This window comes from Eptesicus fuscus, chromosome 12 (assembly GCF_027574615.1).
Source record: "Eptesicus fuscus isolate TK198812 chromosome 12, DD_ASM_mEF_20220401, whole genome shotgun sequence".
In the NCBI taxonomy this organism is placed as follows: domain Eukaryota; kingdom Metazoa; phylum Chordata; class Mammalia; order Chiroptera; family Vespertilionidae; genus Eptesicus; species Eptesicus fuscus.
Genome location: NC_072484.1, coordinates 50,432,283 through 50,493,230, shown reverse-complemented (window position 1 = coordinate 50,493,230; position 60,948 = coordinate 50,432,283). Strand labels below are relative to the sequence as shown.

General features: G+C 44.0%; 2 protein-coding genes across 2 annotated transcripts; one reads left to right on the top strand and one right to left on the bottom strand.

Annotated features, from left to right (window-relative positions):
* Window positions 1-6,162: 6,162 nt before the first annotated feature.
* Window positions 6,163-10,486, bottom strand: TIMM21 (translocase of inner mitochondrial membrane 21). Its single transcript, XM_008160486.3, has 6 exons — window positions 9,895-10,486; window positions 8,648-8,710; window positions 8,453-8,550; window positions 6,865-6,938; window positions 6,672-6,777; window positions 6,163-6,575 (listed from the first exon to the last, which is right to left on the bottom strand). Exons 1-6 carry the CDS (start codon window positions 10,187-10,189, stop codon window positions 6,480-6,482), a joined length of 732 nt encoding a protein of 243 aa, XP_008158708.2. The 5' UTR covers window positions 10,190-10,486; the 3' UTR covers window positions 6,163-6,479.
* A 648-nt stretch (window positions 10,487-11,134) lies between these two features.
* On the top strand, window positions 11,135-54,501 carry FBXO15 (F-box protein 15). The gene is made up of 10 exons (XM_008160496.3): window positions 11,135-11,241; window positions 18,529-18,639; window positions 21,185-21,289; window positions 23,329-23,571; window positions 24,092-24,301; window positions 25,626-25,752; window positions 27,103-27,185; window positions 27,942-28,084; window positions 50,092-50,216; window positions 54,136-54,501. The coding sequence occupies exons 1-10, from the start codon at window positions 11,135-11,137 to the stop codon at window positions 54,403-54,405; spliced, it is 1,524 nt and encodes a 507-aa protein (XP_008158718.1). The 3' UTR covers window positions 54,406-54,501.
* Window positions 54,502-60,948: the final 6,447 nt, after the last annotated feature.

Below are 60,948 nucleotides of genomic sequence, written 5' to 3'. Positions count from 1 at the left end.
TTGTCTCTTGTCCTTCAAGTTCAAAACCTCGCCCACATTTTCAAATCGACTTTTACCTCCAGCATCCAGGTCATTCAGAAACCAAGTCCTATTGATTTTACTTTCCAGCATGTCTAGTCTTGGTGGCAGATCTCTGCTCTGTGGCTCTAGCTCAGCCCCTGCTGACCCAGCGTCTCACCTGGACCTTTGCCACTGTGTCCTACCCAGTCTCCTGCCCGACCTCATCTGAAGGACAGCACCCTTCCTCCCCTTTGCACAGCCCAGTGCCAACTACAGGAAGTGTCAAAGGGGACCAAAATGAAAATATGTGTATCTCCCCTTTGAGGAGCTCATAGTTTCAGTTCATCCATTACAGTGTGGCCAGAGAAACCTCCCTACAGCATCTTCCTGTCCTCATACCCCTCTAATATAGGCCCTCCAGCTCCCATCACAGCACCTGTAATTGTATCTGCAGGCCCTGGTGGGAACCTGTGGTCTCAGAAAGTCTGGGATATGTCATGGGAGCCCACTGTTGACTTCCTTTCTGGCTCTTTCCCTCCTGGCAGGGTCTGTTGGCCAAATGTCACCTGTGTCTCCAGCACAGAAGCCACTTCCTGCCAGGCAGTCACTCCGCTGTGGCTGGGTCAGCTTTCCCAGATGAGCCACCTGGGCCATCTGGGCCACCTCCTGTTCTCTGTGGTCTCCGTGCACCACAGCTGTATTGGTTCAATTGTGTTCAATGGGGGTGGAAGGTGTCCCTGTGTCTGTGCCAACTTCTGTTATCTGAGCACTAAAGCTGCTCTGCTCAAATGTCTGGGGGACCCAGGACCCCAGGACCCCAGGGTTTAGGCGTCAGCACTTAGTGCCCTAAGATCACCCTGGCTGTCATCCAGGCAGCCTCCCTTCTGGGGTGCCCACATTCACTGTTTCTTCTCTCTATCTGGTCATCCTCTTTGGCTCTGAGTTCCATCAACAGCCCTATTCTGACCAGGGGCCCTTCCTGCCTGGAAGCTTAGCAGCTTCCACCCTTCAAGAGTCTGAACACTCTGGATGGATGTATCTGCCCTATTCCCCAGCATTCCTGAGCATGCTGCCTGCTGTCACCCTCCTGGGCCTGGCTGGCCCTTCTCTCCCTCGGCCAGTGATTCCCCGATGGCCCGGGTCAGGAGTTGGAGTGGTGGGGTAGCCCCATTGAGCCTGATGCCTCAGCCTGTGGCTGCTGAGAACAAGAAGTAGATGGCTGTCCAGCACCTGTTTTCCAAGTTGGACTCTATATCCAGTTGACTTGTACCCCCAGTTTACAGCCCTGGGAGCTAGTAGGGAGGGGCTGAACCAAGGCCTCCAGGAGTCCCTCGACTGCTCTCTGATATGAGCTGCCCGAGCCTGAGCCAGAGGGAAGTGGGACAAAGGGTGGTGTTCAGACCTTTGCACTGGCAGGAATTTCAGGGCTCACACTCTGCCCTTGTTGGTTGGAGGACTGACACCTTCAGCTCCTGTGTGTAAAATAGGAGAGGACATATCCCACTTCACCCAGTGGGACAATAGCAGCCATGCCTGCTCACACTGCACTGGCTGCTCATCGTGAGGGGAGGGCAGGGATAGTCCCCGACCAGGTTTCTAGAGAAAATAGCTTTTGTTTTTACCTTTTCTAAAATTGAAAATACCTTTTAAAAGCTTATAAAAAGTTGTTTCTTATTTAAAACATCATGATGGTGCTTAGTAAGTCACTTTAGGTTTACTAATGACATCTCACCAGCCCTACCTTTTCCTGTGCAGAGGTCTACTCTGACCCTCACCCTCCAATCCTATATAATAAAAAGGCAATATGCAAATAGACTGAATGGCAGAACAACTGAACAACCAATCGAAGGGTAATATGCTAATGACATGCTAAGGCTGCTCAACCGCTTGCTATGATGTGCAGAACATGGCAGGCCTCAGCAGCAGGCAGCAGAGTGCAGAACATGGTGGGCGTGGGCTGGTGGAGCAGGTGGGGGGGGGGGGCGCAGACCAAGGCGGGGTGCTGGTGGCTGTCATCAGGGCGAGCTTCTGGTGGTTACTGAAAATTCTTTGCTCCCGTGTGCCACGGTCCCGCCTGGTGCTCACACCTGCTGCTGGCACCAGCCCTGATTGCCCCTCAGGGCTTCTCCACCTCCCCCTGCTCCTGAGGGGCGATCGGGGAAGTAGCCCCCACTTGTACCCGCTGCTGGCACCAGCCCCAATTGCTCCATGCTGTCAGCGGGTGCAAGCAGGTCCGGTGCCATCAGCACGAGGGAGGGAATGGTGGCGGCAGGAGCAGGGCTGCTGGCAGACAGAGGAGGCAGACAACCAGGGGCCAGTGGGAGGGGCTGGGCAGGGGCGTGGAGGATGGGCCGGGCGGCTAGGGACCCTACTCATGCACAAATTTTGTGCACTGGGCCTCTAGTATTGTATAATTATTTATCTCACTAATTAGTCTATATTTGAGGATAAGGATGGAGTCTTTCTCCAGTCTGTGACTAGCACAGACTGTTACAGAAGTCTAGGCTGCAATATATAAATATTTGTTGAACACAGGGAAGCTATGTAAATAACTTAGTTTTAATTTCACTTACCAGGGATCTTGTAATTTAAAGTATAACATATAATATGGATACTAAAGAAACAGATATATTTAATAAAAGCTATCCTAAAGAAACAGTTGTCTTAAAAGAATTCCTCTATAGAGCAATTAATTACCAATTTAGGAAATTCCATGAATCTGACATTCATTACAGTAGGTATCAGTGGCCCCCTAGTGGCCCCAAGGGATTAAAGCATTAGTTTTAGGTTAGAAACACCGAGATTCTCTCAAGATGGCTGCTCTGCCTGAGAGCCTGAGAACCATCTGCTGAGCAGAGTGAAGAGTTTGGAGAGGGACAGAGAAATGGCAAAAGACACTTGTTTCAGGCAGCAAAAACCAAGACCCCCAAACCTTCGGTGCTGCAAAAACAGAATCCAGAGCTCGCTCTTCTGACTTATTACTCTGCACGTTTCAGAGAATTATAAACAGTTTTGGGGGCCATTTCTGAACTATGGACTCATTTTATTGCTTTAAGCAGCTTGTGAGTCTGGATCTGGGAGTGTGGTTTGCGCTCCCAGATTCAAGTAAAGACAACGTGCTCTTCTCTCTCAGCACCCTGGGGGAGGGTGCCCGAAACAGTAATTGAGATAAATAGAATAGTTAAGAAATATTTTTTTAAATAAAAATTAATACTATGATAAACAACATACTAACATTTTAGGTAAAGATAGGATCAGTAGTACTGATTTTTCTTTTCATCTCAGTCTCCAGTGCGGCCTGGCAAGGCAGTTTTCTCTTCTCCCCAAATGAATTTTGTTAGGAAAGCAGTGTGTTAGAGTCCACCCAGTCTAGGTAGCTGAAATCCCTGGGTTTCAAGCCAGATACTGTGACTTTACCAGGTGCCAACACTTGGCAAAGTTCATCACTTACCTCATGTGACTCCTTATAGTGGAGACTCATCCCTGGCTGGGTCTGACCCAGGAAGGCAGAGATTCAAAGTGTGAGAGGGACTTGCCCACCCATTGTTGTTGGCTTTGAAGGTGGAGGAAGGGACCAAGAACCCAGGAATGGCAGTGGCCCCTAGAAACTGAGAACGGCCCCACATAGAGCCCTTGTTCCTACAACTGCAAAGAACTGAATTTGCCTAAAACCCAATGACCAAGAAAACAGATCCTCCCGAGAGACTAAAGAAAGGATCAGAGCCCTGCTAACTCTGATTTTAGCCAAGTGAGACCCATGTTGGACCAATTACTCACAGAATTGAGCAATAATACATTTGGGTTAAGTCATTAAGTGTGTGGCCATTTGTTATGGCAGCCATAGAAAATGCATAGTTTCCAGATGGCAGAAGCTGGGGAGGTGCTTGGAACCATACCTGTGGCTTGCTAACATCTACAGGTGCTGGTAGTTAATACAAGATAACAATAAATTGGTGAGAGAGGGCATATGCATGGGCACCAATATTGTCTGCCACAAAATGGAAACATAAATACACACACAAATGCACAAATGTGCACATGTAAAATGAGAGGAGCCTGACCACAGCAGATACATTCTTCATTTGGAGACCAACTAAGTATGATTTCAAAATTCATCAGTGGATCACAATGAATTTACTGTCTAAACCCCAGGACATGTCATGAGAGCTGTCTCAGGAGCAGATGGAAAATGGGTTATTTTATGGACAGTCCTACATTTTTGGACTGGACCAACTCTCAAATAGTCACCCATGAAGAACATACATAGCGATGCTAAATAATTTCATGTTGATTTTATTCTTTCTGGCTTGAGCAGGGGAGTTAGATCTATTGTCTTGCCAAAGATTTCTTTATTAAGGAGAGAGAGAGCATGTGTCAGACTTAATTCTGACAAAAGGGATCCCTGATTGGGGATGAAGAAGTAAGAAAAGCCTTGGAGAAAAATGACGGAACCACTTTCTATTTCATATAAATGACATAAGGGGATACTGCATGTAGTCAATTTTAGAAAAGATTTCGAAGATGGGAGTAAGCCTGTGGACAGATGCCAGAATCAGAATCGGAGATGTTAGTTGATTAAAGCAGCTCTTTCAAGAACAGAAATTTTAACATGATGTATTAAACTATAGAAGAAAACAGAGCTATATAAATTATTGCATTATTACATTGTCCCATGATTATTTAGAACCTGAGTACAGATATTTTTTCTTTTGAAAAAATAATTTTGATTATAAAAGTAACTTAATGATAAGCTCGTATTTTAAAGGGGCATGGTATACCACAAAATGGGAGGTACAGAAAGATGAATACAGGAAAAAATCTGTCCTAAACCTTAAAAATAGGGTTAGGAGGTAGGCTAAATGCCAGGCAACTGAGGCCAGGTTTCTGGGACGCTATGGTTTGAGCAGGTCCTATGAAAAGGTGGAGGACAGCAAGCAGACCTCTCAGCCTGTTAAATGTTGCCATGTCAGTCAGGGATAAGGGTACTGAATTGGGACATTCTATTGGAAAGGAAAGGAAAAAATGGTTGAGACAAAGCCCAAATTAGGAGTTCACCCAGACAATTCAAATGTGTTACGTCAGGGAGATAAGGTGTCTGCTGTGATACTTTCTATACTTTATAATTGTTTGAGATTTTTCATAATTAAAATTAGAAAATATTTAAAACAAGTAGTTAAGCCCTAACCTGTATGGCTCAGTAGATAGAGCATCAGCCTGAAGATTGAAAGGTCCCAGGTTCGATTCCGGTCAAGGGCCTGTACCTTGGTTGCGGGCACATCCCCAGTAGGAGGTGTGCAGGAGGCAGCTGATCTATGTTTCTAACTTTCTATCCCTCTCCTTTCTTCTCTGTAAAGAATCAATAAAACATATATTTAAAAAAACCTCTGATTCCCTGTCCTGGGGTGCTGGCACCATTTAAAAAAATAAAAAAAGCAGTTAAACTGATGTATGAGCTAAACTAAGCAGGGAGATGGTCTAAATACTGGTGATTGCTTGCCTAGGGGCTCATCTATCCCAAATATCCTACAAGTTCAAGTACCTATAAGAAATTTCTGCAGATAGTTCTGAGGGCGAAGGAAAAAGTATATTATGGGGATGCCTCAAAACTGAAGCTACCATAGACAAGGACATTTTTAGACGTGTCCCAGCACATAGAGAACTTTATACAGATATATGTGCCCTGTAACTACTTCAGATAAAACAGGTGTCAATATCCAAACAGGCTTCCACACAGACTTAAGTGACTCACTTCCCTGCTGCTCCCAGCAGTGATGTCTCGGTGCGGGTTCTAAAGGGCTGGGGCACTTCACGGGGACTTTCTATGGTCCAGGCATTTGCACCTACCACCTTTCAGTTATCCTCACAAGCCAGCCAGTGAGTCTGAAAGAGGCTAAGGTACCTGCACAGGCCCACACAGCTGGTGAAAACCTGGGCAAGTCCACTCGACTTTAGAGCAGTCACTTTCCCACTGTGTGCAATGGCCCTGATTCACGGAGGGAACATAGGAGATATACTAGATCACCACAACTCATACAATGTGCACAACCTTCCTATGACCACTTTGAAGAGAATGTACTTATCATTTGGTTCCTACAGTTTTCAAGTATTTTCAGATGTTTATCTCATCAGATACCAAAGTATATGGAAGGTAGCTGGTTATGGCATGTTAATTTTTATTCCACAGATTTTATATAGCTATATTACATAAAAAAGCACAAAATAATGAACTCTATTTTCTTATTTACATGATGCCCAGGATCACCTAAAATATGCACTATTTCAAGATTTTTACTCTACAGGAAAATCTGATTCAGTTAGTCTAAATGCAACAACTACCCAGTTCCATTCACTTTGATGAACTGTACTCTCTCCCGACCTATTCAAAACTGACTCTGGGAGAGCCATGCAGATCAGAGCTGAAAGTCTGCACCATGCAACACCCATGAGGAAATGGCCTGGGTGCTGAGCCTTTCAATATCTCAGGATCGGTTATCTTCAATGACAATAGTTCTTCTAGGATAAGCTTCAAGGTCTACAAATATATACCGGAATTCATATTCACCACTTTCTGGGTTCTGAAAAAAAAAAAAAAAAAGATTTCAAGGTGGCATTTTTCCTTCCAGTGCATTCCACAACCACGCACTTAGACCATGTCTCTACCCCCTCCTCACCTCCTTCACTTCCGCATGCACTGTACCCTGCTTTCCAGGCTCGGAACCCTGGATGTAGAACTTCACACGCACGTGTTTCAGCCCATCCTTTACATATTCAATAAAACTGTCAAGAAAAGGAAAGAACAAAGACCTAAATCCCTTTCATTTAAAAACAATCCCGAGCCTTCCAAATGCAAGCCAGGTGCAGTACCTGACGTGCTGCCTTCGACCACGTCTTGTCATCTCCCCATATCCTTTAACAGGCTCACCAAAGACACTTATTACCTGCAGAATAAAGACAATGTTTTATTTAGTGTTTTGTGTTTTTTTTTTTAATTTTCTTAGGAAAATATTTTGACAAACCAAGTGATTTATTTTTGGAAAAAAAATCAGTAAGCCTAGGACCCTTTCAAAATGACAACTCCAATAATGAAAAAAGACAAGTTATCATGCAAAAATCACCCCATAACTAACTTAAATATTTCCTGTGCAGAGACTGATCCAGGTAACTTTATGGTGCTGCTTGCAGTTTTAGAACTGCACTGGTGAAGTGAAGCTATTCCCACTCTTCACAAACAGAAGCACCACCAGTGCTCCTATATTTAAATGCCTGAACATTGGTAGTGATATTTATCTAATGGGGTCTAATACTAAAAGCTATGAGACAAAATGTTTTTTTAAGTCATTAAGCCCAGTGGGAAAAAAACTCATGTATTTCAAAATTTAATGAACATTAAACATTTAATAACGACCTATTTAAAACAAACCAGATCTATAGGTGTGAATCAATTACTAATGGCAATGAAATAGAAATATAATTTTTATTGAATTTAAAATGCAAACACTTTGGGACCTTAAAAAAATGGTATCAAACTAAAACAAATGTTGCCTCAAGTCTATAAAATTTGTCTTATTTTGTGTTGGGCATCTTCAGCATCACATTTTTCTTGCAAAAGTAAAAAGAAATAAAGTGTAAGATGAGAAATAAATTTAAGAACTGTGGAGCTGAAACGAATGGCACAACTGTTCAAACAAGGTAATACTAGTAAACACATCAGGACCAAACATGAGTTTTCTAGTCTTCAGCCAGGCACAGTGCCTGGGAAAGAACAGGACCTTTACAAATGCTGGCAGCACTGACCATTGAAATTTAATTATCTGTAGAGCTCTTGTAGGCAGCAAATTAAGTTATGACTTCATACTATCCTACTCTGTTTATTCTCTGTATTTTGTTTTGCTCAAAAGGCTGAAGATCTAGGAAAGGCTGAGTTTGTGAATGACATCTTTTTAGAGATGCATCCTAACATTTTATTATGCTACTCCTATTTATTTCCATCTCTCTGTCAGTTTCCCCTTCTGCAAATGGGATAATAGCAGAACTCGACACAATGGTTTATGTGCGATTTGATAAGGACAATGCACTGAAATGCTAAGCACAGTCCTTAGCTCATACTATGCTCTCAATAAGAATTACTACTGTGATCATGGAGTCACATAATAGTCTTATAAAAAGGAATGATGTGAGAGACACTTAAGAACTGTGTAGCTGTTTCAGACTCTGGTATATTCTAAGCATTTATTATCTATGATAACTAGTGAAATGACTTTGTCTTATATAATTAAGATGAAAACACTGCCCATGGATGTTTGGGTGCAAATATAGAATAAAGAGCTAAAAGCATAAACAACTCAAACATTATTATTATATAAATTTCACTATTCTTAGAACCAGTATGTGAGTTCTGCCTACTCTCTCTTCCTATTATCAGAGTTTGTGTAACTCTACCTTGCGGACTCACCTCAGGATGTGATCTGCACTTTTCTAAGGCTTTCCCATATATCTTATTAGGACTGGATGAAGAAAAAAGTTCTTTGAAAATCACATAAAACAGGCCGCCTGAAAGTCACAGAAAAAGATGATCAAGCAAAGCCAGGGCGATACAATTAGTAAGTGAAACAGATATTCGGGGTTTTATACTTGCTGTGTTTTCAACCTGTAATGCTGATTCCAATAATCACCACTATTAAATAGGTAAAATCTCTTCCAGCTTCTTTAACTGCAAAGAGAAAAAAGCACTGAGTCACACGTGTGCCAGACACAAGCAGGAACCTTCAGTATTTCTAGGTGAGGTGTGGACTTCGGACCTAATGAATGGGTCTGTGTTCTGAAGCAGCTGTTCTCAAATGTCCGTGAATCAGAACCAATCAAAAAACATGTAAACCAAATCACATCTGAGAGGGGGATGGTAGAGATGGTCCTATTCTTAGAGACTGAAATGTACAAGGGTGGTGGTTCCCATCATATTCCCATGTCATTCACCAGTCTTCCTCTTACAGAATCCACAGATACTAGAGGATGACCGTGGTCCAGAGAACGCATTATTTTCCACCTCTATTGACAAGGAGCAACAAACAGTAACAGTGGATATTATAGTCTTGCCCAGGATTTGTTACTTTCCCACTGTGTGATAATATAGTTTACGTAACCTGGACATTCTGGGCCTGGGATGTCTGATACAGCAGCAACATGCCACACAGGGCTATTTAATTTAAAAATTAACCTAACTTTAACTTAAAATTAAATAATAATTGAGTTCCTCATACTAGCAACATTTCAAGTGCTCAACAGCCACAGGTGGCTAGTGGCCACCATACTGGGGCAGCCCACATACAGAACATTTCCATCAGTTTTAATTGAATAACCATGCTCCGGACTGAGCATAGACAAAATGGAAGCTCACGAAATCCTTGTGAATGGTTGTCCTAAAGAGCACTGGCCTGGCTATTAGAAAACCGAGATTAGGGAAATCTGCGGTTAATATTCAGTTGTGTGAAACTGGGGAAGTGTGCCTCCTACATTACAATACTAATGTTGGAAAGATTGAATGTCAGAGTCAAATGGATGAAATAACATCTGGACAATCTACTTGTCTACTTTAAAGTATTAAACAATGGTTAAGTTTTAAATAGTTCTCTCCACATCAGAACTAAAAGTTGAGAAAAATTTTCTAGACATAATTCAACAAAGTTATATCAAAATAAACTTTCAAATTTGAGTTCAAATCTATGGAGAATATTATATAGGCTTATATTCTCTGATGCTAAACTGTGTTTAGCGGTTCTACCTTTTAATTTGTGTGAGTTGTCTTTCCAGCTTTTGCACTGAACTTCTACAAAAGGGTATGGGCAACTGTTGTCATGTTTGTTGAAAGTCTGGTCCTCACTGGAGATTTCCCTTTACCTTTCTGTGCTGTTGAGACGGCGGTTTCCCCTCTCTGACTGTGCACAGATACTTGCTTGCTGCTGTCCTCCTTTGCCCTCTGGGGGCCCTGTCCCTGTGTCCAGATGGTCCTCGGGGTGACTCCAAGGATACATCCAGGTCGCACCGTTTTGTGCTCGTGCAGCCCCCATCTCAAACTGGGCTCAGTCTTCAAGCAAGCTTTGTTAAGTACAAAGTGTGGCAAATACAAGCGCTTCCCCGAGGACCTGTGCAGCTTCTCCGTATACTGTGCAGCTCGTAGAAAAGAACAAATCATGTTCACAGAAACCCGCTCCGTTTAGGGAAGATAACTTGCACTAGCAAAGCTTCACTGGCCCCTCCACGCCCAGCCCGAGGCGTGCTCAAGTGCACACATTCACGCCGGTAAGGCAGCACTGCGTGCACGACAAAAACGTTAGCTCCAGCAGCGTAAAGACGAAAGGTCTCCCGAAAGAAGTTGCTGTCCACCTTCCCTTCTCTTTGGTCCTCTTTTTACTTGAATAAATGTGCTTGGCTTACCTTCCAGGTGGACATTCACACTCTGCCCGCCATGCCTTTGCAAAGTATCATGGGAAACCACTATGAATCCTGGGAATAGTAGTTTGAAAACTTCACTCCTCCCCGAGTTGCTGCAGCGGGGAAGACACAAAGACTACATCTCCCACAGTGCAAAGTGGCCAGAAGCAGGCGGTACTCTCGCCGTCTCCCAGACGACCTTGTGCGGATGGCCTACGCCTGCGCGGCACTTAATTGGTTTTGGCAGGATTCGCGCCGCAGTTGGAGCAAAGTAGTTCTAGAACGCACAAAAGTCAAATTAGCATTTGCAAACTGTGTGCTCCTCGATTCTCTATAGAGGACTGCGTAAACTGAAAAATCCTCGGGTCTGATGGTGGCTTTCCCCTCCCTTATGGGAAAATTATGTAGCCTCTGAATTTCAATCTTCTCCCTCCCCTATCCCCCTTCGCCCGCCCCAAATGAGACAGAAGTGGCGCGAACTACCCTAGAGCCGAAAAGTGGGGAGGAACGAGGCCGCCACAGTTGCAACACGGGTGTTAAAAACTCCGAGCGCTAAGAAGTTTCTAGAATCCTCTGGGAGCGGGTGGAAAGACGCTTCTGCGCGCGCGCCTCGGGGAGCGTGCCCGAGTCGGGTGGGCGTGGCTGAGCGTGAGCGGCGCAGAACCTTCGCGACTTCGCGCCGCCCACGCTTTACCGCCAGGTCGCCATGGCGACCGGACGCGCACGGCTCCTGCACCAGCACTGGCTGGGAGTCCAGGCGCTGCGCCTGCCTCTTGGCGGCCTAGGCGCCATCCCAGGGAGCGGCGGGTTCAGGTGATGGTCCCCTCCCTCCCTGCCGCCCCTTCCCATTTCTGTTCTTTGGTCCCTCTCTGGCGCGTCGCTGGCGGCTCCTGTTAAGGAAAGGTCTGGAAGAACGGCGGGAGGAAGTGACTTCAACTTGGGAGCGTGGGGTCACCTCAAGTCATGGTATCAGTAGAGGAGCCCCAGGAAACCTTCCTTCCCTTTCCGTTAGGTCGGTTAGTGGGTCCTGCGAGCGTAGTAAGCCCCTCAACCCCTGAGCAGCGCCTCGCGGCGCGCATGAGCTACACCTGCCCAGACAGGTGCACGTCACAGGTGCCCACCTGCAGGTCCTGAAAGGGCACCGCTCCGCAACGCGCCCCCAAAGTTCGTCCTTATTCGGAGAGCAGGAGTCGCCTTTCGTCTTTTTATGACTTTATAACTTAAGAGAAGTAGAAACGTTATGATTTTCTGTACCGACCACGATTCCTGGATACTCGAGGACACAGGACCCCTAAGCAGATCCCCCGGTTGGCAGGTTGGTCTCGGAGTGCGCCCTCCAGTGCAGCACTTTCTTGCATTTCCAACACTTTCTGCTCGTCCGACTCTAGGCCAACTCTGAGTCTCTAACCGGGGATGTCTTCTAGAGGTCAGCCCGCAGGGCTCAGGTCCTGACGGTATCCTGCTGGTTTTCCTGCTGGGGCCTGTGGTGGTCTCCTTCTGGCGTCTAAAGACTCGTCCCCTCCATTTCTCTTGGGGGAACCCAGGAACTGAAGGGGGGGGGGTCCTATTCCACACCGAGAAAAGGCAACTTTGAGGAGTGAGATGGGGAAGGGGCAGGGAGCAGGAGGCTGCAGCTGCTTTACCGATCTTCACGCCCAGGGGTAATGGCTCTTTTCCCAATGCGAACGAGCCAGCCAGTATGTCAGAAGTATCAACGTGCTATCATGGTACTGTATTAACGCCCTTTCATTCCATCCCGAGCGTTCCTAGCTCTGTACCCATCATCCCAGTTAGTTTACCAGGTGTAGGGATAATGCTAAGGACAGTTTGCATTCTTTTTTTTTTTTTTTTTTTGGTATAGCAAAGGTGGAGATTTATTGAAGAACAAGTACAGACTCCCAGGTGGGGAGGGGGAAAGGGTCCCCCAGTTTGCATTCTTGAGAATTATCTTTTTGCTTTTAAGTCTTCTTGATTTACAGATATAAAAAGTTGTGCATGTATGCCTTCTAATACACCAGATGTCTACCCTTAAGCATTAAAAAAGGGTTGTTACTTACCGGTTCCACTGCTTGTCAGTTTTGTTTTCCCGATTCTCCAGGACTATGTCCCATGTCCACCCTAGGGTTCCAGCACCTCACTTTCTCTGGTTTCTGAAGCAGGGACCTGTCCCTCAGTGTTATGGCAATAGTTGGTTCTTGAGTGACTATCTGTAATGGTAGATACACCACAACCCTTGAGACAAATGTCATGGTGACAATGCTTGCAAAAATTCTTGGAAGTAGGAGAGAAAGGCTGGGATTTAAATAGGGAGCTTGAACTTTAAATCATTTTGCCACTATTACTAAAATTAGTTCCTCCCCCCACGATGTTTTATTTATTTATTTAAAATAGTTGTTTTAATTGATGAGTTTCTTGACCAATTTAACTTATAGGACCTTGAATTTCCCTAGTTTGATTTAATGAAATTATAATTTCTAGAGGTTGTAAATAATCTGAAATTCACTTTAGGGAAAAAAGAGAAGATAGTCTTTATATATAGTGCTCTGGGCCTCTAGCTTGTATCTCAAACAAGTCACTGTGATTGCCTAGTTAATGCCTTAGTTTTCTAATTTGTGAAATGAGGGACTTATGAGATCTGTTTTAATTGTGGGAAAACATCAAGAAATAGGCTGTACTTTCAAGTGGATAAGTGCCAGTGGGTAGGGGAACACATGGAGTGTCTTCCCTACATGTAAAATAAATGCAGCAGCTTTGGGGGGAAGTGTTAAATAATTTAACTGGTAAATAGTATAATCCATTTTTATAACAAGACACACACAGATATGTTATCTACTTGAATACAACATTTGCATTAATTTTTAAGATCAAATAAGAGACTTCAAAGAAGTTTTGAGCTGTCTGCAAGCTATGCCCTTAGATCCGTGGTCAGCAAACTGCGGCTCACGAGCCACATGCGGCTCTTTGGCCCCTTGAGTGTGGCTCTTCCACAAAATACCACGGCCTGGGTGAGTCTATTTTGAAGAAGTGGTGTTAGAAGAAGTTTAAGTTTAAAAAATTTGGCTCTCAAATTTCAATCATTGTACTGTTGATATTTGGCTCTGTTGACTAATAAGTTTGCCGACCACTGCCCTAGATCTTGGGGACCGGGTACCCAGGATGCTGTTAAAGGTTTTGAGAACCACTGCCCCAGCATGAAGGGTTGTGCTATGAGACGGATTCCATAACTGCTTGTGTGTGTGTGTCTCAAATTTGAAATCAAAACAACAAAAAACCCCACAATTTATTACACACTCAATATATTAAGAAATGTTAGAAAGTACATTGAGTTCTGTCCTTACAATCCTCCAGCCCCCATTTAAAAGCAACCATCACCAAAAAACTTTGTAACTTTGTAATCCTGTGAATCAGATATTACTGGCTAACACCTGTTGTTTTTCCTTCCAGACCTCTTTTCTTTGTGTGTTCACCTTTTCTCTTAAGAGAGAAATAAAAAAATAATATTATATATAATTTATACTTATAACATGCATTTTCAGTTGATATGTTCTTAATTAAGCACACAGTTATTGAATGCCTTCTGCATGCAGGTCATGTTGTGGGTGCTGAAGAATCAGCATGAATAAAACTCACACAGAATACCTTGCCAATATGGAGCTCACCTTCTAGGGATCGTAAACAAGGAGATAAATAAAATGTATAGTGTTGGATGGTGATATGTGCTAAGGAGAAGAGTAGGGAAGGGCCATAAAGTGTTTTTGTGTTTGTGTGTGTGAGTGTGAGTGTATGTGTATATGTAAGTAATTGTAAGTGTGTGTATGTGTGGTATGTGTGTGAGTGTGTATGAGTATGAGTGTGTGTAGTGTGTGTGTGTGTGTGTGTGTGTGTGTGTGTGTGTGTGTGTAGTGTGCGTGTGTAGGGATGGGTTGGAGTTTTAGAGCTTGGCTGAAGTTTTCAGTGAGATGCCTGAAGGAGGTGAGGGAGCGAGAGGACACTTGGAAGGACATCATGAACTTGTTTCTGTCTCACAGGCTTTCACCTGTGTTGGAAACGTACCCTTTCGCTGACTGAACATTGCTCCTTGTACGGAGGCCATGCAGTTTAACCAACCCTTGTATTTTTCCCCAGCAGTCAACTTTGAGATGGACGTTCTTGAGTGAAGTCATAGGGCACATTGTTTCGCCTTAGGCTATATTTCTAGAAATGAAATTCCTGTCTTAAAAAGTGTGTGTGCCATTAATGGTCTTAACAGACACTTCCAGATTTGGCTTTCCTCACTGTGTCCACCAGTTTCTTCTCCAGGCCCTGAGTGAGCATGCCTACTTATCTGCCATAGCCAGCCCTCATCATATATTTGGTCTTTGCTAATTCTCTAGGTTGAAATGGATCAATACATCATATTAATTTACTTTTCTCTAGTTCCCTTGGAAAGGCCTAGGGTAGTGGTCGGCAAACTCATTAGTCATCAGAGCCAAATATCAACAGTACAACGATTGAAATTTCTTTTGAGAGCCAAATTTTTTAAACTTAAACTTCTTCTAACACCACTTCTTCAAAATAGACTCACCCAGGCCATGGTATTTTGTGGAAGAGCCACACTCAAGGGGCCAAAGAGCCGCATGTGGCTCGCGAGCCTCAGTTTGCCGACCACGGGCCTAGGGGAATAGTTTTTATTTCTTTTGGCATCTTTTGAATGAAGAAATCTGTAATGACAGGAAGCTGTTATCAATTTATTAATGCTTTTAAATACATTTAATTTTTTATTAACCACAGAAATATTAAGTAAAAAATTTTAAAAAAATCTAATGAGAGACATTCCTCAGTCTTCGTATAGCGTGTGTGTACAGACTTTATGGCACACCTTCGCACTGCAGGATCCATGGGTCATTGGCGGGGAACTCCTGAGAGATGGTGTTATTTGACGGAGGAGCAACAGAGGTTCTTCTCACTTGAAACTTGGGTGTCAGAAACTTTTGTTGACTGAAAGTATTTTATCTTTGAATATGTGATACAGGTCAACGTAGAACTTTGAAGAATAGTAAATCACTTAAGAAATGCTTTCAATCATTTAAAAATGTACCATAATGTTGCACTTATATGTGGAATCTAAGAAAACAAATGAACAAAACAAAAAAAGACTCAAGAGAAACCAAAGTGGTGGTTAGCAGAAGGAAGGGGGTGAGGGGATGAGTGAAAAAAGGAAAGGGTATTATTGTGATCAGTTTGCATAGTGACAGGTGATTACTAGAGTTGGTGGATGATCACACTGTAAGGCATAGAAATGTCATATCACACCTGAAACTAATATTATATACTAACTACTTAAATTAAAAAATTTTAAAAAGTGTATAGTTTAAAAAATTGTATATTGTGTTGAATAATGTGCCCCACCCCCCAAATTTTGCCCACCCAGAGCCTCAAATGTGACTTTATTTTATATGAGGGTCTTTACAGACATAATTAATTAAGATGAGGTCATGCTGGATGACAATAGGTCCTAAATCAAATATGTGTGATGTCCTTGTAAGAAGGTACGTGAGAAAACACACACACACACACACACACACACACACACACGGAAGATGGCCATGTACAGGTGGAGCAGAATTGGAGTAATGTTGACACAGGCCAAGGGAACCACCAGAAGCTGGAAGAGGCCAGGAAGGGTTCTTCCCTAGGACCTTTGGAGGGAGCATGCCCTCCCAACACCTTGACTTTGGACTTTTGGTCTCTAGGACTGGGAGACAATATATTTCTGTTGTTTTAAGCCACCTAGTTTGAGGTCCTTTGTTAAGGCAGCCTTAGGAAACTAATCCTATCTAATAAAGAGGGAATATACAAATTGACTGTCATACCATCACAAAGATGGCGGCACCCACTCCCCTAGGCCCCGCCGGAGTATCCCAATCCTTTCAGCCTTGCTGTGGGGGTGGCAGGTGCGTGGTGTGGCTGGTCCCGCCTTCAACGCCCCAGCTGCTCAGGGCGGGCCCGAGGCGCAGGGAAGCCTTGGATGGTGGTTGCCCAGCCGATGCCTGAGGCACAGGCAAGCCTTGGATGGCGGCTGCCCAGCCGCCCAGGGCCGCCCAAGGCTCAGGTAACCAGGGCTGGTCGAGGCTTGCGCTGCTGGCAGTGGCAGCAGCAGAAGTGTGATGAGGGTGTCACCTTCCCCTGATCGCCAGGTTGCCTCCCACCCCTGAGGGCTCCCGGACTGTGAGAGGGGGCAGGCCGGGCTGAGGGACCCACCCTCCGGTGCATGAATTTTCTAATACAGTTAGAAAATTGTATTTTACATCTGACTACTGGGTTAGAGCCAGGGCAGTGGAGTTGAAACTTTTCTGCTGTGGAAATCTTGGCTTAAACAAAATTTTCAGCAGAAGTACAAAAATATATGGCACAGGTGGAATTCTCTGATTAAAGGTGGAGCGGCATTGCTAAACTTTCCAGATTAGCATCTCCCTGCCTTCTGTCCCTCTGCTTCCTGTTCTGCAGAGCACAGGTGAAGAACCACTGCATCAGCCTAATTGCTTCCTGTTTCCCCTGCGCACACTGGTTAAGAGTCATAGGACAAAGGCACATGGAACGATTTTCGCTGGAGCTGGAATGGAGAGGCAGGGTAGTCAGCATTTTTTCCCTTGGTGAATTTGTTACCCTCCGGGATCTGGAAAGGATTCTGGCGGGTATTCCACCTCTCTTGAATTGGATGCCAGCATGTAGATGATAGCTAATGTTTACTGAGGACTTGCTAGGTGCTGCTCAGAAGCACACAGGCAAGGCCAGGTGATCTGTGTGCTTGCTGACATGTGTACATCTCGTGTGTTGTCTCCACATTCAGCATCAGGCTATGCTGAGTCCCTGGGCGATGCCCTCCCCATGCTTCCTAAGTGCTGCTTGTGCTGGGGGTTGAGGCCTTACTCTGTTCACACCTGTCCATGTGGATTCCATTCTTCAGCTTCCACAGACATTGTCAACCTTCTTTCCAAGTTCTTGTGATCCCTCATTTTGCCCCCAATTATTGCCCATGTCCTCTTTGAACGATAGTCCAAATATATCCAGGCAACCTGCTTGGTGGAAAGAACTGACGTTGGTTAAGCTGTTGGTCAGCTGGTGAACAAAGTACAGACTCAGAGTGATGATGCGGATGAACTGAGCGTACGGGTAAGTACGCTCCAGGCCTCCGTCCTTTCCTAATGAGCAGGCTGGGCCGGGGTGAGTCAGTAGCTGGTGTGCATGTGGTAAAGCAGCTGCTTCCAAATCTCTCCAAGAGAAACAGCCTATTCGCAGGGAGCGGCCTCTGCCAGCTGCTGCCTAGAAACAGGAGGCCGTGGGCTCAGAGACTTTCTGGGCTTTTCAGATCCCTGCCCAGCTGCCACTGAGTACCACTGCTTTTGAGGACTGATTTTAATAAAAAAAAAAAACCTTTTGGGAACTTCTGAAAAGGACTTAATTGCTTAATATTGTACCCTACTTCATCAAATCTTAAAAGCCATTGATGGTAAAGTTCACTATTATTTTACTTACCACTAAAATAATAAAAAAATGGACAATGAAAGTATATTCCATTGCATGTGAGGGGTTAAAGTGTGAAAACATTTGTGGGTGAGTGTGTGGTGCTTCTGCCTGCGGCCGTGACTGCCAAAGCTGGAGAGGGAACCGGTCATCGCCCCTCACAGGCCAGCGAAGCTGTGGCATGTGTTGGTGTTGGCGGGTCTGGGGCACAAATCTAATGTTCTTTTCCTTTATCAGGTTCTGTTGTTGTATTATTGAAATTGGACAGCTAGTACATTTTATCTTTTTCCTTTTTATCTCCACTGAGTACATTTTATAGAACCTCTTTGCCGCTGGCAGCCTGTAAGGAGAGTGAGTGTGAGATGTTAGTTTTAGGACCCATCAGACTAAATCCAGTTTTCAGGCTCCTGACTCAGGACTCAGGTTGTCTTCAAGGCTGCCCCCCCACCCCCCGCACCCCCCTTCCCGCCCCTTTCTTTGCAGAGATGAAGTTTCACAGTAATCTTTGGAGTTTAAGAATCCGTTAAAATGCTGTTGTGGGAAATGGGCAGTTCACTTTGCATTGTAGTGATTTGAATTTTCCATGTTTACTTTCAGGAAGGGGCCAGGTGTCCAGTCCTCTGCAGCCAGTACCCCTCTGAGGCAGCATGCCCCGTGCGAGAGGCACCGCAGGAGGGCCTCCCCTCACTGCCCTGTGCTTCTGGACAGGTGAGGAGGAGGAGTCTGCCACTTTTTTGGGAGGCTGTCGGGATGGAGTTATTAGAGCAAGTTATAAGCTGCACACACCAAGCTGTTATTTTGAGCTCTCTAACAATAGAACTGTGTAGGAAGAATCTATAACCCGGAGAGTTTGATATGAGTCAGCAGCCTGTCTCCACCACCATTATTAGACTAGTTTTATAAAACTAAACTTCCAAAAGTGATAAGTTGATTTAATTTTCCTTTTAAAAACATTTTCGGAACTTCTGAAAAGGAAGCCTGTTCTTTAAAATTATTCACTTTCCAATTGATACAGACCCTTGAAAAAGAAGAAGATTAAAGTGTCATCCTCTAACGCACGGGTGGGGAATGTTTGGCCTGAGGATCGTATAAGGCCCACGAAATCATTTGGTCTGGCCCTGCCAAGGCATTAGGAGTGAGTTAATTGAATGTTTGACCAAATATAGCAGGGTAATTTTTAAGTTGATAATTTTGATAAATTTGCAAATGATGTTATAAATATCCAGCCCTGGCCGGTTTGGCTCAGTGGATAGAGTGTCAGCCTGCGGACCGAAGAGTCCCGGGTTTGATTCCGGTCAAGGGCAAATGCTGGGTCGCAGGCTTGATCCCCATTAGGGGGCGTGCAGGAGGCAGCCAATCCATGATTCTTTCTCATTGATGATGTTTCTCTTTCCCTCCCTCTCCCTTCCTTTCTGAAATCAATAAAAATGTATTAATAAATAAATAAATAAATATCCAAATGTGCCTTGGCAGAAAAAAGGTTCCGTACCCCTGCTCTAAATGTTCAGGAAGTCTCTGAGTTTTTTAGCTTTCAAGATTTTGGGAACCTATTTTGCCACAGCAGGATTCTATACTGTGGCCTCAGCAATGAGATCTGTGGAACCTTTTTTTTTTTTTTTTAAATTGCAATTTGAAATTGATGCTGAGATGCCTGTGGATTCATGCTGTTCTGAGATTTATAGAATGCTAGCTATATGCTAAGTGTATTGTGGAGCCCTAAAGGCTTGGAATTATCACAGACATTTTACAGTGGAGGGAGTGAAGCTCACATAGTCTACAAATGGCAAAATTCAGATTAAAACATAAGTTGCCTGATTTCAAGTTTTGGTTGTTAGTACTATTATCATAACTAGCTCAGCTAACAGGGTACATACTTTTAGTGTGTTTTTAAAAAGAAATGAAAAGCCAAAAAGTAAAAAAGCATTAAGGATATCAATTCTAGCTTTAAACCCTACACTCTGGGAATAGAATTTGTCATACTACATCTGATGTAGTAATAGAGCAAAGATTCATTCAGTTACTCCTCTTTTCTCTGAGGATCTACATCATTCTTTCTCAGTGTTATCAAAATTTTAGGAGGGATTGTTTCCCTATAAAACGTTTGGAAACCTGGCTTTCATCATAATTTAAGTGTTAAAATAGTTAAAATCACAATTAGAGAGTATGGGCAAGCCCTTTTAAACTTTCCAGAGGGTTTTGTTCCCTCCAATTCTTTATCCCGAGACACCCCCTGCCCATCTTCCAGTACAACCTTCTGTAGCTTCCTTCTGTTGCTCCCTTTGCTGAAGGTCATGGCCATTGCTTTCTAGGCACTTACGGGAGTTTGCCGAACCTTAAGGTCATAGAAACACAGGGGATATTGAGGATGCATCTCAGTGTCATATTTATAGGGCACATAAATAAAAAAGAAAAAGACACTTGAGAAAACTTTACGGGGCTTGGTGTTTCCCTGAAGTCCAGAGCAAGCAGTTGCAAGCTGAGGACCCACAGAGAAGGGGGATGCTCTGAGCAGCAGAGCTCAGTTGGAAATGCGTTGATATTTCCTATTCCATTTACAGTTTTTGTTTTGTTTCATTTATTTACTAGAGGCACGAAATTTGTGCCCTCGGCGGGGGCGATGGGGGTGCTTTCCCTCAGCCCAGCCTGTGCTCTCTCACAGTCTGGGAGTCCCGTGATCCATCGCCCCACAGAGGGAGGCCCTGCCCACCTGCCACAGCCCTCCGGTTGGTGGCCTGGGCCTCCCTCTGTGGAGACTAATCACATAGCACCTGCCTTAGCTGGCCTGGTGCCAATGGGTGTCATAGTGTGATGTCTGGACGGTTGTTCCCCTGTTCAGCCATTCGGTCGATTTGCATATTATGCTTTTATTATAATGGATTTTTTTTGAGGAGTAGGAATTATGTATTTTTCTTATTTATAGCTGAGCATCCATTCTGTCTCTTCTTTTATTTCCATTTATCTCTCCATGTAGTAATACTTTCATTGGGGAGGTAGTGAAATCCTGCTGTGTGACCCAGTGTGGGAATGTGATGAAAAGGCTGGGGAAATTAACTCTTTGTACCTGGGGTCTCGGTGTTGGTGTCTGTCATAAGAATTGTACCAACCACAGCATTTCCATGGAGAACATAACTGAAGGTGAGGAAGCGGGTGGCTTTGTGTGCAGGACGGGTCTGTTACCGCCTTCTCTGTGGAGGTGAACAGCCAGTAGTGTTCCAGGTATCACATCCATCTCTCTGATCTCCCACCCTCTCAGCTTGCCTTCAGAAATCTTGCTGAAGATTCTGTCCTACCTGGATGCCACGACCCTGCTGTGCACAGGATGTGTGAACAGGCGCTTTTATCACCTGGCCAATGACAAGTAAGGAGAAAGCCAACCATCTCTGTTGTGTTTTGATGGAGGTCCTGAGAACTAGTAAGGTCGTTTTAACCAGTTTTTTTAAAACTTAAAAATATTAATTTCAAGAGTATTTTTAGGCATACTATTTCAGATGCTTTACGTACTTGTATGATACTTTTCAAAGATTTGCATTTCTGTGCTTAAAGAAAGGACTATTCTTTGCATGAACTGAAAAAGCTCAACCTTGGTATTGGTGTGGCCATTGGAGCAGGTGGCGTTTGGTGTGCTGGCCAGGAGCACCTGCTGTGTCCTGAGAAGAACACAGACTTCCCACAGTTTCAGGCAGCATGGGCTGGGTCTGACTGGTCCTGCCTGGGTTTGCAGGATGGTGGTAGTGTGCTCTGTTGGCCAGCAAGCAGATCTTGAATAAGGAAGAGGGAGGGGCCCTTACCACTTTCTTGGAAGTTGTCCTTTAAAAATATGAGCTTCTGATGAAATTACTCTCATATATTTTTCTGTTCCAAAGGATAATCTTAATTGTGTAAGTTGACTTATGTTTGTAAGTGTCATGGTCAGCCTTCATTAAAAGGGTATATTAAGAATTGAATGGGTAAACAATAAATGCTTTTGGAAAGTTAAGGGTATTTTCTAAGCATTGCTTCTGAAGAGAGGACAGGAGCACATACTGTAGCCAGTTACACTGGTGACTCCTGGGGGACACATTTGAAGGAGGTCTTCTTGGAGCCTGTAACACCCATGGGGCTGCTTCCCTGCCTCATGTATTGAGCCCACAGCATGAGCAACGGTCTCCCCATGGTTCCCTGAAACGCGGATCAGCTGCCTCTGCCTCGTCACTCGGGGTTTTGTTTTCCAGTACTCTGGGAAACACTGACATTCAATTGGCCCCATTTTCTGAACAACTCATTTGAAGGTTTATGTGTCTGACTGGGAGTGAGGTTAGATAAACAAGTTTTGGCCTCAAATTCTCCATAGCATTTTAATAGGATGGAGTGTTTGCAATCAAGAGGCGAATGAGACTGATAAAAGCATCTTAAACTCGACCTTTGTATTTTATAAATAATCAGTCTACACAATACTTTAATTCTAGAAAATTCTTTTATTCTCTTCAGGCTCCTCTGATGATAAGTTGAGTAAGATAGCGTGGGACAGTGGTCCATCCTATGAGTGTCAGGCGTAGACATTGTCACTGGAGGTGTGAGAACTCCACCCTCTGCTTCCCCTCTTTGTGCCGGTGTTTATTTTTGTAGGTGTTAGTTGGATCAGTTATTTCATTTCTTTAAGTGCCTTTGTGGTGTTATTGAAGAGGCCATGAAGCGGGGGGCTGAGAGTGTGAGCTCGGGTGGAAGCTCCGTGGATTCAGTCCTGGTTCCACACTGACTCCCGTTCACAGACCCGGGCCAGATCCCTGCTCGTCTGGGCCTCAGTTGCACTGTCTGTTTAATGGGGACAGTAGTAGCAGCTGTCCCATGGATTTGTTGTAAGGATTAAATGAATTTATGTATAGAGTGCTGAAACAGTGCTTACACACAGTGCTCTGAAATGGTAACTGTCATTGTTAGTTATCAGTACTCTTCATTTTTCTCTGTGCCAGCGGCACATATTCACTGCTGAAAAATTAAGACTTAGAAAACAAAAAGAACATGCAGGTGTTGATATTTCTCTGTGTGTGTCTGTATATATATACATATCTCTTTTCTGTATACACTTCTTGCCATTTTTCCCTAATCAATCTCCTACTCAGTTATTGGTATAGGAAGGCCGTGGTGTGGATGATCCCAATTTCATGCACTCACTCATTTTAACCTGTCCCCGGGAAACAAGCTTTGCCTTTTATAAGTGTTTCTTGGGTTAGTAAATCTAGAACACTTATCTCAGACTGCAGTTCACCTCGACACATGCAGAACTCTTAAGTGTTCAGCTGGACACGTTGCTGAAATTAGACAAGTTAAAAATTACTGTGCATCTCCAAATTAATATATTACAAGGACAGTTAATGGCAGTGTCTTTTAGCCTGTTCACTTCTTCCCTCTTTCCTCCAGTTTTATTTGGATCAGAATCTATTCAACTGCCTTTTCACCTAAGAGATGTAACTGGAGAATTGATCCAGTAGAGAAGACAGTAGCGTCTATGAACTTATTGTCAGTTGAGGACAAAGAAGCTGGATATTGGAAGAAGGAATATATCGCAAAACGGATAGCCTCTGTGAAAGCAGCTCTAGCTCAGGTCCTCAAACTTGTCAACCCCTACACGGGCCTCCCTGCCAAAACCAAGGAGGCCCTCAGGTACGCACGCTTCTCCCGCTCCGGGCACTGCGCTTTCATGAGCACTGCTGACCTTGAAGAACGATGGTGTGAGCGCAGACGATTGTGTGCCTGGGACATATGTGCACTTTATATTGTGAGAACCTGTCTCTTGATATTTGTGTGTGTTTATGTGCATGTATAAAATATATAGTATTTTCCTACTCCATGCAAGTGGTCTCGAGTTTTTACGAAGAGCAGAAATAACCCAGTACTATGCTCTGGTAAAGCAAAGGTATCTGAGGTATTTCTCCTGGGCAGGATTTTTATTTATTTCATTACTTACCTATGTATCGCCAGTACTGAGAATACAGATATTCCTTAGGTGAAGAGAAAATGTTTAAAGGGAGAACTGTTGGGGCAAGGAAAACTCACGTCGGGCACATTCTGAGAACTTTGATGTTGGTGTTAGGGAAGTGGATGCTTTAGAGATGATAAGTGAAATAGACTAGCATTTTTTTCCCAACGAGGCCAACATTGTTAGCTTGCTTTTATTTTCCAGAATATCCGGTCTTGGTTGGGTAATCATATTGAAAGAAAAAAGTGGGAAAGAACATGTCATGGAGCATGCTGACCTTTTCATAAACCACTCCTCTGTCATGGTTGTGTGGTACAGCAAAAATTGGCCCAGTCTGGCCACACTATCAACCTTAGACTTATGCGGTGTGACACCAGTCTTGATGGACTGGCACAAACCCCCCACCAAAAATGGGTAAGTACTAATTCAGCACAACTTTTGGGTGAGAACATCTTATATGGAAACTAGAAGCCCAGTGCACAAAGTTTGTGCATGAGTGAGGTGAGTCCCCTCAGCCCAGTCTGCACCCTCTCCAATCTGGGACCACTCGGGGGATGTCCGACTTCCAGTTTAGGCCCAACCCCATGGATTGGGCCTAAACCAGAAGTTAGACATCCCTCTCATAATCTGGGACCACTGGCTCCTAACTGCTCACCTGTCTGCCTGCCTGATTGCCCCTAACTGCCCCCCCTGCCAGCCTGATAACCCCTAACCACCTCTGCCTGCTGGCCTGATCATCCCTTACTGTGCCCCTGCTGGCCTGGTCATCTCCAACTGACCCCCGCTGGCCTGGTTGCCCCTTACTGCCCCCCCCTCACCAGCCTGGTCACCCCCAACTCCCCCCCACTGGCTTGGTCACTCCTTACTGCCCCCCCCCCGCTGGCCTGGTCACCCCTGACTGCCCCCATGCCAGTCTGGTCGCCCCTCACTGCCCTCCCCCTCCCCGCACTGGCCTGGTTGCCCCCAACTTCCCCCCCTGCCAGTCTGGTCACCCTTTACTGGCCCCCCCCGCCTGTCTGGTCACCCCATGCAGCCTGCTGTTCAGTCGTTTGGTCGTCCCTCACTAACGCTCCTGCCGACCTTGTCGCCCCAAGCAGCCTGCTGTTTGGTTGTCTGTCCAGTTGTTTCGGTCATGACGGCCCCTGGCTTTTTATATATTAGGATACTAGTTGGCATCACTTTGTAATTTAAAAACACCACCAGTGTATTTTAATTTGATTATGTCCTAAGACTTCTCTTTTATCCTGGGTCATTATAGGATAGGAAAAGAATAGGATTATCACAGTGTGATTAGGTCTAAATTTAGGTTCCTCTTCTCTTGGTTACCTAAAATGGTTAGGAAATGACATTGTAGTTAACAAAATTTCCTGGATGATGGAACATGCACTGAGAATCCACTTGATTGTGGCCGTGTGCTGGGTGTGAGAGTGCTGGGTAAAGGGTTCTTCCTCTCCTCACCTTCTTGATTCTTTAGCTTCTGCTGGGGCCAAGGAGCTGCCAGCAGGAGCCAGGGGGAGGGAAAGGAAAACATGGGTGGGGCAGATATTTGAGTGTGGCCATTTTGCTTTTGATTTATAATATTGTTTGTGTCCCTTGCTCCTCAACATGCCACTAATTAGCAATATGCACATTATTAGCATGCTCTTCCAAGTCAGTTTTAGGTACACTAATAACAATCACAAACCGTGGACATGAGAGCTCACTTCTCTCTTTCCTTTCTTTGACATGCATTGCAAAGACCTCGATGGCCTTCTCTAGTTGCAAAGTACAGTCTGAGTAATTTAACCGACTCCACCTTGGTTGGCTGTGACAGATTTGTTAGGATCTTCCATCTCAACCCAGGCCTCCTGGTGGGGCTGTGGAAGGTAAGATTTGAGCAGCCTCATGGGCTGTGACATTTCTCCCTCTCAACCCCACGTTCACTCGCACAGGCGGGACATCAAGTGTGTAGTCCTTTCAGACTTCTCATGAGCTGCATTTCGTTTTACTATCTTACCAGCTTCATTTTGTAGCAAATGGTCCTCGATTCTGTGGAGGGTCCTTTCTGTTCTCTCACAGACAATAGGCTACCTTTACTATCATGGGATGTCCTGTCCTCTCCAGGCAATCCACGTCCCTTTCTCTTTTTCTGTGTCCTTTCTTGTCAGTCTCTGTGCGTTTTCCCGGGAGTCACTCCCACATATTCCTGACCCAGTGGATGTGGCAGTGAGTGCATCTGCCCTCCTGGGAAAGGTGTAGGCTCTTTCCTCTCACTAGGTGAGGTTTCTTCATTCACCAGTCAGGCCAAAGGCCAGCTCCCTCCTTGGGGCTTGTTTTCACTTCCATGAGAAGCATCTGTGCGATGTTCCCCTGTTCACCATGGGTTCCTCGGTGGCTTTGGCCCATGGATATTTTAAGGTAGCAGTTCCTAAATTTTAATTCAGAGAACTCAGTGTGTGTCCATTTAGGCAGATTCACCGGGACCTGCCTCCAGTGTCTCTCTCTGCTACCTCTTTCTCTTTCCAACCTGCCTGGCTTCAGAGTCTCTCCCTCCCTGACTCTGGGTGAGGCACCTGGGTGCAGGGCTGCAGTTTTCCTGACTGGAATCCACCTATCTCTGTGGGCCTGTGGAGTTACAGGACTCTGGTTGATCCAATTGGCCTCTGTCTGGCCACTGGGTCACCTTCACCAGGCAGTGACACCTGTGAGTTTGGGGAGGAATGGGTGTCAGTTCCTTGTACAGTCGCATTTTCTGGGTCCCTAACCTGATGGACAAGTGAAGAGCTGGAATCTAACCGTCCCCACTAGGTTTGTCTAGCTAAGCAGGTACTAGAGAGAGGAAGACCATGCCATGAACGTTAGGTATTTGTGGAATTGATCTTGTGATTCCTGGAATCGTCCTTATTTTTGCAAAGAGCTTGAGACAACCTGGAACTAACAAGACCTGTTTCCACAGTTACCATGTATAGTACAGTATTTTGCTATTTCACAAATATAAGGATGAGCCTCCTTTTACTGCATGCTCTGTGTGTCTGGGTGAGTCGTGGTCCTGCTGTCCATGTGACACATTCCTCTTACTAGATGGTAGTAGCACTAACAGAGCCTCAGCCTGAGGTCAGCTTACAGTTGAGGGTCTACCTTTGTCTGCAAGGTGATGCGCTGTGAACTTCACCATGACCTTGGGAAAGATTAAAACATTTCAGCTGAAAGTGTGATCTTACTAATTAATGTTTCAGAGAGCAGAAGAACTGGCGTTCGTCATGGCCAATCTGCATTTCCATCACCTCGTGGAGAAGAGCACATTGGGCTCGGCCACCCTGTACGTATCCGTCCATTGTGCATTTAGTTTTTGTAAAGTAAACACAAACAATTTACAAGTTGATACCATCTTAGTATTCTGAGAATAGCTACAAAGATATTCTGTTCTTAATCAGCAGACATAAGCCCACAGGCATAATTACTGAGCTGTTACTGAGATAATTGGATTATTCATGAGTGCACATTTGCTTTATCTGTTCTGGGTTAAGGATTCTGCGCCTTGTAGAACATTATTTATAGGGCAGGTACCTACACTGCTGAAAGACGCAGTATGTCCTGGTGCCTCATACTCTGCACTTATGTGAGCTCTCATACCTTGGGAGGCTCGTAGACCCAGGGTTGCTGGCTGAGTCCGGCGTGCAGGTGTTTGCTTGGTCTCTGCAATGCAGGCCTTTCAATGCATGTGAGGGTGTTCAGGTAGGGAACATGTTTTACATTTCACTACAGATGTCTCACTTCTAAATATTCCCTGAAAAGCTTCCGAGTGCTTTTGTTACCTATGTAGTACTGTTTCTCGTATTGAAGAAAACTTTGCTCATTGTGGCTCTGGGTCTTCTGCCCAGAGGCCTGCCCTTAAGAAGTTGGTAGGAGGAGTAGGGGGCATGGAGTTCCTGGTGTTGGAGGTTATTGGGGTTCCTGCAGGGAATTGATAGGGCTGGTGCTTTGAATGTATGCTAGTTTTTTAAAGAGTATTTTCAATTCAAGCACTTTCTCTCTGGTATTGACAAATTCATGTGTGTTTTGTTTTCCTTTTTAGCCCCTATGAGCTACCTCCTCACATCCCCCTTTTGGATGACAGTCCTGAGTACGGGCTGCATGGCTATCAGCTCCACGTGGACTTACACAGCAGCGGGACCTTCTACCTGTGCAGCACATTTCGCAATCTCTTTACCAAGCAAGGTGACACTGAGTTTCTGTTGCAGTTTGAAAAGAAAAGGTTGGGGAGTACATGGGACCCAGTTTTGTATCCTACCTGGCCACTTTGCCCTCCCAGACCCCTGTGTCACCTGAGGACTGGTGAATAGCCCAGGCAGATCTGATCTCTTTAGCTCCGGCTCTGTCTCCACCTTCCTTTTCCTCTTCCTCCTGAACATCCTCCACTTATCCTCTCTGCTGGTAGTTTCCTTATCGTTTGCCTCACCGCATTCCCTCTTTTAACTTCAATGAGACTTATTTTATGGCTCAGAATACAGACTATGTTGGCACACGCTCCACTTGCCCTGAGGGAGAATGTATGTTCTGGTTGGGTGGTATGTCATCAGTGTCAGGATCAGGAAAAGGTTGTCGAGAGTGCTGAAGTCTACTGCATCCTTGCTGATTTTCTGCCTGCTGGTCTTGCAGTTACAGAGAAAGGAATATTGAAACCTCCAACTATAATTGTGATTTGTGTATTTCTCATTGATGCTTTCTCCATTCTGGCTACTTCTAATCTGAAGCTCTGTTATTTCATTCATAGGCATTGAAGACTGTTATGTCCTCTTGACTAATGGGCCTTTTTATCATTTATGAGGCAAACTTCTTTATTCCGGGTGATAGTTTTGTTCTGAAATCTATTCCACCTGATAAACACAAGCATTCCAGCTTTATTTTGACTAGTGCTAGTGGGATGTGTTTTCCATCCTTAAACTCATTTATATCTATGCGTTTGGTCACTGTGCTTCTTCAGTCCCTTATGATATACTAGAGGCCCAGTGCATGATTGAATCATGCACATGTAGGGTCCCCTACATGCTTTCGCTTTCGATCACGGGGGAGCTGGGTGCCTGTCCGCTGGGGCACCAGGCCTTTCAGAAGCCACGCCGGAGGCTTCTGAAAGGCCTGGTGCCTGAGCGGACAGGCACCCAGCTCCCCCACTTTTGATGGTCTGCAGCGGGACGTGAGCTTGCTGCCCTAGAGGCCCCTTCTGTGCCGCAGCACAACCATGGCGCAGACGCTGAGCTCGAGCCGCCATTGGCGATGCGAGCTCAGTGTCCCGCCAGCCCAATCGGCCACCCAGCCCCCCAGCCTCCCTGAGTCCCGCCCCCCCGCGCCTCCTGGCCAATCGCGGGCATAGCAAAGGTATGGTCAATTTGCATATTTGTCTATTATTAGGTAGGATGGCAATCCATCCCCCTTTTCATGCCATTTATTTGTTGAAAAAATGGAATCTATTGTTTGTCTATACAATTTCTGCATTTTGGATGGTTGCTTCTAGTATTAACACATTTCTCTATCTGGTAAGATTTAGGTTTTTCTTTCTTTTTTCTTTTTTTTTGCAAGAATCCTTCCTAGATGATGCTCTGTAATTCATATTGAATTTATCAGAAGGATGTAGTATCTGCTTTTCTAAATATTAATTATATTAAGAATAATCAGTGGGTTCAGGGAATTCTCAGACTAGTCTTTTTATTATGACATTCTCCATGATAGTTACCAAATGGTTTACCAAGTAATGGGAACCTATATTCACTTACTTATATTAGTGATTGTAAAATGATGATTCCCTAGTTGTAGTGTTCTTTCTATATCTATTAGCTAGGATTCTTCTGTAAAGGAGAATTTTCTCTTATCAACCACTTAGTTAACATGAAATATGTTAATACAAGAAAGGCAGGGGACATGCTTGATTCTTTCTCCTTATTAATTTACAGAATAGTGAGTTAATGTTCCAATAATCTTCAAAGATGACTTGTAAGGTTTTTTTTGGAGGAATTGTTAAAAAATGTCATTTATGTATTTTAATCTACTTGCAGTCATTATTCTTTTAATTATTACTGTGCTCTGATCCTGTGTTTTGTTTTGTTTTGTTTTTAAAACATGGCTCCAGTCACCCTTGACAGCTTGATTGCATTCTAATATGAAAAGATTGCTCAGGCTCATCTCGTCTGTTTCTTGCCCAGTCTGGAATGAGTAGGTGCCCTGGTTCCTTTTAGTCATGCTACACTGGTATTTAGAGACCATAGTCTGGATCCTAGAGCTGCATGGTACTCTGGGGTTTTCATTCCTTTTAGGGTTTTCAATAGAGCTAAGAAGTTTGTAGATTTTATAATGTGAATAAATAAGTTATACATTTATTTAAATTAAATATCTTAGAAGCTTTTAATGAACTTATTAGATTATATATTTGCATATTTTTTTCTTAGGCTGAAAGTCTGTTATAAACAACATCACAATATATAATAATTTCAAAAGAACAAAACTGATGTTGCTAATAATGAACCTATTGAATACTCTCTAAATTAAGGATTTCCTTGCGGTCCTTCATGTGCTCAAGATATATTACGCTAGAGATATAAAATTAAGTCACCTAAAGTAATCTTTCTCTGCATTGGTGTGCTACCACTTTGATATGCAATTAGTGATTTGTTTCAGTTGATTTTTTTATTTTTCAAGATTGTTTTGCTATTTTTCTACATGAAAAAAATTACCACATTTACATGGTTCCAAAGTTGAAAGTCTAAAACAAGGTGGTTCAGTAAGGTTTACAGGTACCTTGCCCCTTGACCACTATTCTTTCTCTCCCTCCAGTGGTGATCCTTTATAGTAGTTTTTGGCTTATTCTTTAAATGTTTCTCTTTGAATACATAATGCTATATATAAGTACATCCATATATCTCCCAGTTTTTAAAAAAATGGAGCACCTTACTCCCTTTTAATTTCCTTGCTCTCCCCCCAATTAATAATATATTCTGCAGATTATTCTTCAGCACGAGAGAGAGATCTTTCTTGTGCTCTTTTTAAACAGGTACATTGAGAATAAAATGAAACAGCAGTGTAGGGTTGTGCTGATTGTTTCTCTTGGTGGTCCCCAGTTGTTGCTGTTACACATAGTGGTATAGGGACCGGCCTTGTTCACACTTCCCTTCATAGTCTGCCAGCTCACCTTGGGGAGCCTTTCTTAGAAATAGGATGCTAGGTCAAAGGGTGAATGCACATATATTCTTGAGAGACACTTGTAAATCCCCCTTGATAAGGTTGCACTATTTTGTATTCCCAACTTAATGGGGATATTACGTTAATAAAATGTTTTATTCCTAAGTATGTTTGTTCTAGTTTTTTAAAATTTATTCTTACAAATTAAGGTGTTTCTATTTCTAGATTGGTTTTTTAAAAAAATCAAAAGAAATATTTCTGTTGATTTCTAGAGAGAGAGGAAAGGAGAGGGAGAGAAAGAGAGAAATACAGACGTGAGAGCAAAACATTGATCGCCCCACCGGGGATCAAGCCCTCAATCTTGGGCATGTGCCCTGACTAGATAATTGAACTGGCAGTCTTTCTGTTAATGCTGATAAACCTCTGAGAATGTTAGATGTTGTTATGACACACAGGGTGCTAAGTGAAATGAAGTACAATGGAAACCAAGATGGGGATAATTCACCTTTGTCTGCTGTCTTCACAATAAAAACATTTTTTCACCCTAAGACTTGACAGGAGATTGAGGTGTGTTTTCTTGGCATGTGGTTTTATGGTCAGGCTCCAGCAGAGGGCGCTGTTGTCATCAGAGTCACTTCCATGGTTAGAAAAGTACAACTGGAGTGTCTCCGGCAGTCTTTTGTAGTTCCATGTGGCATATTTAGCAAACCCTGGCTCTGCCAGCGCAGTTGGGCACGACAGCACTTTGCCCCTGTTTTTAAAGAACACTTTCTCTCTGTCAAGGAGAAACAGTTTAGCATCATGTTTCTGGAATTGAGGTGGCACTGTCTGTTGTTTGTCACCAGTGAGCTGTGAGAAACCTGGCTGACTCCAAGGTGGGTGTCTGCAGAGAATGGCAGGAAATCATTCATCAACAACCAGCTATTGAATGCAGGGACTGTGCACAGCTCAGGGGGACAGCTGTATGGCAGACACAGCCTGCTTGCCCTCCACAAGGCAGGGGCAAAGGAGCCTGCTGAGCCAGGTGCCAGGCATATGGGTGGGGAAGTGGCTCTCAGGATTCCTGGACAGTTCTGAGGGAAGTGGGGAATGGCGTTGATCTGACCCAGTGGGAGACACTCAGAGGCAAGCATCCCTGTGGCCGGTGCTGTCCTTGTATACCTGAGCCTGTAGCTGAGGTTCTTGCCTTAGACTTCAGCATTGAGCTAGTGGGTTCAGTTCCCCGGCTGGGGACCACCTGCACGACATGTGTGTGTGTGTGTGTGTGTGTGTGTGTGTGTGTGTGGTCCTCATTTCCTAACAGATCTCCTGACCACCTGACAGTGTCCCCCTCAGCCGGCCACTGTGTCCAGGAATAGGCTTTTCTACCTCTGATGGTGGATAAAAAGGTTCCCTGTCCTTTCTTCTCTCCCCTAAGGTTCATTTGACTGATTGTCCTTGCACCTTTGCTTAGTCCTCCCCCAAGACCTGGGGTGTTTCCTCTTTGTACTCCTATGTATTCTGCCACCTGACCAGTTATGGCTGCATGAAGAGTCTTTGTAGAAGGATCCCAATAATCTCTCTTCAAGGGGAATTTATGATCCCCAAACCTTTGCATTTTGCTAACTGTTCTTTGTGTGTTGCCACTAAAATGAAGCTGAAAGGAATTTTAGGTGAAGAAATATTTGCCACCTGAATTCAATTAATGAAAAGCAAGAGCAGGGGTCCTCAAACTTTTTAAACAGGGGCCAGTTCACTGTCCCTCAGACTGTTGGAGGGCCGGACTATAGTTTAAAAAAAACTATGGACAAATTCCTATGCACACTGCACATATCTTATTTTGAAGTAAAAAAAAACACAAAACGGCAAAAACACCCGCATGTGGCCCAGAGGCCGTAGTTTGAGGACGCCTGGGCAAGAGGGAGGGGAGGAGAAGCAGACAGGAAGTACTGAAGGAGGAATTTGTAAATGAAAACTAAGGGAAGCTTGCAAACACACCTGGTGGGGTTGTCTGTTTACATTTTGTTTTCTGTGCTTTTGGAAATGTGGATGGACTGTTGACATTGGGTCCCCAGGATCAGCCCCCGGCTCAGGATAACAGTTGTGTCATTGGCTACAATTTATTACAGCAGTAGGGCACTGGGTAAAATCAGTGAGTGAGAAGGTGCAGGGGGCGATGTCAGAGGAAACCCGGTGAACCCTCAGGAGCCCACTTCCCGAGGACTCACACAGAATCTGCTTATTTTCCCGGAATGAGATGTGAGAACACATGTGACATGTTAGCCACCTGAGATGCTCGTTGGAGACTCAGCCTGGCCCAGGGTTTTTTAAATTAAAAAAAAAAATTAATTTCAGAGAGGAAGGGAGAGGGAGAGAGAGATAGAAATATCAATGATGAGAAAGAACCATCGATTGGCTGCCTCCTACGTGCCTCTCACTGGGGATCGAGCCCACAACCCGGGCATGTGCCTTGACTGGGAATTGAACTGTGACCTCCTGGTTCATAAGTTGATGCTCAACCACTGAGCCACACTGGCCAGGCCTGGCCCAGAGTTTTTACTGGGGTTTTGTCACGTAGGCACCCTCTGCCTGGCACTACCAAAATTCCAGACTCCTGGAAGGAAAGAGACATTAAGCATAAACCACATTGTGGTACAAACCAGTCAGGTGCAGTGAGCCACACTTGCCACTTAGGAATGGATCCAAGTTCCCAGACACCAGCAAGGGCCACCCTGGCAAGCAGGCCTTTCTAAGGACAGGCAGCTTGGGCCTGCTGTGCGAACTCCTTTCTGCATAAGGTCCATGAACACACAGATGGGGGAATGGCACAGCCAGTGAAAGAGCAGGCAGGAAGCAGTGCAAATAGAGCTTGAAAAAGGGTGTGATCAGCAATGCCAAGTGCGAAGGAATGTGTATTTTTTTATCTTTGTGTCAAGCTAATGATTACCAATTCTCAGAAGCTGAAGGAAAAATGTGTTGCACAGTACAGTGTGCTTATTCTTGTCATCAGGACCAAGAGGGAGTGATGCCAAGAAGCCAAGGAAACAGAGTTTTAAGTAATAAAGTGAGCTGCTTCTGTCTTTTGACTTTTTATCTGCATTGCTATAAAAATGCATTTAACAGCTAATATCTTACTATGTAGTTTGAATTTGAATATAGGAGTTATAAAAAAGCAAATAAAAATCACCCAAGGGCAACTGTTTATGTTTTGGCCCATTTTCAGATATGTACTTGTGGACCACATTGTGTGAACAACCCACTTCTTCCCCTTGCAATTGCCTTGTGAGCAGTTTCCCATGTCACCTAATAGTCCTTGAAAATTTGATTTTGAAAAGTTGTATGACATTCCATTGTTTGGTTTTATCATGATTGATTGACCTGTTATCCTAATGTTGGGCATTTAGGTCTCCATTTTTCATGATTATAGTGCTATTATTATGAGCATTACTTTGAAAAATCTTTGATGATTTGAGAGGTGAAAGGGACACTGATTTAAATTTGCATGTCTTGAATATTAGGTTGACTATTTAAAAAAATGATTGACCACAGCAGAGGTTTATGGGCTGCCATCAGCCGGCTGTTTAAGGGGCATCTTTGTAGGATCCAGCTTCAGTACTGCCTCTCATGGGTGTGTGGCCCTGGCCCTCAGTGTCCTTGCCTGCAGAATGTGGTAACATCAGGACCTCACTTACAAGGTTCTTGGTGGAAGAGGGTGATGTAGTAAGGGTTGCCTCCAGAATGCTTCGCATGTGTTGCTGCTGTTGTCCTGATTTTTACATTTCTTTCCTTTAAAAAATATTTTTATTGATTTCAGAGAGGATGGGAGAGGGTGAGAGAGATAGAAACATCTAAAATAATAAAAAATGTAATATACTAATTTGACCAGACAGCCGAATGACTTTTCGGACATCATTCCAGCCATCCTTCCTGATGAAGGCGCGGCAGCGGGGGCTCAGGCAGAGGCGGTTAGGGGTGATCATGCAGGCAGGCGAGTGTTTAGGGGTTATCAGGCAGGCAGGCAGGCAGAGTGGTTAGGGGCGATTAGGCAGTCAGACAGGCGAGCAGTTAGGGACAATCAGGTAGGCAGGCAGAATGATTAGGGGCAATCAGGCAGGCAGGCAAGCAATTAAGGGTGATCAGGGAGGCAGGCAGAGTGGTTAGGCGCGATCAGTCAGGAAGGTGAGCAGTTAGGAGCCAGTGGTCCCGGATTGCGAGAGGGTGCAGACTGGGCTGAGGGACCCCCCCACCCCCATGCACCGGGCCTCTAGTCCAGTGGTTGGCAAACTCATTAGTCAACAGAGCCAAACATCAACAGTACAATGATTGAAATTTCTTTTGAGAGCCAAATTTTTTAAACTTAAACTTCTTCTAACGCCACTTCTTCAAAATAGACTTGCCCAGGCCATGGTATTTTGTGGTAGAGCCACACTCAAGGGGCCAAAGAGCCGCATGTGGCTCACGAGCCGCAGTTTGCCGACCACGGCTCTAATCAATGATAAGAGAGAATCATTGATCGGCTGCTTCCTGCATGCCCCCTACTGGGGATTGAGCCTAAAACCCAGGCATGTGACCTGACTGGGAATCGAATCTTGACCACCTGGTTCATAGGTCGATGCTCAACCACTGAGCCATGCCAGTCAGGTTATATTTCTTTTCTTTTCTCCCATGTTTCTTCTATTTTGTTGAATTTATTGGGGTGACATTGGTTAATAAAATTATATAGGTTTCAGGTGTACAGTTCTGTAATACATTATCTGTATGTTGTATTGTATGTTCACCACCCCAATTCAAGTTTCATTCCATCATCATTTATCCACTCCTATACCCTCTTCTACCTTCCTCTATCCCCCTTCCTCTCTAGTAATCCCCATACTGCTGTGTCTATGAGTTGTTTTTTTTTCATAATACCTTCACCTTCTTAAACCAGCCCTGAAATCTCCTCCCCTCTGACAGTTGTCAGTCTGTTCTCTGTATCTATGAGTCTGTTTCTATTTGTTTGTTAGTTTATTTTGTTCATTAGATTCCACATATAAGTGAAATCTTATGGTATTTATCTTTCTTTGATTGATTTATTTCACTTAATACTCTCCAGGTCTATCCATGCAAAGGGTGATATTTCCTTTTTTATAGCTGAGTAATATTCCACTGTATAAATGTACCACAGCTTTTTTATCTACTCATCTCCTAATGGACATTCGGGCTGTTTCCAGATCTTGGCTATTGTAAATAATGCTGTGGTGAATATGGAGGTGCATATATTCTTTCAAATCAGTGATATCTCCAACTTGTTCTTCTTTCTCAAGATTGCTTTGGCTATTTGGAGTTGTTTATGGTTCCATATAAATTTTTGGAATATTTGTTCTAGTTGTGTGAAATACACCATTGGTATCTTGCTAGGAATTGCATTGAATCTATAGATTGCTTTGGGTAGTGTGGACATTTTAATGATGTTAATTTTTGCTACCCATGAACATGGTATATGTTTTCACTTATTTGTTTCTTCCTCAATTTCTTTCTTCAGTATCTTATAATTTTCTGAGTATAGGTCTTTACCTCCTTGGTTTATTCCTGAGTATTTTCTTTTTTACATTTCTTTTCTACCTGAATTTTTGTTTGATAAATTCCATTGTTTTAAATGTTTACAGGACTTATATGAGTTATGTTCTTTGCAAATATTTTCTTCATTTTTTCTGTTGCCTTTTGATTTGGTCTATATTGTTTTGGATCTCTCAAAGGTATTTTGAATTGTATGTAAACCTATGCTTCCTTTGATTAACATAAAAATTTTGTCCAGCCTATAGGTTCACATGCCTGCCCCTCTTAGGTCTCTCTCTCTTTGTGTGGTGGAGGACCAGGGCCCCTTCTGCATGTGTCCTCCCTGCCCTCCCTCCCCTCTTCCCCCCGCTCCATGGCAAGATGTTTCAAGCTTTACTTGTGTATTTTGTTATGAAAATATATGATCCCCCCAAACATAAGATTTCTTACTAATGAGCTTTTATCAAAGTCTTCTTAGTTATTTCCATCCATTTATTCTTTTAGATGTATTTAATAATTACTTGGGCAGATTAAAAAATATCTCATTTGCATTTTGATCAGATTTGTATTAAATGTGTACATTAATTTGGAAGGAATTGATCTATTTTTATTTAGGGTTTTGGACTATCTATTTAAGTTGGGAGAAATGTTCCTTATGTAGGTCCTGCACCTTTCTCTGCACATTGGTACTTTCTTTTCGTGGCCCGTGTGAGTAAATTCTTTTAGATTATGTTTCTATTAGTTGTTTGTTAAATTTGTTCTATATCCTGTAGAGTTTTTGCAATATGTTTCTCATTAAAATACTGATTAAATATTCAATGCTTACTCTTTAAGGCATAACAGGAAACGTTGAGGGGATAAAATAAGTTATGGGTCCTAGAAACTTCTTTTTTTCTACCAAAAACATGGAGTTATTCAACTCTTTAGCACCAGAACCTGATAAACCCATAAAATCTCTCTTTAAGGTTTGTTTCAGATATTTTTTTGCATATATTATGCTATCTCATTTTTATTGGTTCCCAAAATAGATGACTATTTTTTGTTCCCTTTATTCCTTGATACTAATTACTTTCTGTGTTTCTAGGTCGGCTTATGTTCCCTAAGCACTTATCATAACAGGAAGGCATTAGAAGTAGTACAGTCCTGTCTGGGTGGTGATTACCTAGAAAAATTAGAACAGATAATTCCTTAGAGCATCTTCATCAATGGTTGTTAGTACATTTTCCCTGCTTTGTAAATTTGGTGACCCAGTATAAAATATCAGCATTACATATCACCACTCACAGAATGGAGAGCCCAGCTACCCATGCATTCTGTCAGAGCTCCTCAGGGAGGGCATGATTTGCAGAGCCCTGTGTGACATGCAGCTGTGGACTCCTTGTCAGGATGTCCACCATTAGGAATCCAATATGGCAACAGCAGAGCATTAGGCTGGGGGCCTTTGCAGCTCACAACTGGGCCCTGAGCTGGCTCTGCTGTGACCCAGGATGTGTGTGGAGGAGCCTCATGCCAATGGAAACCATCAGGGGAGCCCTTTTCATCTCCCTGCATTTCTGGACTCGGATTTCTGCTTCAGATTTGGCCTCAAAGTTTGATTTGCTCTTTCTCTTTGGGGATTTGAGTTCTTTTAATCATTTAAAAGGAAGGATGTGAGTTTTTATTTTGTTTTCAAAGAGATTGAAATAAGATTTTGTTGCTTTTTCAAAGATATTTATTAAGGTGATTGTGGAAATAGAATCTCTTACTTAAAACAAGTAGTTTGAGGAAGATAAGTGTAATAAGGAACATAAGTAATGGGTCTTCTCATCTTTGCCCCATTGTGAATTATTTGGTGTTAGGACTCTAGATCCCCAGCACGTTGAGCTGAGAGCTGCTTCTCAGATCACAAATGTCTTATCCTCCATGATTCCTGTGCCTCACTTCTACTGAACTGTTAGGGTTTCTTATTGTTCCAGGACTTTGACCTCTTCTTGGCTTCACTTTCCTGGGTACACAGTGTGGGCTATCCTGTCAGCGTCTCATCTTTTGTAGCCTCACAGAATCCCTTTCCTGATGTCCTGGGCTTCCCTCCATGGATAACTACAACACTGCTCACCTTGACATTGATTTTCTAACTTTTTAAATGAGCAGCAGTTCCTTAGGGAAAATTACAAATGTGTGTCCATTGGGGCTGCCATTACCAAGAGTAGCTTTCCCACCATCTCCAGCCTCACTGCATCTCCTTGGCTTTGGTCAGGTCACAAACTCAGCCCTGACTCAGCCCTGTGGCCAGATGAGCAGGATGCTTTATTCTGAGCCCACCTTCTAGCTGCCCTCTGAAGCATGAGGCTGACCTGGATGTGTTTCTTAGGAACATTGGAAGAGAAGCGAAACAACTAACCGTATACTTTCCCCTTAAATGTCTTTGGAAAGCTAGTCTAGAAAAAAAAGTAATTTATACTCAAATGGACTGGAGTGATAAAAAATTGGTCCAAAGGCATGCCAGGGAAATAAAACTGAAAATACCACTCTAAACCTTTAAATACATCATTAGAAAAAGCTATTTTCAAACACTATTGAATTAATGAACAGTGAATTTTTTTATTTATTTTATTTTTTTAATTTTTATTTTTTGTATTTAATGTCATCATTATGAATCCAGTCTTTTTTTAAAAAAATAAATCTTTATTCAGATTATTACAATTGTTTCTCCTTTTTTCCCCCCATTTGTCCCCATCACCCGGTTCCCTCCCCCGCCCCGTTGTCCTTATCCATAGGTGTATGATTTTTGTCCAGTCTCTTCCCATACCCCCCACACAGACACCCCTTTCCCCCTGAGAATTATCAATCCACTCCCATTCTATGCCTCTGATTCTATTATGTTCACCAGTTTATTCTGTTCCTCAGATTTTTAATTCACTTGATTTTTAGGATCACTTGTTGATAGATATGTATTTGTTGTTCATAATTTTTATCTTTACTTTTTTTTTCTTTTTCCTCTTTTTAAAGAATACCTTTCAGCATTTCATATAATACTGGTTTGGTGGTGATGAACTCCTTTAGCTTTTTCTTATCTGTGAAGCTCTTTATCTGCCCTTCAATTCTGAATGATAACTTTGCTGGGTAGAGTAGTCTTGGTTGTAGGTTCTTGCTATTCATCACTTTGAATATTTCTTGCCATTCCCGTCTGGCCTGCATGGTTTCTGTTGAGAAATCAGCTGACAGTCATATGGGTGCTCCCTTATAGATAACTAACTGTTTTTCTCTTGCTGTTTGTAAGATTCTCTCTTTGTCTTTTGCCCTTGGCATTTTAATTATGATGTGTCTTGGTGTGGTCCTCTTTGGATTCCTTTTGTTTGGGGTTCTGTGCGCTTCCTGAACTTGTAAGTCTATTTCTTTCACCAGGTGGGGGAAGTTTTCTGTCATTATTTCTTCAAATAGGTTTTCAGTATCTTGCTCTCTCTCTTCTTCTGGCACCCCAAAAATTTCGGATATTGGTATGCTTAAAGCCATCCAGGAGGCTCCTTACGCTATCCTCACACTTTTGGATTCTTCTTTCTTTCCACCTCTCTGGTTGGGTGTTTTTTTCTTCCTCATATTCCAGATCTTTGGTTTGACTCTTTGGGTGCGGTGGTCTACTCTGTATATTCTTTATTTCAGACAGTGTATGCATAATTTCTGACTGGTCCTTTTCCATTTTTTTTGGTATTCTCATTTAGGTCCTTGAAGGTGTCTTCAAGTTTCTCAGCGGTTTTTAAAAGATTCTTGAGTAACCTTATAAATATGATTCTGAACACTGTGTCGTCCATTCGTTTGCTTTCATCTATCTCTCCTAATTGTGACATACTTCGATGTCTCCACATTTTGGCTGCCTTCCTGTTTTGATGGAGTGGCTTTGTGTGGTCGGTGACCTATAGGGGTCGGTAGCTCAGCTTCCCCAATCACCCTAGGTGGTCGCTCTTGGTACTCCCCTTTGTGGGCTGAGTGGAAAGTCTTGGTGTAGTTAAAAGCCCTGATTGCTTTTGGTACACTGGGAGGAATTGACCTCCAGGCCAATTGGCTGTGAGGACCTGCTGTGTCTATAACAGAAGAATTGCTGTGCTGGAGACACAGTAGGGCTTTGGTGCTCATTGAGTCTGCCTCTTGAATGTGTCCCTTATGAAAGTGGTTGAAATCTGGTGTCGTCCACACCGACAGAAAAGTCACTCTCACTCTCTGACCGATGGCCGAGAGTCCCGTAGGCGTCTGGGTCCCCCGCGTGTCCCCAGAAACTGGAATTCAGAGTGGTTGGGATTGTTGGTATCACTGGCGGGAGTTGATCTCCAAGCCAGTTGGCTGTGAGGATCAGCAGTGTCTCCGCTGGGAGAGCTTCTGTGCTCAGCTTGGATGGGGCGGAGTCTCAGGGTGGCGCAGACAAGCTTTGTTTTCCCGTCTGCTCCGCCCTAAGAGGGGCGCTTTCTCCGTGCCCGAATTATTGGCTGCGCGCCTCTGAGAGAAGGCAGCTTTCGAGCCTCTCCCGCTGCCTAACAGACCAGTTTCTCCCCAGCTCGGGCTGGATTTCAGTGCAGACCGGAGGTTTTGTTTTTCTCCCGAATGAGAAATCCAGTCACTGGGAGGGCTGTGCTCAGCTTGGATGGGGTGGAGTCTCAGAATGGTGCAGACAAAGTTGGTTTCCATCCGCACCGCCCTAAGAGGGCTGACAATGGCCCTAATCAATGGCTGCGCGCCTCTGAGAGAAGGCAGCTTTTGAGCCTCACCCGCTGCCAAACAGACCAGTTTCTCCCGACTGAAGCTGGATTTCAGTGCAGTCAGGAGGTTTTGTTTTTCTCCCAAACGAGAAAGCTAGCCATGCAGCGTCTGCTGCCCTCCCTCTCCACGCGCTGTGAGCAACCCTGCTGTGTATTCAGCCACCCGCCCTTTCCGCGCTCATGGATCTCCGCACCTCCACAGCTCCTGAGGCTCAGCGTCCCTCTCTCTTTTTTTCTCTAGTTGTAGGTTTTCCACTCTGCCAGCTTTCCAGTGGTTCTGGATGGTGTGAGCTCTGTTTTCCAGTTGTAGTTTCAAAATTGTTGTGGTAGGCAACAATTAGGTGTTTACCTTATGCCGCCATCTTGGTTTTTCCGAACAGTGAATTTTTGAAGAGTCTCAGTACATAATTTGTTCTTTGTAAAATCAAGTTAATTGTCACCATATCAGGAACAATATGACTGACAAATGTGGCCTGTTAGGACCCTACTTAATATGAAAGTAGTAGAGACCTGTGGCTCAAAAGTTTATAGGAGATTTATTGATGCCATCACATCCACCAGGCCTGAGCTGTTGAGGGAAATTTCCTAAATAATTATAAGTTTTACTTTTTCAATCTCTTTAATTCATTTGACTCTTGTAACTTATATAGCAACCAAAAGAGGGAGTGAGAGTTCTGATCCTTCTCATGTTCAGAGACCTTCTCTCTTTTGATATTCCACTATCTATGTTTATAAATAGCTACTTAAATTTCATGTGGATCAGGGGTTTGGAAAATAACAGGTATCTGAAAACAATTAGCTGAGAAAGAGAGAGAAGATGTGGACATGCCTTGAGGAGATTTATGTTAGAGACCTAACAGGGAACGGGGACACTAAAGATTTCCTGTCCTTGAGAGTTAGTGCCAACTCTGTGTGATCATTAGACTCTAATGATTATACTGTCTTGTTATTCATTGTTCCTCTGTAGCATCAGGTCTTTGCTGCTTTAAATTGTTAATACTCTGTGGCAAATATTTTTGAGTTTATAGGGTCTCCTGATAAATCTTTACCCAGAGAGTTGCTATGGATGTCTGTTTCATTTCTTTGTGTATACTTACCTGAGGTGGTAGGCTAGGATCCCATCTCATTTAGTTTTTACCTCATTAGGTTTCTCTGCTTAGTTAACCCATGTTCTGATTTTCCTACTCAGGGGGTTCTGATCTGACTTAACTCCCTTATCTATTTTTTCTATTTGCCTTAGGAAAATCACTCCATCTGCCAGTTTCTCTTCCCAAAATTCTTTACTTTCCACCTTTTAAGAGGCAAGATGAACTCTAATTATAGTTGAGAAATGATATTAGAAGGCTCTATGAATGCCCATAGAAGACGTGACCTTTATTCCCAAAGATAGTGGGTTATTTGAGGAATCAGATCTAAGATACAGCAACAATTGAGGACATTTCAGTGCGAGCAGGGGTTTAGAACAGGACCAGATCAGTGTAAGTGGAAGGGTGCTACCAGCCGCGGGGGTGACTGAGATGTGACCCAGATCTGAGGCTTGGCCAGGGTCACAGTTTGGATGCAGAAGGGGCAGCCAGTGCAGGGAGCAGAGGGGCCCTCCCAGGAAGGCCAGCACAGCTAGCAGCTCACCTGTATTGAGTGCTGTTTGTTTTGTAACTTTTTATTTTGATCTAGTTTCCAATTTAGGAAAAATTAAAAGAGTACAAGAACTTGCACAGACATATTTCTGGTTTTTCACCCTGGATTATTCTGCTTGTTCTAGAACTTCATATAAATGCATCACACAGGGTGTGCTCTTGTTTCTGGGTTCTTTCACTATGTTCCTTTGTATCTAGATTCTTCCTTTCAGCAAAATGCCTTTGAGTTTTGTCTGTGCTGTTGCAAGTATTGTTAGCCTACTGATGAATAGTAGTCCACTGATTGTGGCACAATTTGCTTACCTGTTTTTTTTTTGTTTGTTTTAAAATATATTTTTATTCATTTTTCAGAGAGGAAGGGAGAGGGAGATAGAGAAACATCAATAATGTGAGAGAATCATTGATTGGCTACCTGCTGCATGCCCCCTACCAGGGATCAAGCCCAACACCTGGATATGTGCCCTTGACTGTAATTGAATCTGGGACCCTTCAGTCTGTAGGTCAGTGCTCTGTCCACTGAGCCAAACTGGCTAGGGCCCGTTTTCCTGTTGATGGACACGAAATTTGGGTTGTTTTCTGCTTTGGGCTATTATGAATAAAGCTGCTATAGAATTCTGGTGAAGACTTTCTTTTGACATATGTTTTCATTTCTTTTGGTTAAGTACTTAGGGCTTGGAATTTTTGGGTCTTAGAGTAGATTTATGTATTAAAATTTGCCAAATTTTTTTTATGTATAAGAACTAGTGGCCCAGTGCACGAAATTTTTCATGGGGGGCGGGGGTGGGTGTTCCTCAGCCCAGCCTGCACCCTCTCCAATCTGGGACCCCTCGAAGGATGTCCTACTGCCGGTTTACAGGGCTTGGGCCTAAACTGGCAGTTGGACATCCCACTCACAATCCTGGACTGCTGGCTCCAGCCACTCACCTGCCTGCCTGCCTGCCTGATTGCCCCTAACCACTCTGCCTGCTGGCCTGCTCACCCCCAACTGCCCCCCGCCACCGGCCTGCTTGCCCCCAAATGCCCTGCCGCCAGCCTGATCACCCCTAACTGCCCACCCTGCTGACCTGCTTGCCCCCAACTGCCTCCCTGCTGGCCTGCTCGCCTCTACCTTCCCTCCCCACTGGCCTGCTCACCCCCAACTTCCCCCCTGCTGGCCTGCTCACTCCAAATTGCCCCCTCCCCTGCTGTCCTGATCACCTCCAACTGCCACCCATTGACGGCCTGCTCACTCCCAACTAGCCCCCCTGCTGGTCTGCTTACTTCCAACTGCCCCTGCCATCCTATCCTGGCCTGATCACCCCCCAGCGACCCAAGGTCCCAGCCCCTCCTTTTTTTCTTTTTCTTTTTTTTTTTCAGCACCTTCTTGAGTGGAGGCCAGGGCTGACTGGAAGCAAGTATCTAGGATTTATTTATCTTCTATAATTGAAACATTATAGCCTTGAGTGGAGGCCAGGGCTGGGCGGGAAGCTTGGCTTCCTCCATCGCCAGGGGCAACCCAAGCCTCCTGCTTGCTCCAGCTCTGTGGCCGGCCACCATCTTGGTTGGGTTAATTTGCATACTCGCTCCTGCCTGGCTGGTGGGCATGGCTTGGCGTAGGGGAGTGATGATTAATTTGCATGTTTCTCTTTTATTAGTGTAGATACCAGACTTTTTTTTAATGTGTAAGAAAATTTTATGTATAAGAATGCCAAGTTTTTTTTTTTTGTTTGTTTTTTTTTGAATGATTGCACTATCTTATACTCCTCTCATCAAATGTTCTGGTTGCTCTATATCCTGACCAACATTTGATGTCATTAGTCTTTTAAATTGTAGCTGTTCTCCTGTGTGGTAGTAATGGTAGCTCATGGTGGTTTTGATTTGCATTTTCTGATGGCCAGTAGTGTTAAGTACTTTTTAATGTGCTTATTAGTCATTTGCATATCTTCTTTTTGAAGATCTCTTAAATCTTTTGCCTTTATAAAAATAATGAGTTGTTTTTTCTTTATTCCTGAATTGTAGGAGTTCTTTACATATTCTGGATACCAGTACTTTTTCTGATACATGTTTTGCAAATACTTTCTCCCAATCAGTGGCTTGCTTATTTATTTTGTTAATATCTTTTAGTGACCAGAAATTTCTTATTTTGATGAAATCTCATTGATCCATTTTTTATTTTGTGGTTGTTGCTTTCTTTTTCTGTCTTAAAACTTTTCATACTTCAGGTTATGGAGATATTCTTTCTTTCCTTCTGGCTGTATTTTGATTTTAGCTTTTACATTCAGGGCTATGATCCATCCTAATTAATTTTTGAGTAACAGATGAGGTATGGGTTAAGGTTCATTTTATTTTCTCAGAGGGATAGCAAGTTGTTTTTTTGTGAAAGACTTTCTTTTCTCATTGGATTAGTTTGATGTTTTTGTCAGAAATCAATTGCTTATAAAGTGTTAGGTCTATTTCTGGAACCATCTCTTCTATTCTGTTGATCTATTTGTGTGTCTTTATAGCAACACCATACTATCTTGATTGCTGTAGCTCTATAGTCAATCTTGAAGTCAAGTTTTTTCTTATTTTCAAGGTTGTGTGACTATTTTAGGTCCTTAACATTTTCATATAAATTTTAGAATCAGCTTGTCAAATTTTATTTACTTATATATATTGATTATTTACAAATTATCTATTAAAATGCCTGCTGGGATTATGATTGGGATTGCATTAAGACTATAGATCAATTTGGGTAACTGGATATTTTTTTTATTGTTTAAAGTATTACATGTAGTAGTACATATATCTCCTTTGTTTTCCCCCTATTGACTTTCCCCCAGCCTTCCCTATCCCCTGTCGCATGCCCTCATCTCACCCCCCCAGTGTCTTGAACCCATTTGTTGTGCTTATATGCATGCATACAACTCCTTTGGTTGATCTCTTTCCCCTACTCCCCAACACTCCCCTGCCTTCCTGCTGTAATTTGACAGTCTGTTTGGTGCTTTACTGCCTCTGTATCTATCTTTTGGTTCATCAGGTTATAATGTTCTTTATTTTCCATAAATGCGTGAGATCATGTGGTATTTTTCTTTCATTGCCTGGCTTATTTCACTTAACATAATGCTCTCCAGGTCCATCCATGCTGCTGCAAATGGTAAGAATTCCTTTATTTTTTATAGTAGCATAGTATTCCATTGTGTAGATGTACCATAGTTTTCTAATCCACTCATCTGCTGATGGGCATTTGGGCTATTTCCAAATCTTAGCTATGGTGAATTGTACTGCTATGAACATAGGGGTGCATATGTTCTTTCTGATTGGTGTTTCTAGTTTCTTGGGATATATTCCTAGAAGTGGGATTACTGGGTCAAATGGGAGTTCCATTTTTAGTTTTTTGAGGAAACTCCATACTGTTCTCCACAGTGGCTGTACCAGTCTGCATTCCCACCAGCAGTGTACAAGGGTTCCTTTTTCTCCGAATCCTCGCCAGCACTTGTCATTTGTTGATTGGATATCTTTTTTTTTTTAATTGATTTTAGAGAAAGAGAAAGAAAGAGAGAAACATTGATTTGTTGTTCCACTTATTTATATATTCATTGGTTGCTTGTATGTACCCTGACTGAGGATAGAACCTGCAACCTTGGCACATTGAGGCAACATTTTAACTAACTGAGCTACTCTGCCAGGGATGATAGGTAGATATTTTAGCAACTAGAGGCCTGGTGCACGAAATTCGTGCATTGGGGGGTGGGTTGTGTCCCTCAGCCCAGCCTGCACCCTCTCCAATCTGGGACCCCTTGAGGGATGTCCGACTGCCCAGTTAGGCCCGATCCCAGTAGGATCGGGCCTAACTGGGCAGTCGGACATCACTCTCACAATCCAGGACTGCTGGCTCCCAACTGCTCGCCTGCCTGCCTGCCTGATTGCCCCTAACCACTTCTGCTTGCCAGCCTGATCACCCCCTAACCACTCCCCTGCCAGCCTGATTGATGCCTAACTGCCCTCCCCTGCCAGCCTGTTTGCCCCTAACTGCCCTCCCCTGCAGGCCTGGTCCCTCCCAACTGCCCTCCCCTGCTGGCCATCTTTGGCCACATGGGGGCAGCCATCTTTGACCACGTGGGGGCAGCCATCTTGTGTGTTGGAGTGATGCTCAATCTGCATATTACTCTTTTATTAGATAGGATAGTGACCTTATAGTCCCTGAACATGGTACATCTCTATTTTCTGCTTGGCAGTAGACTGGCCTTTAGATGGAATATTATTGTTGAGATAATCATGTCAGGTACTTAGCACACATAACCTATATAACAATCTAGCCAAAACTGGTTTGGCTCAGTGGATAGAGCATTGGTCTGTGGACTGAAAGGTCCCAGGTTCGATTCCGGTCAAGGGCATGTACATTGGTTGCGGGCACATCACTGGTAGGGGGTGTGCAGGAGGCAGCTGGTCGATGTTTCTCTCTCATCGATGTTTCTAACTCTCTATCCCTCTCCCTTCCTCTCTGTAAAAAATCAATAAAATATATTAAAAAAACAAACAAAAAAACCCAATCTATACTGTAATGTCAGTATTTATTATTAATTCCATTGATCTGAACAAAGCTTTATAAAGTACTCTCCATTTGTATCTCTGTTTAACTCAGCTTGGAGCTTGACCATGGCTGAACAGTCAGTGAATGGCTCGGTAGGGTTTGGAATGAGGTCATTGTGACTCCCAGGGTGATGTTGGGGCATGCATGTCACCGAAAGCCACTTTGGTGAGGCTGGAATGGCATTTCCCTGCATTTGGCATGGTCTAATTGATTGCTTAAGGTTAGGATTTATTATGAATGGTTTCAGGAACACAGGAATTCAATGAGGGCATGTTAGTTCACAGTGAAGGGACCCAGGTCACTCACAACCTAGAGATAAGGTAGCTTGGGAAAGGGGCAAGAGTGAGTATGGGACTCACAGATGGAGAAATTACCAGACATTTTGGGGAGTCATAAATGTTTCCCCTGCATATTTTTATGCTAATTTGTAGATTTTCTCTCCTGGCAATAATACAAGAGCACAACTTCATGAGAATTTAATCCACTTTGTAAACACTCAACTAGTATGAAACTAATCAGTGATTGTTTCCCCTTTTTGTATGTATTTTATCTATTATAACATGGGCTCTAGACACAGAGCAAGTTTGCATTGTGTCTTTACCACTTACCAGCAGTATGACCTTGGGTAAGGTACTGTTAACCTCTCTCTGCAACGTTTTCTCACCTGTGGATTCAGAAAACTATAATACCTATTTAATAGTGTTATTTTAAGGTGTTCTTTTAAAGTAGTCTTTTATGCTACTGTAGGTGTAGTGCTTAACACCTGGTGTGCAAGTACTCAAAATTATTACCTGCTTTATATGCACACACGTTCATACACACCTTCATTGCAAAGAGAGAGATGCCAGAGAAGTGAGGGGGTGGGGAGCAGGGGAATATAGATGCACACATCAAGGGAACACCTCTGCTCATGTTCTAAATAAGTCAGAATCCTTACGCATGCTACCGACAGCTTGAGTGAGACCAGAGGCCCTGCCCCTCTGCTGACTAGCTCAAAGCAGGTTGTTTAAATGTAGGACGAGCTTTACCTCTTTTCTCTGATGGACACAGCAGTCACAGAGGGTTGGAAGAAAGTGTGCTGACCTTTAAGATACTGTGGATATTACAGTTGTGGCTGGGAAGGGGAGGGTGTCTGGTGATGATAAAGAAACAGTAGTCCTTGCCTCCTGCACAGACTTCACGTTCATTAGCTCCAACATTGCCATTGAGATGTTATTGGCTGTTATACGTTGGGGTCCATTTTTAGCAGTGTCCTGAGGACAAGCCACATGGAAAATGAAGTCCCGTTTCTGTCCGGCACGTCCGGCTGCGCCAGCTGGAGGCCTCTCGCTTCTGCGCACGGCCATGCAGGAACACAGAGCAGGGCAGAGCCACATCTGGTCCTTTTGGATTGTCATTACTGTGCCTCCGCTGAGGCCACTCTTCGTAGAGTTCCTGCCTGCTGCATCGAGCCCTGTGGTGACAGCAGACTTGCCTGGGAGGGCAGTGTCATTTGGCTCTCACTACACACCTCCGGCAGGGGGAGAGAGGAAGCGCGGTTCCTGCTAATTACTTGCAGCCTCTGTCCTTGGAACAAAAGCAGGCTAGGCCACAGCAGCCTGCTGCCCTGGCTAACAGCGCCCTCCCACAGGGCCCCCAAAACCTGCCTCAAGCGGGTCTGTCTCTCAGAGCACCTTGTGTCACAGAAGAGGCAGCGGGCAGAGTATGGTCCGCATCTTTGGGCTATACCTGCATGAGAACACTGTATAGAATTGCTAGAATAGGGCTTTGGCTCCCAAGGCAACCAAGCTTTGGTTTTATTTTATCCTGTGACATCACCAGCCGAGGATCAAAGAACATGTGCTCTGCCCCATGATTCACATGTTACCTCTGTCCAGGCGTCTGTCTCTGCAGAAGTCATTCATCCAGGGAAGGTGCTGATACGCGTGCCGGTCGTGTTTCAGACTGTGAGGAAATGGGTGGGTACCTGGAACTCAGGTGTGCTGCAGGCTCTCTGACCACAAGCACCTTGAAAATCAGAACATGCATGTGCCCGGCATGTGACGGGCCCTTGGTGGCCAGGTTGCTCTTAGGTGGATTTGAGTTGGTCAGTGGAGGGACAGGACCTTTGGTCTCATTCATGCTCTTGGTAGCACGTGTAAGCATTTTGAATTATTTAGAGCATGATTAGAAGTGTTCACTTTATGTGCGCATCCATATTCACCTGCTCTGCAATCCCTCACTTCTCCATCATCTCTCTCTACTCCCAACACTTATCATCCTGTCTGGGCCATTTCTGGGCTCTCCTTCCTTAGACCGCACCATCCTCATTTTCCATTTCCCTTGCTGTTAGCTTCATCTGCCTCATTAGCAGTCTCTCCATCAGTGATGGGGTGGGTATCCAGGTTCACCCCAGTCCTCTCCCTGCTTTTTCAGAGCACCCACACGTTTTTCTGTCTCTGGGATGCAGGTGCACTGCCCTGGCTTTCAGCCAGACACTTGGGTTAGCAATGCCAGTGCTTCCTCCACCAGGGGCTCCGGTTCTTAGCTGCGAGGCGACCTTCATGCAGCAGCAACCCTGCAGAGTCCTGACTTCTTGTCCTGCATCAGTATATAGTAACTTAAAACACATTACGTTTTTTTCAGGATATATTGAAAATGGATATGTGAAGCTCATTGTGATACATTTTCAAAATAGCACAGAGCATCTGCCTCTGATTGGCAAAGTGGGCCTTTCCTGGAGAACTGATGTCTTTGATGGCTGCATAAAGGTAAGGGGCTGCTTTTTTTCCTTAAAGTGCCCTGGTCTCTGTATAAGAAAAATGTCTGTTGATGTATATGTATGATATTGCTTTTAAAGTCCTAGACTTATTGTTCCAGTAGCCAAAGGTGTGTGCATGTCCTTTAGCCCCTGCCAGTCGGTCGTGCCTTTATCAATGTTCCCCGAGAGAGGTGGAGGAGGCCCTGCTGCGCAGTGCTACTTGCAGTCTGTGCCCCTCAAAGCCCTTCGGTCTATTTGTTCTGAGGAGAAAGAGTGGAGCTGCAGGTTAGACCAGGCCAGTAACATTGACTCAAAGCATTTTAACTACTCATGCACCAATTCAAAATTTATTGCAGTTATGACGTCCAGGACACAGCTATTTCCTTGAACAGTTAAATCAACTTAATTCTCTATCAAAACTTAGCCACATAGATGGGAGAGTTGATTTAGTGGTTGAGAGTTGGCAGGGAAGCGGGGAGGAGAGGGAGGAGAGAGAGGAGGAGCAGGAGCAGGAGCAGGGATGCTCTAACATATGTTCATTTCCTTCTGTGGTCCTTATGCCCATGGCTGCCCCTGGTTTGTGCTACTCTTCATGTTTATTTTGTGGGAACCAATAGAATGTTCATATTTAGTGGGATGGATCTCTTGTGAATGCAGAGGTCCTCCAGTAACAAAGCTTTATTCTGCCATACACGTGTGGACACCTTGTTGGAACTATCAGTGATGATGACTGAGACCAAGAGCAGTATTATCATCAATGAACATTAAAAGGATTAATTATCATTAAATACAGTTGACCCTTGAACAATGCAGAAGTTAGGGTGCTAAGTCCCCAGTGCAGTTGAAAATCCACATATAACTTTTGACTCTCCAAAACTTACTACTCATAGCCTACTGTTGTCTGGAAGTCTTACCAAAAACATATACAGTGGATTAACACATTTTGTAAAAATGGATTTAGATGGGTCCATTGTACTTCTGGTACCAGTGCCAGGGTGGCATGTGCCTGTCCTGGGTGAGACAAGACTCCCTGCTGTGTGCAGAACGAACTGGCACAGAGCAGGGGCACTGGGCAGGTTGGCAGCTCCTGCAGGGATAACACCGTGGTAAAGAGCTTGGGTTTTGGTTTACGTATCTGTGGGAAGTTACTGAAGGTTTCATGTACCCCCTGTGTGCTAGGCCGGTATGTAGCCCATGGAGGAAATGGAGAATACTCAGCTTGAGAAGGGCAGGGCTTCACAGATAGCCAGCTCACAGGTCTTTAGCTGGCGGCTGGGGGGCAAAAACAGAGAGTAAGTCACCTGCTGAAGGGCATGGGCTTTTGTGCCCTTGACCTTTCCTTCCCGGTTTCCTTCTCTCTGCCTTGCCCAGGATGTCTCCCCTGAGCTCACAGTTCTAACTACATCTCTGTTCTGTGGGTTCAGCTGAGGCTTTAAGTAAGAAAACCGAGAGACCACCAGACCAGCAGTTCAGTTGTGAAGGGTGAAGGTAAAGACAGGTTCGGTGGCTTCCAGAACCACCCACCACCTGTATTACCTGGGAGCTGCTGTGGCTACACATGGTCCCCTCCTCAATTGGCCGTGCTGATGGTTGCTTATTCCAGCTCCAGCCATGAGATCAGACAGAGACATCTTCTAGCTCTCATTACCGGCTCTGGTTCCAGGTCTCAGCTCAGTGAGGCTGCAGTGTGGACAGCCCTTATCCTTGTTCGTGAGCTGTGGTCCCTGTCATGCCAGAAGCAGAGGGGTCAATGACGTGGTCTGTCAGGCTGATGGGGGCTGCTCTGGGACCTGGACAGGCATCAGGACCAAGGTCCAGGCTCCAATGGGCTCCTGGGGCCACATCAATGGGCACCCTCTGCCATGGATAGGGCTCTCAGTTCTGGTCTGCTTCTTTGCAGTCAGGGGTCAGGGGTATTTCATGGGGCCCGTTCTTCACTCAGGTCTCCGCCACAGTTCACATCTCATTTTTCCTAAGTTTTGGAATGTTTGCATTATTTACATTTCTCTAAGATATACATTTTTTTGAGTCAAGACCCTTTGATATGCTCATTCTCAGATCCAAGTGGTCAGCACTGTCAACCCATTTAGCTGTGTACAGACTTCTGACAGCAAGTCTATGCTGATGTCTATGATAACTCTGTAATTATGCTGTTATCTACGCTCAGTCCATGCTGATCTCTAATAATAGCGTCTAAGTTGCAATTATTAACACACTAATATAGGGCATGAATTATGGCAAATAATGAGCCATGTCTGAAAAGGTTAGTGTTATAAGAGTTTACCCTTGATATCAGTTCATTGTGTCTTGAGAATTGAATTATTGATTATTGAGAATGAATTAAAATATATATGCAAACTGCTGGGATCAGTCTCCGATACATAGAACATGTTAAAAAATACAGCTCACATTGTACACACATGTTCTTAGCCAGCATTGTACACAATAGCTAAGAGGTAGAAGAAACCTAGGTGTCTGTTGGCAGGTGAGTGGATACCCATGCAAGGGAATAGTACTCTACCTTAAAAAGGAAGGAAATTCTGGCACCTGCTAAGCATGGATGTGGCTTGAGGACATGATGTTAACTGAAATAAGCCAGACACAGAGAGGAGATACTATTGGATTCCACTTATATGAGTAACCTAGTGTAGTCATATCCACAAAGACAGGAAGTAGAAGGTTGGGTGTCAGGGGCTGGGGGAAGGGATTGGGAGTTGTTTAATGAATTTGGTCAAGAATTTCAGTTTTGCAAGATGAAAAGAGTTCTGGAAGTGGGTGGTGGTGATGGTTGCAAAAACAGTGTTAATGTACTTAATGCCAATGAACTGTACACTTAAAAAGGGGTATGTTATATGTATTTTAACACAATTAAAAATAAATTTAAAATCTAGTTCATTAATAACATTAGTAGATAGAGAATAGACTGACAGCTGTCAGAAGGGAAGGGAGTTGGGGAACTGGGTAAAAAAGGTGAAGAAATTAAGCAAAAAATTATCCCAAACTGATAGACACAGACAACAGTATGGTGATTACCAGAGGGGAAGCGGGGGGAGGTAGAAGAGGGTAAAGGAGTGGGATAAGTAATGATGGAAGGTGACTTGACTTGGGGTAGTGAACATACAATATAATATACAGATGTTGTATTATAGAATTGTATCCCTGAAACCTGTATAATTTTATTAACCAATGTCATTAACCAATGTCATTAACCAATGTCATTAACCAATGACATTAACCAATGACCAATAATTTTATTAACCAATGTGGTTAAGGGCAATGTCACCCCAATAAATTCAATAAAGAGACAATAAAATAACATTAATAATGATCAGTATCTCCAGTTCTGTCTCCTGCCCCTGAGTTGAGTCCCTGTTCAGTGATGCCCTTTAGATCCAGTATGTCTGAACCCTGCACCTTTCTTCTCCCCAAATCCTCCTCATGTCCAGATACTAACTTCTGTTCAGTTTGTCTCATATTTCTCCCATCTCTTCTTTCCTGTGAGTTACTATACTGCTCATTGAGGGCTGTTACCAACTCTCCACCAATGGCCCACTACCACCAGTGTCCACGTCCTGGTCTCCTGCTCCCCGCTTACTGCTCTCATTCCTTTACCAGACCTGCCTTGATTGTACCAGTGATGTGAGCAGGTGCAGTGGTGGACAGACCCACCCTGTCCTCGTGACTCTGTCTGTGAGTCTAGCCGTGCCCCATAGCTTCCAGTCCTACACACGTTTCCCATTCCATCATGCTCTTTGTGTGTGCTGTGCCCTCTTCCTGTGATTTTGTTCTTTTCCATTCTCCCTCTTCTTTCACTTGACTCTTGTATGCTTCACTTACACTTTCATACATTTATCAATTAGACCTGACAGCCAGGTGGAATCAGCCGTTTTGTCCTCACACGTATAAATATTTGTGCTTTTTTTTTGTAGAGTTGTTCTGTAATGGATGTAACTCTCTTGGATGAATATGGGAAACCCTTTTGGTGTTTCAGCTCCCCAGTGTGCATGCAATCTTCTGCTAACCCCTCTGATGGTCCTTATTTCGTGGGACCAACATACTGTATTGACTATGAGGACTCGACAGGAACAATGCACATGGAGCTGGTATGGATCGAGGAGACCGAAGAATACTTCATTGTCAGCATGGTCCTTTACCTCAGCATAGCAAAAATAAACCACTGGTTTGGAACACAATACTAAATATTAGCATTAGGTGGGAAATTGTTGCTATAGTTTATTTTGGATTAACCAGATTTATTCTTGGTATTGAAAGTAAAAATAAAACAGTAGTCCATTTGATGCCTTCTTATTTCACATTTGAAATTATGATTCATTTTAAAGGATTTAAGTTAAAATTTGATGGATTGAAAATAGAACATTTTGATGAAAAAGTCATCTAAAATAAAGAGAAAAGATATTTAGTTCTATTCTGCTCTTATCCTATCTAATAAAAGAGCAATATGCAAATTGACCATACCTCCGCTACACCCACAAGCCACATCCACAAGCTATGCCCACAAGCCAATCAGGAGTGAATATGCAAATAAACCCAACCAAGATGGCTGCAGCCACAGAAAGCAGGAGGGAGGCTTGGGTTTCCCCGGCAATGGAGGAAGCCAAGCTTTCTGCCTGCCCTTGCCGGCCTAGGCCTCCACTCAATGCTACAAAGTTTCAAAAATAGAAGATAAATAAATCCCAACAAAAATGGCAGCAGCCATGGAGCTGGAGAGAGAGGAGGCTAGGGTTGCCCCCAGCGATGGAGGAAGCCAAGCTTCTGCAGCCCTGGCCGGTCTAGGCCTCCACTCCAGGCTACAAAGTTTCAATTATAGGAGATAAATAAATCCCAACAGAAATGGCTGCCTCCATGGAGCGAGCAGAAGGCTTGGCTCCGCTCCAGGCTACAAAGTTTCAATTGTAGAAGATAAATAAATTCCAGATACAGGGGCCTCTGTTTGGGTTGCCAGGGGGTGTGGCTGGCCTGCAAACCACCACAGGCCCCTCGCCCAGGCCGCCCCATGTCCCAAGGGAACCCCCACCCTGATCTGGGACACTCTTCAGGGCAAACCAGCTGGCCTCCACCCATTCACCAGGCCTCTATCCTATCTAATAAAAGAGTAATATACAGATTGACCATCACTCCAACACACAAGATGGCTGCCCCATGTGGTCAAAGATCCTGCCCCCATGTGGACATAAGATGGCCACCACAAGATGGCCAGCAGGGGAGGGCAGTTGGGAGGGACCAGGGCTGCAAGGGAGGGCAGTTGTGGGTGATCAGGCCAGCAGGGGAGGGCAGTTGGGAAGGACCAGGCCTGCAAGGTAGGGCAGTTGGGGGTGATCAAGCCTGCAGGGAAGGGCAGTTAGGGGTGACCAGGCCAGCAGAGGAGGGAAGTTGAGGGCGACCGAGCCTGCAGGAAAGGGCAGTTGGGGACAAACAGGCTGGCAGGGGAGCAGTTAGGCATCAATCAGGCTGGCAGGGGAGTGGTTAGGGGGTGATCAGGCTAGCAGGCAGAAGTGGTTAAGGGCAATCAGGAAGGCAGGCAGGTGAGCAGTTGGGAGCCAGCAGTCCTGGATTGTGAGAGGGATGTCCGACTGCCCATTTAGGCCCGATCCCACATTGGAGAGGGTGCAGGCTGGGCTGAGGGACACCCCCCATCCTGTGCACGAATTTTGTGCACCGGGCCTCTAGTAATTTAATAAAAACAAGTAATTCTACTTAAGCACGTGATGCATGTGTGTGTGTGTGTGTGTGTGTGTGTGTGTGTGTTTGTGTGTGTTGTATGGATACATTTTTTTCTTTATTGGTTAGAGCCCCAGATGAGAAAACATATTTAAGTGGGAATTCCATGGTATTCATTACAATTAGAAAGTGCTGTACTTATGGCATTCGGCAGCCATAATAGTATTTTAGTAAAACAATGTAAATCAGACAGATAGCCTACTTCACAGGGAAATAAATACCTGAAATACTATCGCTTTAAAGAGTCAAGTGGTACAAATGCAGTCTGACATCAGTGGGGACAGAGTTGGATGCATGAACCTGTGAACACGTCCTCTGCAGAGATGTTTTAACCCTACCAGACCTGAGGCCCTGAACCTAACTGTCCCCTATACCTGGGCTCTTGAGCATTAAAGAGAAAAAAATCAACATGATATAGAAAAATGTTAGTTACATGCAAACAAGTGGTTAGAATAAGATGGAACTTGGAGACATTGTAGAAAATAGGTACTAGGCAAAGTACAGAAAATTAGGTAAAGCAGTACAGCGGCAGATTCGGAAATTACTGAAAAATCGGTACAGCGGTCTGGTAGCCTTAAGAGAGTTGATGGATGCTTGGGGTTCACATGGAGGTAACATATATATAAGCAGATGGTTTTTAAGTATTTGGTTTCAAATTTGTTTTAGGTTATACTGATTTTTAAAAAATTATATTTTTATCTCCAACTTAAAGTTATTCACAGAAGTGAGTTTTGAAATGCTGTGTTGCCTCATTTTTACTTGCTGGGCCATTTGTTTATTCACCAGACTCATCCATTCAGCAAACATTTATTGAACACTGTTTTGTACTGGAATACAGGAAAAACACAGTTGAATAAAACAATTTGTTCTCCCAAGGAAATAATAATCCAGATGGAAGGTGTGACATGTTCCTAAAAAATGATCATGCAAGGCAGAGCCAGAGAAAAGCCATAAGGGAGTTTTGGACCAAGCACTTTTAAGACTTGGAGCAGCAGACATTTTCTTCTAGATGGGAAGGGTGGAACTGATGCTTATTAAGCAGATAACATGTACTAAAGACCCATTATCCATGTCATCTAGGTCTTAAAAGGTGGACTCTGTGCTGATGGGTGGGTACAAAGGTCAGAGGAAGTAAGAAGGAACTGCTTGGAGAGTGGAGTGAGCAAAATCATGGGTTGAGGGAAGATGTAGCATGTCCATGAGCCAGAAAGTGGGCAGGCATATCCAGAGAGTAACAGGAAGGGAAGGTGTAGATAGATTCAGACCACATTCCAGAGGGCCTTGGATGCCAATACATTGTTTGCACATACTTTGTAGGAAAAGCGAACACAGATTTTTAAGCACACGAATGATCTCATCATGATTCTGTTTTAGGAAAGTTAACTTGAATGAATGCAGTGTTTGCTTAAAGCTCCTTCCTGAAGTGGGAAAAATGGAAAATGAACTAAGAAGATACTGTATAAATACAAAAATGGAGGGATCTCCTACTGGGGAGGTTGGTACAATTTCACATAGCCCCTGTTCCCGGGATGACCCCAGGCTGCTTTCTCCCTGTTCATATCAGTACTGACCATCTTGTCTACGTGTTGACTTGTTTAAAGTCCCTCCTCCCATTGGAATAGGGGATCAGGGGCCTCGGCTGCACCATTTGTCCTCTGTGCCAAGAACAAGGCTGCAAACACATGCAACTATTAATTATATTTTGAATGAATCAAGATTAATAGGAAACAGAAGTTAGAAATACTGGAGTCCTGGTTTGATTTGATTTTTTTCCAGTAGAAATGGATTTTGGGACTGATATGGAGAACTATCTAATCTCTGTATAGATTTACACACTTTCAAAGTGCTTACACATATTTTATTTATACCCCTGACAGCCACAAAAGCCAGTCTGTAAGGTGGTTGTGAATTTATCTGATGTTTATTGAGCACTTACTCTGGCCAGATGTTGTGCTTACAAAGACTCATTTGAAACAATTCCTGCAACTCTAGTTCTCATAGTCTGATGTAGAGAACCCATATCCACAGAGAATAATGTCTGTAGTAGGGTTTCCCAGAGAAACAGAACCAACAGCATGTGAATATATAGAGAGACTTATGATAAGGAATTGGCTTACATGATTACAGAGGCTGAGATGTCCCAAAATCTGATTGGCAAGCAGGAACTGATGATGTGGTGCTGGTCCAGATCCAATAGGCTCAAGACCCAGGAAAGGCTCATGTTTGAGTTTGAAGGCAGGAAAGGCATGTCCAACTAGAAGGGGCCCACCCCCTTGGGCAGGGCAATCTGCTTTACTGAATGCACTGATTCAAATGTCCGTCTCACCCAGAAACACCCTCCCAGACACACCCAGAATCCTGTCGGACCAACTGCCTTTGCACTCGGTGGCCCAGACGAGTTGACACATGAAAGTAGGTGTTGAAATGTCTGTTGTTACTGTAGAGATGTAACCGAGTTCTATTCAACCAACTCCATCTTGGGCAATTAGAGAAGGCTTTGTGAAGGAGGTCACATAGAAACAATTGATCCATACTACTACCATCTCTATTACTTTAAAGGAGAAAATAGATACTTGGGGATTTAGTAATTTCCCATCACACACAGACAGGAAGTGATAAAGCCAGGAGCTGAGCCCACATCTTCTGGTTTCAAATTTTGTACTTTTGCGTTATCCAGAATAAGCAATTCTAAGAAAGAATTTTATTTTAAGATCTTGAAAGAACATCCAATTTTTAAAAAAGAATGTGATTCGGGCCTTAGTTCAGTTTCACCCTACGCTGCCAAGGGCCTTGTGAGGTCATGTAGAGTCAGGAGAGGGGAGGCCTCCCTCTGCTGCCCCTCGGCCTGTCAGCACTATATCTGTGGTGGAAGGAGCAGTGGTGGTGGCCTTTGGCTTTGGTACCTGGGTTTCACAGTTCTCTTGGCTTTGAGGTAAATGAGGATCTATGGTAATGACAAAACCCTCTCATAGCTCATGATAGAAGGAAGTGCACTCTGGGGGTGTTGGGCCATGTCCTGTGAACTCTGTCGCTAAGAAGCTCATTTCTCGTGTGCATCTGCTTTGTCAGCTTTGTAGACTGGTTTCCCCACAGGCTTTTTAGCTCTTGCCCCCTCATAATGTGGGCAAACAACTGGAATCTGGGTGTGAAGTGTGTCCTCACCTCTATATGCGCTGATGTAGTCAATACCCAGCATAAGTTAATCTAGGTGAATTTTTATTTTATTTATTTTTTTACTTTTAATTGAAACTTAATGGTAAAACCAATCCTATAGGCCCACCGTAGGTCTAGTGCCCCCCTCTGGCACAATGCTGGCTGTCTCCTAGAGCCACCCCCCAACACAGAATGGGGGTCGTATTCTGAAGAAGCCGTGGGCAAAGCAGACATCTCAGCTGTGTTTTCTAGAAAAGTCCTACTTCTGACTTTCACCTGGGCTTCCAGTTCGCTTATCTGGCTGGTCACTGTCCGGGCATTGATGTGCTCCACCCGGGGACTCAGCAATTGTGACTCTTCTCCCGAGCTACTCGCAGAATCTCCAAGAAACCACACACCTGCAGGATATGAAATGCATCCTGCTCAAGTGTTGCTGAATTGTAGAAGGAAAAGTACAGAACTCCACTCTGTCTGCAGTCAAATCACTTTCAAGGCTGTTCTTGCTGTGGATTTTCAATAGCCATCTGAAAGGAATGTTCATCATCTTAATAATGTGAATTAATCATAAGCCCAGCCTGGTGGACAATATTGCAATCAAAGCAACAGACTGAAATGTTCCAGCCGGAATGAGAACAGAGGAACATAGCTTAACTCAGACATATTGCAGCTGCATCCAACAAACCTCCAATCAAAAGAGACTTACAAGCCATATCTAAAACTCTTTGGCTGTTGAAAGTGCTTTTTGTCACTTAAAGGGATGTCAGCAGTGTAATTTCAGACTCAAACAAGGCAGAGAATTACAGTAATTATGGACATTGTGTGACCAGAACATTTCCATCCAAATGATACAGTTGAAGTTGTATCTTTTTGAACCAATTGAATTCTGTCTCCCACATCAGTTTCTGAAGAATGTAATTGTTATTAATAAGCCATTAACAGGATGTCATTTCCTTCGCCGATATCGCCAATAACTTGATTTCTCTATAAAAGTGAGTCATCAGAACACTTAGAAATTGCATCAGAGGCTAGATCTCAAAATGATTCAGTGTTTTCTTCCATTTCTGACATATTAGATGCTTTTGAAAATGTGCCTACTCCTTTATTTCAACAATTGGTTTTAAATTATACAGGAGTCAGAAACTGCCCCTTTGTTCTCTGTAAAGACTTTACAGCTTGCTGCTTGGAATGACTATGCAGTGTTAGAAACCTGTATTCTCTTTATTATTAACACAACATAGAGCTTAACGGAGAGTGGGAACCATCATGGATTGTGTATAGGTGCCTTCAAACCATTGATTGTCTCTCTTTGTCTCCACAACATCCCCAGAGTGTAGGTACTGCTGTTCCCACATTTACATAGGGCACACTGATAGCAACAGAGGTCTGTGACACTCAGGTTGCCTGCACCAAAGGCCAGCATCTGTCTTCTGGAACATTTTTCTCTCTCCGGAACAACTAAAGTCTCACTTAGGTTAATACTCACTCCCCAGCTGTCGGCACAGAGCATGCTCCGCTAGGACGTGGCCGGAGGAGAGCGCTCTGCTCTGTCCTTAAGGTCCACTCCTAGGAAGACTCATCTGCAAGGCCCTCTCCAAGCATTAAGATAGCCTCTACACAGGCGGGGCTTGTGTAGCTCTTTGGGGACATTTCCCAGCAATACGAGGATCAGCACATGAATTACGATATAACCACACAGGGAGAGTGTGTGGCCATGAAAATCACATGACGCCTCAGCAAAGCAGTAGGATGCCTTGACACAGGGACAAAACCTGTGCCAGGAGTCAAGGTGATGCTCTTGCATCACCAGGAGTCTTGGCCTTTCTGTGCCCGAGGGAGATGCTCTGTCCCTG

Excerpts from the sequence above, each read along its gene's own strand:
- TIMM21 (XM_008160486.3), bottom strand. The coding sequence starts at position 10,189 with ATGATTTGTTCTTTTCTACGAGCTGCACAGTATACGGAGAAGCTGCAC. Across the intron at positions 6,939-8,452 it reads AGTGCAGATCACATCCTGAG|GTAATAAGTGTCTTTGGTGA; the intron begins GTGAGTCCGCAA and ends TTTATTCTGCAG. Across the intron at positions 6,778-6,864 it reads GGTCGAAGGCAGCACGTCAG|TTTTATTGAATATGTAAAGG; the intron begins GTACTGCACCTG and ends TTTTCTTGACAG.
- FBXO15 (XM_008160496.3), top strand. The coding sequence starts at position 11,135 with ATGGCGACCGGACGCGCACGGCTCCTGCACCAGCACTGGCTGGGAGTC. Across the intron at positions 24,302-25,625 it reads AAACCCCCCACCAAAAATGG|ACCTCGATGGCCTTCTCTAG; the intron begins GTAAGTACTAAT and ends TGCATTGCAAAG. Across the intron at positions 27,186-27,941 it reads ACATTGGGCTCGGCCACCCT|CCCCTATGAGCTACCTCCTC; the intron begins GTACGTATCCGT and ends TTTCCTTTTTAG.